Raw genomic sequence first — 72,089 nt, forward strand, 5'->3', positions numbered from 1 at the left:
CCCTCACTAGAGTAACGATGTTTCTCTTAAGATACACAGCTAGTGGCGTCTCGCATCTGGCAGACACGCCATGGTATCGAAAAAATGTGTATTTTGGTGAGCAACTGGCACCAATCACTATGACTCTCTTAAGATTGGCAATGACTCATCACCAGTGGAATCACATCTTCAAAATCAAGGAACCCCCGGCAAGAGTAACGATGTTTCTCTTAAGATACACAACTAGTGTCGTATCACTTCGGGCAGACTGGCCACAGTGTCTAAGAAATGTGTATTTGGGTGAGTAGCTGGCAGCAATCAGTATGGCTCACGTAAGGTAGCCAATGCCTCGTCACCAGTAGAATCACATCTTCAAAATCAAGAAACTCCTGGCAAGAGTAACGATGTTTCTCTTAAGATATACAACTAGTGGCGTATCGCTTCAGGCAAACTGGCCACAGTATCTTTAAAATGTGTCTAGAGAGACGACCTAGCACTCGCCCAGTGGTACAGACGACTTTGCTAGCGATGGTTCACTGACAAATTACGTTCTCATTTGCCGAGACGGTACTTAGAATTGCCTTCAGCTACGTCATTTGGTACGACCGAGCAAGGCGCCATAATCATTTGCTATTTATCTTGTGATGCACGTACCGTCAGACCGATGTTCACCCATTATGGATTAAAGTTAAGTATTCCGGCAGCTACGAACTTATTTTACTAGACTCAATTCCTTAAACTGTTCCTGAGCTCAGGCCAGCTGCGTGAGCTTAAGCGCATGGTGGCTTGGCTGTCTTGCCAAGTCACAACAATTTGGCGACGAGGATTCGCAACGAGCCAATTCGCATTTGTACAAATACAGACTGATTTACGTGTGTAATGGCTTCGCCACAATCTCCAGATGTACTGTCTGAATTTTATCGCTTGCAGAAACAGCTGACGCAGGACTTATTGGATGCCCTTGGACAGCTCGTCCAGGGTTAACGTGCAATGCAAAACGATGCGGCAGCCGCCGCTCCACCGCTGCCGCAGCCACAACACGCTGTTGCACCACCTTTTTGTCCTTTTGATGCGGCACTGGAAAGTTGGACGGAGTGGTCACGCCAATTTGGATTTCATCTCGCTGCCTACAGAATTCAAGGCAATGAGCGGCTGCCTTTATTATTATCGTGTGTCGGGGTGTCCACCTACCGTGTGATAGTGAATTTATTTCCCCGATAAGGCGTGGCAACGTTGTCCTACGAAGAAATTTTGTCTACCTTAGATACATATTTCAGAGAATTAGTCAATGTAGTTGCCAAACGGTATATGTTCTTTCGTACAAAACGTACGGCCGGTCAGACTAATCGGGAGTGGGTTGCAACCTTGCAAGGCCTTACTAGGGATTGTGCTTTTGAGTGTCAATGTGGACTCCCTTATTTAGATACTATGGTACGTGATGCAATTGCACAGAACGTTTCTGATGTTCGTTTACGGGAACAGATTTTGAAACTAGTCAATCCCTCCCTTCAACAAGTGATGGACATATTGGATCGGCAAGACACACTTGACTTTGCTCAGGAATCATTTGAAACTTCGCCACCCGTGTGTCAGGTTAACCGGCCCGCAGGGCGAGCTGTACGGAACAGTAAACAGTCCTCGCGCCCGGCCGCGCAAAAGCCGCCTGGCTCTCAGCCACGTGTGCCGCGCAAGCAAGCAAATGCAGTGAAATCATGCCCGCGATGTGCTACTAGATATTCGCGTGAGAATTGCCCATCACGCCAGGCTATTTTCTTTTTCTGTATTAAAACAGGACATATTCAAAGTGTTTGCCAGAAAAAGCTCCGATCGGACATGCACAAAGATTCCAGACCCTTTGCTTCACGCCGGAATCGGAATCGAACCCAGAAAACTCAGGGTCGTGAACCATCACCCATGGAAATTCATGTAGTTCATTCCACTCCGCCCAGTGCCACTCTCTCTAACAGTGCCTGTGTTCGTCCCACAATTAGTGTGCGTCGACATCGCTGGAAATCCCGTCAAGTCGCAAGTGATTCAGTACCAGTGTCAGTTCACGTTGCACGAGACAGTCGCTCTTGTCGTCAGCAGGATAATAAACTTTTTGTAGACTTGGACATTAATGGCAACGAGTTACCATTCCAGCTCGATACCGGAGCTGCAGTTTCCTTGATCAATCGTGCCACGTACAAACAGCTGGGCACGCCTCTGTTGCGTGCCGCAAAGGTTAAGCTAACTACATATTCAGGTCACGGGCTCCCTGTGTTAGGACAGTGCAGCCTTCTTGCAACATACAAGGGACAAACAAAACATGTGTCATTGTATGTCCTTCGTTCTTCTTCTGCAGTGAACTTGTTTGGTTTCGATTTATTTCAGTTGTTTAACTTGTTTAATTCCTATCAGTGAACCAGACTGTGCCATCAGGCTTCTCGTCTATGTGAAGAGTTTGCAGACATTTTTGCATCGGGCCTTGGTTGCGCTAAGAACTATAAAGCACGTTTGGAACTAAAAGTAAACGCGCAACCGAAATTTTTCGGAGCGCGCAATGTTCCCCACCCTTTGCGTCATGAAGTCGCAAGAACATTACACGATTTGGAATCACAAGGTGTGATTGAAGGTGTGCAGGCTTCTCTCTGGGCATCACCTTTAGTAATTTTGTCAAAACCTTCCGGAATATTGAGACTTTGTGTGGACTTCAAGGCAACAGTGAATCCACAACTAGTGATTGCAACTTTTCCTTTGCCCCGCCCGGAAGATCTTTTTGACAAACTGTGCCTGGGTAAATATTTTTCGAAGTTGGACCTAGCAGATGCGTACTTGCAAATACCGGTGGACGAAGACTCCCAGCGCGTTTTGGTGGTTAACACGCATCTTGGTTTGTACCGATTCAAACGACTGCCATTCAGGTGTGCATCCGCCCCTGTATTGTTTCAGCAATATTTACAAACTGTCTGTGCGTCGGTCCCTACTGCAGCAAACAATCTGAACGATATTGTGGTCTCTGGAAATACAAAAGAAGAACATTTAGCCAATCTCAGAACATTGTTTCAGGTCTTGCGACAAAATGGTCTTCGCTTGCGGAAGGATAATTGTGTGTATTTGCTCGGCACTTACCCTATCTGGGCCATGTACTCAATGCCCAAGGCATACATCCGAGTCCAGAGCACCTCCGTGTCATACAAGACTTTCCTTCGCCACAGAATTTGAAGTAGCTACAGAGTGTGCTGGGAAAAATAAATTATTACCATATATATGTGCGCCATGCCTCTTCCATTTCAGCTCCGCTTCATCGCTTACGCCGTAAAGGTGTTCCGTTCGTCTGGACGATGGAATGCGAACGCGCCTTTCGCCAGTTCAATTCAGCGTTGCTTTCCAATACTTGCCTTACGCCATTCGATCCCCAGAAACCCCTTTTCTGATGGTGGATGCATCGGATTTCGGGATCGGTTCGGTGCTTGCGCACAAAGATGGTTCGCACGATCGCCCTATTGCCTTTGCGTCCAAATTGCTCTCGTCTGCGCAAAGAAATTATTCACAGATCGAGAAAGAAGCTTTGGCTCTCGTATTTGGTGCTACTAAGTTTCATCATTTCTTGTATGGTCCTCACTTTACCATCATCACAGACCACAAACCTTTGACATCGCCTTTTCATCCGACCAAGCCTGTACCTACACGTACAGCGCAGAAATTCATTCGCTGGTCTATTTTCCTCTCGCAGTACCGCTACGATATCTTGTATCGGTCCACTGCTAAGCACGGAAACGCCGATGCGTTGTCCCGTTTGCTGTTGCTGAGGATAGAGTAATCGATACCTCCAAACCTGCTTGCATGTTCATTGATGCGAAAACCGATGACGTGGTCGAATCGTTTCTGATTGATTTTCATCGTGTAGCTACAGCCACAGCAGTCGACTCTGTCCTTGCTACCGTTCTCCGTTTTGTTGCTACGCAGTGGCCCTTGTCAAAGTCACGGATCGAGGATCCGTTGGTTCGCCGATTTTTTGCTCACAAGGAGAGACTTTTTGTACGACGTGGTGTTTTGCTGTTGCGTTCTAATAATGTTCAGTTCAGGGTCGTGGTCCCACGTTCGTTACACTCCTCTGTCTTACGGCTTCTCCACCACGGACATAGGGGTATAGTGCGAACGAAACAACTTGCTCGTCAGCACTGTACTTGGTTCGGAATCGATGCTGCGATTACGCATGTGTGCTCTTCTTGCATGGCGTGTGCCGAACAAAATCCGCACCACCGCGGAAATTCTTTGCATGGCCAAAAGCCACTTGCCCTTGGCAACGCTTACACATCGATTTTGCTGGTCCATTCTGGAATGCTCGATGGTTAGTTGTTGTCGATTCACTCAGTAATTTTCCTTTTGTTGTCTGGATGTCTTCCACGACGTCATCTGCCACCATCCAAGCGTTATCCGCTATCTTTTGCATTGAAGGTCTTCCACAGACTATTGTTTCCGACAATGGCCCATAATTCATGTCCGCAGAATTTCCGTCATTCTGCAAGGCCAATGGTTTTCAACATCTGATGTCCGCGCCGTTTTCGTCACAGTCTAACGGTGCCGCTGAACGTTTGGTCAGGACTTGCAAGTCACAGATGTTGAAGCTGAAAGAGTCGCAAATGGCTCTGAGCACTATGAGACTTAACATCTTTGGTCATCAGTCCCCTAGAACTTAGAACTACTCAAACCTACCTAACCTAAGGACATCACACACATCCATGCCCTAGGCAGGATTCGAACCTGCGACCGTAGCAGTCGTGCGGTTCCGGACTCAGCGCCTGAACCGCTAGACCACCGCGGCCTAAAGAGTCGCACTCTCGGGAGGACGTCTTATTGCTCATTTTGTCCTCGTATCGCTCTCAGGCTCGAGATGGTCGCTCGCCGGCTGAGTTGCTTCCCGGTCGCCCTCATCGCACCTTGATGTCTTTGCTACATCCGCCGCATCAGGTTCCTGTGCAGCGGCAGACTCATGTTTTTGCCCCAGGCGACGTTGTCTACTACCGCAACTATCGAGGTTCACGGCATGGGCTCGAAGGGCGCATTATTCGCTGCCTCGGCCGCGTATTGTATCTGGTTTTGGGGGCCTCTGGTGAGGTGCGTCGGCATCTCAATCAGCTGCGCCTCTGTCGTCGCACGGGTTCTGCCGCTCCCCGTCTGCTTTCAGCGACGGTGCCGTCCGTTCAGCGCCCTGGGGACCCATCTACTGGCTCGCCTCATCCTCAGGTGTTACCGACGCTGCCTTCCATTTTGCCCCATGGCGACGCGCCGCCGCCTACCTATTTCTCCCGCCGGCGACGCCCGCAGTGGACGCGTCGCTGCAACCGCAGATCGCTTCCCGTGATTAGCTGTCCTCCGACACGGAACTCTTGCTCGCTGCAGACCACATGGCGTCTTCGCCCGTCGGGTGCCCCGACCCGATGGAGATCGACCCTTCGGTCCATCCTGTCTCTCTACGGGCGCGTACTCCGCATGTTGGTGTGCATCCACGACTAGTTTTTCAGGCGTTTCCTAGCTGACCTCGGACCGAATGACAGGGTGCGGGTGGCACAGCCTCGCTTGTTGTTAGGCTCCCCATCGCGTCGCATACTTCACCATGGGGTCCTCTCCACGGCGGGCGGAAGCCTTATCCCACAACCGTCCGCCGATTTGCGGGGGAGGAATGTGGTGTCACCGCCAGACACCACACTTGTTAGGTGGTAGCCTTTAAATCGGCCACGGTCCGTTAGTATACGTCAGATAGGCGTGTCGCCACTATCTGTGATTGCAGACCGAGCGCCGCCACACGGCAGGTCTAGAGAGACGTCCTAGCACTCTCCCAGTTGTACAGCCGACTTTGCTAGCGATGGTTTGCTGACAAATTAAGTTCTCATTTGCCGAGACGATAGTTAGAATAGCCTTCAGCTTGGTCATTTGCTACGACCTAGCATGGCGCCATTATCTTTTGCCATTTATCTTGTGATGCATGTACCGTCACACAGATGTTCACCAATTATAGATTAAAGTTAAGTATTCGAGCAGCTATGTACTTATTTTACTAGGCTCAACTCCTTTCACTGATCAAGACCTCACGCCAGCCTGCGTCAGCTTAAACGCGTGCCTTTCAGCTATCTCATAGTGGCTTGGCTGTCTTGCCAAGTCACAACAGAATCACTATGAATCTCTTAAGGTAGCCAATGACTCGTCGCCAGCAGAATCACATCAGCAACTTCAAGCAACCCCTGGCAAGATTAACGATGTTCCTCTTATGATAAACAGCTAGTGGCGTATCTCTTCGGGCAGACTAGCCACAGTATCTAAAAAATGTGTATTTGGGTGAGCTACTAGCTGGAATCACTATGACTCTCTTAAGGAAGCCTATGCTTCGTCACCAGTATAATCACATCAGCACCTGGAAGAAACCCCATGCAGGAATAACGATGATTGTCTTAAGACAAACAACTAGTGGCATAGCGCTTTGTGCAGACTAGTCACAGTGTCTAAAAAAAGTGTATTTGGGTCAGGAAGTCTCAGAAATCACTAAGAATCTCTTAAGGTAGCCAATGCCTTGTCACCAGTAAAATCACATCTTCAAAGTCAAGAAACCCCTGGAAAGAGTAACGATGTTTCTCTTGAAATACACAACTAGTAGCGTATCTCTTCGGGCAAACTGGCCACAGTATCTAAAAAATGTGTATTTGATTGAGCAACTGGCAGGAATCACTAAGCCTCTCTTAAGGTAGCCAATGCCTCGTCACCGTTAGAATCACAATATCAAAGGCAAGAAACATTTGGTAAGAGTAATGATGTTTCTCTTCAGATACACAACTAGTGGCGTAACGCTTCAGGCAGACTGGCCACAGTATCTATAAAACGTGTATTTGGGTTAACAACTGGCAGGAATCACTATGACTCTCTTAAGGTAGCCAATGATTCGTTGCCAGCAGAATCACATCAGCAACTTCAAGCAACCCCTGGCACGAGCAATGATGTTTAATTTAAGAGAAACAGCTAGTGGCGTATTTCTTCGGGCAGACTAGCCACAGTATCTAAAAATGTGTATTTGGGTGAGCAACTATCAGGAATAACTATGACTCTCTTAAGGTAGCCAATGCGTCGTCACTAGACAGAATCATATCGGCAACTTCAAGAATCCCATGGCAAGAGTACCGCTGTTTCTCTTAAGATACACTACTAGTGGCGTATCGCATCAGGCAGTCTGGCCACTGTATCTAAAAACGTGTATCGGTGAGTGCAACAAGCAGGAATCACTATGACTCCCTTCAGGAAGCCAATTCTTCGTCGACAGTATAATCACATCAGCAACTGCAGGACACCCCTTACAGGAATAACGATGTTTGTCTTAAGGTCAAGAAACCCCTTGCAAAAGTAACGATGATTCACTTAAGATACACATCAAGTGATGTATCGCTTTGGGCATACTAGCCACAGTATCTAAAAAATGTGTATTTTTGTGAGGTACTCTCGGGAATCACTAAGACTCTCTTAAGGTAGCCAATGCCTCGTCAAGAGTAGTATCACATCTCCATAGTCAAGAAACCCTGGCAAGAGTAACGATGTTTCTATTAATATACACAGCTAGTAGCGTATCTCTTCGGGCAGACTGGCCACAGTATCTAAAAAATGTGTATTTGATTGAACAACTGGCAGGAATCACTAGGCCTTTCTTAAGGTAGCCAATGCCTTGTTACCATTAGAATCACAACATCAGAGTCAAGAAACCCCTGGCAAGAGTAACGATGTTGCTCTTAAGATACACAACTAGTGGCGTATCGCTTCATTCAGACTGGCCACAGTAACTACACTCCTGGAAATGGAAATAGGAACACCGTGAATTCATTGTCCCAGGAAGGGGAAACTTTATTGACACATTCCTGGGGTCAGATACATCACATGATCACACTGACAGAACCACAGGCACATAGACACAGGCAACAGAGCATGCACAATGTCGGCACTAGTACAGTGTATATCCACCTTTCGCAGCAATGCAGGCTGCTATTCTCCCATGGAGACGATCGTAGAGATGCTGGATGTAGTCCTGTGGAACGGCTTGCCATGCCATTTCCACCTGGCGCCTCAGTTGGACCAGCGTTCGTGCTGGACGTGCAGACCGCGTGAGACGACGCTTCATCCAGTCCCAAACATGCTCAATGGGGGACAGATCCGGAGATCTTGCTGGCCAGGGTAGTTGACTTACACCTTCTAGAGCACGTTGGGTGGCACGGGATACATGCGGACGTGCATTGTCCTGTTGGAACAGCAAGTTCCCTTGCCGGTCTAGGAATGGTAGAACGATGGGTTCGATGACGGTTTGGATGTACCGTGCACTATTCAGTGTCCCCTCGACGATCACCAGTGGTGTACGGCCAGTGTAGGAGATCGCTCCCCACACCATGATGCCGGGTGTTGGCCCTGTGTGCCTCGGTCGTATGCAGTCCTGATTGTGGCGCTCACCTGCACGGCGCCAAACACGCATACGACCATCATTGGCACCAAGGCAGAAGCGACTCTCATTGCTGAAGACGACACGTCTCCATTCGTCCCTCCATTCACGCCTGTCGCGACACCACTGGAGGCGGGCTGTACGATGTTGGGGCGTGAGCGGAAGACGGCCTAACGGTGTGCGGGACCGTAGCCCAGCTTCATGGAGACGGTTGCGAATGGTCCTCGCCGATACCCCAGGAGCAACAGTGTCCCTAATTTGCTGGGAAGTGGCGGTGCGGTCCCCTACGGCACTGCGTAGGATCCTACGGTCTTGGCGTGCATCCGTGCGTCGCTGCGGTCCGGTCCCAGGTCGACGGGCACGTGCACCTTCCGCCGACCACTGGCGACAACATCGATGTACTGTGGAGACCTCACGCCCCACGTGTTGAGCAATTCGGCGGTACGTCCACCCGGCCTCCCGCATGCCCACTATACGCCCTCGCTCAAAGTCCGTCAACTGCACATACGGTTCACGTCCACGCTGTCGCGGCGTGCTACCAGTGTTAAAGACTGCGATGGAGCTCCGTATGCCACGGCAAACTGGCTGACACTGACGGCGGCGGTGCACAAATGCTGCGCAGCTAGCGCCATTCGACGGCCAACAACGCGGTTCCTGGTGTGTCCGCTGTGCCGTGCGTATGATCATTGCTTGTACAGCCTTCTCGCAGTGTCCGGAGCGAGTATGGTGGCTCTGACACACCGGTGTCAATGTGTTCTTTTTTCCATTTCCAGGAGTGTATAAAACGTGTATTTGGGTGAGCAACTGGCAGGAATCACAATGACTATCTTAAGGTAGCCTATGCCTCGTCACCAGCGAGAATTGTGGTGTCACCGCCAGACACCACACTTGCTAGGTGGTTGCTTTAAATCGGCCGCGGTCAATTAGTACATGTGGGACCCGCGTGTCGCCACTTTCAGTGATAGCAGCCCGAGCACCACCATACGGCAGGTCTAGAGAGACGTACGAGCACTCGCCCCAGTTGTACTGACGACGTAGCTAGCGATGCCCACTGACGAAGACTCGCTCATTTGCAGAGCAGATAGTTAGAATAGCCTTCAGCTAAGGCAATGGCTATGACCTTGCAAGGAGCCATCAGTAACATTGCATGTATCTATGGAGTCTCACTTATATCGTCAAGATATGGATTAAAGTTAAGTATTCCAGAAGCTACGTACTTTTCTTTATAGCATTCATTACGTATCCAGTTTCAGACCTCACGCCATCCTGCTTTAGCATAGCGCGTGCCTTTCGGCTTCTTCGCATTGTGTCAAGGCTGTCTTGCCTAGACACAACGAGAATCACATCAGCAACTTCAAGAAACCCCTGGTAAGAGTAACGATGTTTCTCTTAAGATACACAACTAGTGGTGTATCACTTCGGGTAGACTGGCCACGGTATCTAAGAAATGTGTAGTTGGGTGAGCAACTGGCAGGAATCACTATGACTCTCTTAAGGTTGATAATGCTTCCTCACGATAGGAATCACATCTTTAGAGACAAGATACCCCTGGCAAGAGTAACGATGTTTCTCTTAAGACACACAACTGGTATGTGTATCGTTTCAGGCAGACTCGCCACTGTAACTAAAAAATGTGTATTTGGGTGAGCAACTAGCAGGAATCAGATTGACTCTCATAAAGTAGCCAATGCCTCGTCGCCAGCAGAATCACATTAGCAATTTCAAGAAACCCACGGCATGCGCAACGACGTTAATCTTAAGATAAACAGCTAGTGGCGTGTTTCTTCGGGCAGACTAGCAACAGTATCTAAAAATGTGTATTTGGGTCAGCAACTAGTAGAATAAGACTATGACCCTCTTAAGGTAGCCAAAGCCTCATCAACAGTTGAATCACATATTCAAAGGCAAGAAACCCCTGGCAAGAGTAACGATGATTCAGTTATGGTACACAACTAGTGGTGCATCGCTTCAGGCAGACGGGCCACAGTATCTAAAATATGGGTATTTGATTGAGCAACTGGCAGGAATCACAATGACTCTCTTAACAAAGCCAATGCCTCGTCACCAGCGAGAATCATATCAGCAACTTCAAGATACACGTGGCACGAGTAACGATGTTCCACTTAAGTGAAACAGCTAGTGGCGTAACTCATCGGGCAGACTGGCCACAGTATCAAAACTGTGTATTTGGGTGAGCAACTGGCATGAATCACTATGACCCTCTTAAGGTAGCCAATGCCTCGTCACCAGTAGAATCACATCTTCAAAGTCAAGAAACCCTGGCAAGAGAACCAATGATTCTCTTAAGATACACAACTAGTTGCGTATCGCATCAGGCAGACTGGCCACAGTATCTAAAAAATGTGTATTTTGTAAGCAACTGGCAGGAATAACTATGACTCTCTTAAGGTAGTGAATGCCTCGTCACCAGCAGAATCACAGCTTCAAAGTCAACAAACTCCTGGCAAGAGTAACGATGTATCTCTTAAGATACACAACTAGTGGCGTATCACTTCGGACATACTGACCACAGCATCTAACAAATGTGTATTTGGGTGAGCAACTGGCAGGATTCACTATGCCTCTCTTAAGGTAGCTAATGGCTCGTCACCATTAGAATCGCATCTTCAGAGTCAAGAAAACACTGGAAAGAGTACCGACGTTTCTCTTAAGATACACAGCTAGTTGCGTATCGCATCAGGCAGACTGGCCACTGTATCTAAAAATTGTATATTTGGGTAGGTAACTAGCAGGAACCACATAGACTCTCTTAAGGTAGCCAATGCCTCGTGGCCAGCAAAATCAAATAAGCAACTTCAAGAAACCCCTAGCACGAGTAACGATGTTCCACTTAAGTGAAACAGCTAGTGGCGTATCTCTTCGGACAGACTGGCCACTGTATCTAAGAAATGTATATTTGGGTGAGCAACTGGCAGGAATCACTATGACTCTCTTAAGGTAGACAATGCCTCGTCACAATTAGAATCACATTTTCAAAGTCAAGAAACCCATGGCTAAGTAACGATGTTTCTCTTAAGATATACAACTAGTGGCGTATCGCTTCAGGCAGACTCGCCAAAGTTTCTATAAAATGTGTATTTGGTTGAGCAACTGACAGAAATCACAATGGCTCTCTTAAGGTAGCCAGCACCTCTTCACCAGCGAGAATCGCATCAGCAACTTCAAGAAACCCCCGGCATGAGTAACAATGTTTCTCTTAAGACACACAACTATCGGCATATTGCATCAGGCAGACTGCACACAGGATCTAAAAATGTGTATTTGGCTGAGCAACTAGCAGGAATCACTATGACTCTCTTAAGGATGGCTATGCATCGTCACCAGTAGAATTACAACACCAACTGCAAGAAACCCCTGGCAGGAATAACCATGTTTGTCTTAAGATAAACACCTAATGGCATAACGCTTTGTGCTGACTGGCCACAGAATCTAAAAAATGTGTATTTGTGTGAGCAACTGGTAGGAATCACTATGACTCCCTTAAGGTAACCAATGCTTCGTCACCAGTAGAACCACATCTTCAGAGTCTAGAAACCCATCGCAAGAATAACGATGTTTCTCTTAAGATACACATCTAGTGCCGTATCGCATCTGGAAGACTGGCCACAGTATCTAAGAAATGTGTATTCGAGTGAGCAACTGGCAGGAAACACTATGACTCCCTTAAGGTAGCCAATGCTTCGTAACGAGTACAATCACATCTTTAGCGTCAAGGAACGCCTGGCAAGAGTAGTGATGTTTCTCTTAAGATACACAACTAGTGACGTATCACTTCAGGAAGACGGGCCACAAAATCTATAAAATGTGTATTTGGGTGAGCAACTGGCTGGAATCACAATGACTCTCTTAAGATAGCTAATGCCTCTTCACCAGTGAGAATCACATCAGCAACTTCAAGATGTTTCTCTTAAGATACACAACTAGCGGCGTATCGCATCAGGCAGACTGGCCACAGTATCTAATGATTGTGTATTTGGGTAAGCAACTGGCAGGAACCACATTGATTCTCTTAAGGTAGCCAATGCCTCGTCACAAGGAGAATCACATCGTCAAAGTCAAGAAACCCCTGGCAAGAGTAAAGATGTTTTTCTTTAGATACACAACTAGTCACGTATCACTTCAGGCAGACTGCCCACAGTATCTAAGAAATGTGTATTTGGGTGAGTAAATGGCAGGAATCACTATGACTCTCTTTATGTAGCCAATGCCTTGTCACAATTAGAGTCACATCTTAAAAGTCAGGAAACCCCTGGCTAGAGTAGCGATGTATCTCTTAATATGTGCAACTAGTGGAGTATCACATCAGGCTGACTGGCCACAGTATGTAAAAAATTAGTATTTTGATGAGCAACTGGCAGGAATCACTATAACTCTCTTAAAGTAGCCAATGCCTCGTCGCTAGCAGATCACATGAGCAACTTCAAGAAGAGTAGGGGCAAGAGTAACGATGTTTCTCTTAAGATAAACAACTAGTGGCGTATGGCATCAGGCAGACTGGCCACAGTATCGACAAAATGTGTATTAGAGTGAGCAACTGGCAGGAATCACTATGACTCTCTTATGGCAGCCAATCCCTTATCACAAGTAGAATCACATCTTCAGAGGCCAGAAACCCCTGGCAAGAGCAGCGATGTTCCTCTTAAGCTAAACAGCTAGTGGCGAATCTCTTTTGGCAAAGTAGCTACAGTATCTAACAAATGTGTATTTGGGTGAGCAACTATCAGATATCACTATGACTCTCTTAAGGTAGCCAAAACCTCGTCACCTGAAGAATCACATCTTCAAAGTCAACAAAACCCTGGCAAGGGTAACGATGTTTCTCTTAAGACACACAACTAGTGGGGCATCACTTCGGGCACACTGGCCACAGTATCTGAAAAATGTGTATTGGGATGAGCAACTATCAGGTATCACTGTGACTCTCTTAAGGTAGCCAATCCCTTATCACCAGTAGAACCGCATCTTCAAAGTCAAGGAACCCCTTGCAAGACTAACATTGTTTCTCTTAGAATACACAGCTAGTGGCGTATCGCATCAGGTAGACTGGCCACAGAATCTAAAAATGTGTATTTGGGTGAGCAACAACATGAATCACTATGACTCTCTTAGGGAAGCCATACCTTCGTCACCAGTAGAATCATATCAGCAACTTCATGAAACCCCTGGCAGGAATGACGATGTTTGGCTTAAGATAAACAACTAGTGGTATAGCGCTTTGTGCAGACCAACCATAGTATGTAAAAAATGTGTATTTGCGAGAGCAACTGGCAGGAATCACTATGACTCTCTTATGGTAGCCAACGCCTTGTCACCAGGACAATCATATCAGAAAATTCGAAGAAACCCAGGCAAGAGCTACGTTGACTCTGATAAGATACACAAGTATTGACATCTGGCAGATTGGCCACAGGAAGAAAAGTGTGAATTTGTATGAGCAAACTATTCCTCTCATAAGGTAGAGAACGCCTCGTCACCAGTAGCATCACATCTTCAAAGTCATGAAACCCCTGGCTAGATTAACAATGTTTCTCTTAAGATACACAACTAGTGGTGTATCGCATCAGGCAGACTGGCGACAGTATGTACAAAAATTTTATTTGGGTGAACAACTTGCAGGAATCACTATGACTCCCTTAATGTAGCCAATGCCTCGTGATCAGTAGCTTCACATCTTCAAAGTCAAGAAACCATTGGCACGAGTATCGATGTTTCTCTCAAGATACACAACTAGTGGCATACCGCTTCAGGCAGACTGGCCAATGTATCCAAAATATGTGTATTTCTTTGAGCAACTAGCAGGATTCATAATGACTCTATTAAGTTAGCCAATGCCTCGTCGCCAGCAGAATGACATCAACAACTTCAATAAACCCCTGGAAACAGTAACGATGTTCCTCTTAAATTACAAGGGTAGTGGCGTATCGCTTCAGGGATACTTCCCACATTATCTAAAAAATGTGCATTTGGGTGAGCAACTGGCAGGAATCACTATGACTCTCTTAAGGTTCCAAATGCCTCGTCACCAGCAAAGTCACAACAGCAAATTCAAGAAACCCCTGGTTAGGGTAACGATGTTCTTCTTAAGGTAAACACCTAGTGGCTTTTCTCTTCGCGCAGACTTGCCACATTATCAAAAAAATGTGTATTTTGGTGAGCCACTGGCTGGAATGACTATGACTCTCTTACGGTAGCCAATGCCTCGTTACCAGGAGAATTATATCAGCAAACTCAAGGATACCCTGTCAGGAGCAACGATGACTTTCTTAAGATCCACTATTAGTTACATATCGCATCTAGCAGATTGGCCACAGGCAGAAAGAAGTGTGAATTTGTGTGAGCAAACGGCAGGAGTAACTAATCCTCTCCTAAGGAACACAACGCCTCGTCACCAATAGTATCACATCTTCAAAGTCAAGAAAGAAACCCTTGGCAAGAATAAATATGTTTCTCTGAAGATACACAACTAGTGGGGTATCGCTTTGGTCAGACTGGCCACCGTATCTAAAAATTGTGTATTTGGGTGAACGGCTGGCAGGAATCCTTATGACTCCCTTATGGTAGCCAAGGCCTCGTCAAAAGTAGAATCACATCTTCAAAGGCAAGAAAGACCAGTCAAGTGTAATGATGTTTCCCATAAGATGCACAACTGTTGGCGTATCGCATCAGACAGACCGGCCACAGTATCTATATTAGGTGTATTTGAGTGGGCAACTGGCAGGAATTTCTATGACTCTCTTAAGGAAGCCAATGCATCGTCACCAGTACAATCATATCTTCAAAGTCAAGAGACCCCCGGTAGAGTAACGATGCTTCACTTAAGATACACAACTAGTGGCGTAACACTTCGGGCAGCCTGACCACAGTATCTAAAAAATGTGTATTAGAATGAGTAACTGGCAGGAATCACTATGACTCTCTTAAGGTAGCGAGTGCCTCTTCTCCAGTAGAATCACATCTTCAAAGTCAAGAAACCACAGGAAAGGATAATGATATTTCTCTTACGATACACAACTAGTGGTGTATCGCTTCCGGTAGACTGGCCACAGTATCGATTGAATGTGTATTTGGGTGTGCATCAGGCAGGAATCACTATCACTCTCTTAAGGTAGCCAATGCCTAGTCACCATCGAGATTCACAATAGCAACTTCATGAAACCCCTGGCAGGAGTAACGATGTTTCTCTTCGATACACATCTAGTGGCGTATTGCAGCAGGTAGACTGGTCACAGTATATAAGAATATATGTATTTGGGTGAGCAACTGGTAGGAATCACTATGATCTCTTAAGGAAGCCAATGCTTCGTCACTAGTAGAATCACATCAGGAACCGCATGAAATCTCTCGCAGGAATAATGATGTATGTCCTAAGATAAACAACTAGTGGCATAGCGCTTTGTGCAGACAGCCCACGATATCTAAAAAAATGTGTATTTGGGTGAGCAACTGGCAGCAATCAATATGACTCTCTTATGGTAGCCAATGCGTCGTCACCAATGAAAATCACGTCAGCAACTTCAAGAAACCCCTGGCTAGAGTACAGATGGTTATCTTAAGATACACACCTAGTGGCGTAACGCATCAGTCAGACTGCCGACAGTATCTGAAAATGTGTATTTGGGTTACCAACTAGCAGGAATCACTATGACTCTCTTAAGGTAACCAATGCCTCATCGCCAGCAGAATCACATCAGCAACTACAAGAAACCCCTGGCCATAGGAACTATGTTTCACTTAAGATGCACAACTAGTTGAGTATTTCTTCGGGCAGACTAGCCATAGCATCTAAAAAATTTGTGTTTGGGTGAGCAACTGGCAGAAATCACTATGACTCTCTTAAGGAAGCCAATGCTTCGTCACCACTAGAATCACATTAGCAACTGCATGAAACCACTGCCAGGATTAACGATGTTTAACTAAAGATAAACTACTATTGGCATAGCGCTTTGTGCAGGCTGGCCACAGAATCTAAGAAATGTGTATTTGGGTGAGCAACTGGCAGGAATCACTATGATTCTCTCAAGGTAGCCATTTCCTCGCAACCAGCTGGATCACATCCTCAAAGTCAAGAAACCCCTGGCAAGAGTAACGATGTTTCTCTTAAGATACAAGACTAATGTCGTATCGCTTTGGCCAGACTGGCCACAGTATCCAAAAAATGTGTATGTGGGTGAGCAACTGGCAGGAATCACTGTGACCTTCTTAAGGTAGCTTATGCCTCCTTGGCAAGAGTAATGATGTTTAACTTAGGATACACAACTGGTGCTTCAGGCAGAATGGCCACTGTATCTTAAAAATGTGTATTTTGGTGAGCAACTCGCAGTAATCACTATGTCTCTCTTACGGTATTAAATGTATCGTCACCAGGAGAATCACATCTGCAAAGACAAGAAACCCCTGGCAAGAGTAACGATGTTTCTCTTAAGGTACAAAAATAGTGGCAGATCGCTTCAGGCAGACTGGCCACAGCTTTTAAAAAATGTGTATTCGGGTGAGCAACTGGCGGGAATCACTAGAACTCTCATAAGTTAGACAATGCCTCGTCACCAGTAGAATCACATCTTCAAACCCAAGAAACCCCTGGCTAGAGTAACGATGTTTTACTTAAGATACACAACTAGCGGCGTATAGCTTCAGGCAGACGAGCCACAGTAACTAAAAAGTGTGTATTTGGGTAAGCAACTGGCAGAAATCACTATGAATCTCTTAAGGTTGCCAATGCCTCGTCGCCAGTAGAATTACATCCCATAAGTCAAGAAACCCCTGGCAAGAGTAACGTAGTTTCTCATAAGATACACAACTAGTGGCGTATCGCTTTGGCTAGACTGGCCACAGTATCGTAAAAATGTGTATGTGGTTGAGCAACTGGAAGGAATCACTATGACTCTCTTAAGGTAGCCAATGCTTTGTCCCCAGTAGAATCACATCTTTAAAGTCAAGAAACCCCTGGGAAGAGTAACAATGTTTATCTTAAGTTAATATCTAGTGGCTTATCGCTTCAAGAAAATGGTTCAAATGGATCTGAGCACTATGCGACTTATCTTCTGAGGTCATCAGCCGCCTTGAACTTAGAACTATTTAAACCTAACTAACCTAAGGACATCACACACATCCACGGTCACGCGGTTCCAGACTGTAGAGCCTTTAACAGCACGGCCACACCGGCCGGCGCTTATCAGATCAGGCAGACTGGCAACCGCATCTAAAAAATGTGTATTTGGGTGTGCAACTTGCAGGAATCAGTATGACTCTCTTAAGGTATCTATTGCCTCGTCACCAGTAAGAATCACAGCAGCGTCTTCAAGAAACCCCTGGCAAGAGTAACGATGTTTCTCTTAAGATACACAACTAGTGGCGTATCGCTTCAGGGCGACTGGCCACAGTATCTAAATAATGTGTATTTGGGTAAGCAACTAGCTGGAATCACTACGACTCTTTTAAGGTATCCAATGCCTCGTCACCAAGAGAATTAAATCACAAACACGAGGAAACCCTGGCAGGAGCAACGATGACTCTCTTAAGATACACTACTAGTTACATATCGCTTCTAGCAGAATGGCCACAGACAGAAAGTAGTGTGAATTTGTGTGTCTTAAGGAAGACAAGACGTCATCAGTGGTATCACATCTTCAAAGTCATAAACCCCTGGCAAGAGCAACGATGACTCTCTTAAGATTCACAACTAGTGACATATCGCATCTGGCAGATTGGCCACAGGAAGGCAGAAGTGGGAATCTGTGTGAGCAAGTGGCAGGAGTAACTATTCCTCTCTTAAGGTAGACAACGCTTCATCACCAGTAGTACCACATCTTCAAAGCCAATAAACCCCTGGCAAGAGTAACGATGCTTCTCTTAAGATACACAAGTAGAGGCGTATCGCTTCAGGCAGACTGACCACTGTATCTAAAAATAGTGTATTTGGGTGGGCAACTGGCAGGACTCACTATGACTCTTTAAGGTAGCCAATGCCTCTCAAAAGTGGAATCATATCTTCAAAGTAAAGAAACCCCTGGCAAGAGTAACGATCTTTCTCATAAGATTCACAACTACTGGCGTATTGCACCGGGAAGACTGGCCAACGTATCTAAAAAAGGTGTATTTGGGTGAGCAACTGGCAGGAATCAATATCATTTTCTTAAGGGTGCCAATGCCGCGTCACCAGTAGAATCACATCAGCAACTGCAAGAAATCCCTGGAAGGAGAAACGATATTTCTGTTAACATGAACGACTATATGCATATCGGTTTGGTCAGAATCGATAAAATGTGTATTTGGGTGAACAACTGGCAGGAATCACTACGACTCTCTTAAAGCAGCCAATGCCTCGTCACCAGCAGAATTATATCTTCAAAGTCAAAAATCCCTCGCATGAGAAACGGTGACCACAACTATTGGTGTATCACTTCAGGCATACTGCGCAAAGTATCTATAAATTGTGTAAATGGTTGAGCAACTGGCAGGAATCACAATGACTCTCTCAAGGTAGCTAATGCCTCGTCACCAGCGAGAATTACGTCAGCAACTTAAAGAAACCCCTGGCAAGTGTAACAATGTTCCTCTTAAGATAAACCCCTTGTGGCGTATCTCTTTTGGCAGAGTAGCCACAGTATCTAAAAAATGTGCATTTGGGAGAGCAATTGGCAGGAATCACTATGACTCTCTTATGGTAGCCTATGCGTTGTCACCAGCGAGAATCACATCAGCGACGTCAAGAAACCCCTGGCAAGAGTAACTATGTTTCACTTCAGATACACAACTAGTGGAGTATTTCTTCGGGCAGACTAGCCATAGTATCTAAAAAATGTGTATTTGGGCGAGCAACTGGCAGGAATCCATATGACTCTCTTAAGGTCGAAAATGCATCGTCACCTGCGAGAATCACTTCAGCAACTTCACGAAACCCCTGGCATGTGTAACGATGTTCCTCTTAAGATACACAGCTAGTGGCGTATCGCTTCCGGGAGACTGGCCACAGAATCCGAAAAATGTGTATGTGGGTGAGCAACTGGCTGGATTCACAATGACTCACTTGAGGTAGTCAATGCCTCTTCACCAGGAGAATTATATCAACAAACGCGATGGAAACCCTGGCAGGAACAACGATGACTTTCTTAAGATACACTACTAGTGACATATCGCATCTAGCAGATTGGCAACAGAGCGAAAGAAGTGTGACTCTGTGTGAGCAAATGGCAGGAATGTCTATTCCTCTCTTAAGGAAGACAACGCCTAGTCACCAATAGTATAACATATTCAAAGTCAAGAAAGCCCTGGCAAGAGTAACGATGTTTCTTTTAAATAAACAAACAGTGGCATATCGCATCAGGCACAATGGACACAGTAACCAAAAATGTGTATTTTGGGTGAGCAACTGGCAGGGATCACTATGACTCTTTTAAGGTAGCCAATGCCTCATCACCAGCACAATCACATGAGCAACTTCAAGAGACCCCTGGCAAGAGTCACGATGTTTCTCTCTACACAAACAACTAGTGGCATATCGCTACAGGCAGACTGGCCACAGTATCTAAGAAATGTTTAATTGGATGAGTATCAGGAAGGTATCACTAAGATTCTCTTAAGGAAGCCAATGCCTAGTCACCAATAGAATCACATCAGCATCCTCTAGAAACCCCTGGCGAGAGTAACGATGTTTCTCTTAAGATAAACAACTAGTGGCGTATGGCTTCGAGCATACTGAATCCAGTATCTAAAAAATAAGAATTTGGATGAACAAATGGCAGGAATCTCTATATCTCTGTTAAGGTACCATTACCTCATCACCGGTAGAATCACATTATCGAAGTCAAGAAAGCCCTGCCAACAGAACGATGTTTCTCTCAAGACAATCAACTAGTGGCCTATCGCTTCGTGCAGACTAGCCACAGTATCTAAAAAACGTGTATTTGGATGAGCAACTGGCAGGATTCACTGTATCTCTCTTAAGGTGGCCAATGCTCCATCACGAATAGAATAACATCAGCAACTTCGAGAAAATCCTGGCAAGAGTAACGAAGTTCCTCTTCAGATAAACATTAAGAGACGTATCACTTCAGGCACACTGGCAACAGTATCTAAGAAATGTGTATTTGGAAGAGTATCTGGCAAGATTCACTATGACTCAATTAAGGAAGCCAATGCCTCGTCACCAGTAGAATCACGTCAGCAACTGAATCAAAACCCCTGGCAGGAGTAACGATGATGCTATTAAGATATACAACTACTGGCAAATCGCTTTGGGCAGAATGGCCACAATATCTACAAAATGTGTATTTGGGTGAGCAACTGGCAGAAATCACTATGACTCTTTTAAGGGAGCCAATGCCTCGTCACCAGTAGAATCACATCTACAAAGCCAAGAAACCGGTGGCAAGTGTAACGATATTTCTCTCAAGACAAACAACTACTGGCGGATCGCTTCGGGCAGACTGCCACAGTATCTAAAAATGTGTATTTGATTGAGCAACTGGCAGGAATCAGTATGACTCTCTTAAGGTAGCCAATTCCATGTTACCATTAGAATCACATTATCAAAGTCAAGAAACCTCTGGCATGATGTTGCTCTTCAGTTACACAACTAGCGGCGTATCGCTTCAGGCAGACTGGCCACAGTATTTATAAAATGAGTATTTGGGTGAGCAACTGGTGAGAATCACAATGACTTTCTTAAGGTACCTAATGCCTCGTCACTAGCGAGAATCACATCATCAACTTCAAGAAACTCCTGGCAAGAGCAACAATGTTTCTCTTAAGATACAAATCTAGTGTCGTATAGCATCAGGCTGACTTGCCACAGTATCTATAAAATATATATATGGATAAGCGACTGGCAGGAATCACTACGACTCTCATGAGTTAGCCAATGACTCGTCACCAGTAGAATCACATTTTCAAAGTCAAGAAATCCCTGGCCATGGTAACAATGTATCTACACAACTAGTGACGTATCACTTCGGGCAGACTGACCACAGTATCTAAGATATGTGTATTTGACTGAGCAACTGGAAGGAATCACTATATCTCTCTTAAGGTAGCCAATGCCTCGTCACCAGTAGAATCACATCTTCAGAGTGTAAAAACCCTTGGCAAGAGTAACGATAATTCTCTTTAGAAACACAAATAGTGTCGCATCGCTTCAGGCAGACTGGCCACAGCATCTAAATATTGTGTATCTGGGTGAGCAACTGGCAGGAATCACAATGACTCTCTTAAGAAAGCCAATGCCGCGTCACCTGAAAGAATCATATCAGCAACTTCAAGGTACACCTGGCACGAGTAACGATGTTCAACTTAAGTGAAACAACTAGTGGTGTAACTCTTTGGGCAGACTGGCCACAGTATCAAAAATGTGTATTTGGGTGAGCAACTGGCATGAATCACTATGACTCTCTTAAGGTAGCCAATGCCTCGTCACCAGTAGAATCATATCTTCAAAGTCAAGAAACCCTGCCAAGAGAACCAATGTTTCTCTTAACATACACAACTAGTTGCGTACCGCATCAGGCAGACTGGCCACAGTATCTAAATAATGTGTATTTTATAAGGAACTGGCAGGAATAACTATGACTCTCTTAAGGTAGTCAATGCCTCGTCACCAGTAGAATCACAGCTTCAAAGTCAACAAACTCCTGGCAAGAGTAACTATGTTTCCCTTGAGATACACAACTAGTGGCGTATCACTTCGGACAGACTGACCACAGCATCTAAGAAATGAGTATTTGGGTGAGCAACTGGCAGGATTCACTATGCCTCTCTTAAGGTAGCTAATGGCTCGTCATCATTAGAATCGCATCTTCAGAGTCAAGATTACACTGGAAAGAGTACCGACGTTTCTCTTAAGATACACAGCTAGTGCGTATCGCATCAGGCAGACTGGCCACTGTATCAAAAAATTGTATATTTGGGTAGGTAACTGGCAGGTATCACATAGGCTCTCTTAAGGTAGCCAATGCCTCGTGGCCAGCAGAATAAAATAAGCAACTTCAAGATACCCCTAGCACGAGTAACGATGTTCCACTTAAGTGAAACAGCTAGTGGCGTATCTCTTCGGGCAGACTGGCCACAGTATCTAAGAAATGTGTATTCGAGTGAGCAACTGGCAGGAAACACTATGACTCCCTTAAGGTAGCCAATGCTTCGTAACGAGTACAATCACATCTTTAGCATCAAGGAATGCCTGGCAAGAGTAGAGATGTTTCTCTTAAGATACACAACTAGTGGCGTATCACTTCAGGATGACGGGCCACAAAATCTATAAAATGTGTATTTGGGTGAGCAACTGGCTGGAATCACAATGACCCTCTTAACGTAGCTAATGCCTCTTCACCAGTGAGAATCACATCAGCCACTTCAAGATGTTTCTCTTAAGATACACAACTAGCAGCGTATCACATCAGGCAGACTGGCCACAGTATCTAAAGATTGTGTATTTGGGTAAGCAACTGGCAGGAACCACATTGACTCTGTTAAGGTAGCCAATGCCTCGTCACAAGTAGAATCACATCGTCAAAGTCAAGAAACCCCTGGCAAGAGTAATGATGTTTTTCTTAAGATACACAACTAGTCACGTATCACTTCAGGCAGACTGCCCACAGTATCTAAGAAATGTGTATTTGGATGAGCAAATGGCAGGAATCACTATGACTCTCTTAAGGAAGCCAATGCCTCGTCAAATTAGAGTCACTTCCTCAGAGGCAAGAAAACCCTGGCAAGAGTAACGGTGTATCTGTTAAGATATACAACTAGTGGCATATCGCTTCCGGCAGACTGGCCACTGTAGCTAAAATATTTGTATTTGGGTGAGCAACTGGCAGGAATCACTATGACTCTCGTAAGGTAGCCAATGCCGGGTAGCCAGCAGATCACATCATCAGCATCTAGAAACCCCTGGCAAGACTAATGATGATCCTCTTAAGATAAACAGCTAGTGGCGTATCTCTTTCGGCAGACTGTCCACAGTATCTAATAAATGTGTATTTGGGTGAGCAACTGGCAGGAATCACTATGACTCTCTTCAGGTAGCCAATGCGTCGTCACCAGTATAATCACATCAGCAACTTCAAGAAACCAATGGCAAGAGTAACGATGTTTCTCTTAAGATACACATCTAGTGGCGTATCACAACAGGCAAACTGGCCACAGTATGTTACCAATATGTATTTGTTTGAGCAACCGGCAGGAATCACTATGACCATCTTAAGGTAGCCAATGCCTCGTCACCAATAGAATCACATCTTCAAAGTCAAGTAACCTCTGCCTAGAGTAATGATGTGTCTCTTAAGATACACAACTAGTGGCGTATCATTTCGGGCAGACTGGCCACAGTATCTAAGAAAAGTGTATTTGAGTGAGCAACTGGTAGGAATCACTATGACTCTCTTAAGGATGCAAATGTCTCTTCACGAGTAGAATCTCATCTTCAGAGTGAAGACACCCTTGGCAAAAGTAACGATGTTTCTTTTAATATGTACGACTAGTGGAGTATCGCTTCCCCATAGCAAGAGTAACGATCTTTCTCTTAAGATACTCAACTAGTGGCGTATCACTTCGGGCAGACTGGCCACAGTATATAAAAAAATGTTCATTTGGATGAGCAACTGGCAAGAATCATAATGACCCCCTTAATGGAGCCAATGCGTCGTCACCAGAGATAATCACGTCAGCAACTTCAAGAAGAGTAGGGGCAAGAGTAACGATGTTTCTTTTAAGATAAGCAACTAGTGGCATATGGCATCAGGCAAACCGGCCACAGTATCGGAAAAACGTGTATTTGGGTGAGCAACTGGAAGGAATAACTATGACTCTCTTATGGTAGCCAATCCCTTATCACCAGTAGAATCACATCTTCAAAGTCAAGAAACCCCTGGCATGAGTAACGATGTTTATCTTACGATACACAACTAGTGGCGTATGGCATCGGGTAGACTGGCCACAGTGTCTAGAAATGTGTATTTGTGTGAGTAACTAGCAGGAATCACTATGACTCTCTTAAGGTTGCCAATGCCTCGTCACCAGTTGAATCATATGTTCAAAGTCAAGAAACCATTGGGAAGAGTAACGATGTTTCTCTTAAGATACACTACTAGTGGCGTATCACTTCAGGCAAACTGGCCTAAGTATCTAAAAAATGTGTATTGGGGTGAGCAACTATCAGGAATCACTATGACTCTCTTAAGGTAGCCAATGCCTCGTCACCAGTAGAATCACATCTTCAAAGTCTAAAACCCCTGCAAGAGTAATGATTATTCTCTTAAAATACACAACTAGTAGCGTATCGCACCTGGCAGACTTGCCACAGTACCTAAAAAATGTGTATTTGGGTGAGCAACTGTGAGGTATCACTAAGACTCTCTTAAGATAGCCAATGCCACGTCACCAGCAGAATCACATCTACGTAGTGAATAAACCTCTGGCAAGAGTAACGATGTTCCTCTTACGATAAACAGCTAGTGGCGTATCTCTTCGGGCGGAAGTGCCATTGTATTTTAACACTGTCTATTTGGCTGAGCAACTGGCAGGACTCACTACGACTCTATTTAGGTAGCCATTGCCCCGTCGCCAGCAGATCACATCTGCAACTTCAAGAAACCCCTGGCAAGAGTAACGACATTCCTCTTAAGAAGAACAGCTAGTGGCGTATCTTCTTGGGCAGAGTAGCCACAGTATGTAAAAATCGTGTATTAGGGTGAGGAACTGGCAGGCATCACTATGACCCCATTAATGTACCCAATGCGTCGTCACCAGCGTTAGTCACATCAGAAACTTCAAGACACCCCTAGCAAGAGTAAAGATGATTTTCTTAAGATACACAACTAGTGGCGTATCACTTCAGGCAGACTGGCCACAGTATCGAATTAATGTGTATTAGAGTAAGCAACGGGCAGGAATCATTATGACTCTCTTAAGGTAGCCAATCCCTTATCACCAGTGGAATCGCATCTTCAAAGTCAAGGAACCCCTTGCAAGAGTAACATTATTTCTCTTAGGACACACTGCGAGTGGCGTATCGCATCAGGTAGACTGGCCACAGAATCTAAAAATGAGTATTTGGGTGAGCAACAACATGAATCACTATGACTATCTTAGGGAAGCCATGGCATCGTCACCAGTAGAATCATATCAGCAACTCCAAGAAACCCCTGGCAGGAATAACGATGTTAATCTTAAGATAAGCAACTAGTGGCATAGCGCTTTGTGCTGACTGGCCACAGTATCTGAAAAATGAGTATTTCGGTGAGCAGCTGGAAGGAATCGCTATGACTCTCTTAAGATAGCCAATGCCTCGTCACCATTAGAATCACATTATCAAAGTCAAGAAACCACTGGCAAGAGTAATGATGTTTCTCTTCAAATACACAACTAGTGGCGTAGAGCATCTCGCAGACTAGCCACGGTACCTAAAGAATATGTATTTGGGAGCAACTGAAAGGAATCACTATGACTCTCATAAGACAGCCAGCGCCACGTCACCAGTAAAATCACATCTACGGAGTGAAGAAACCTCTGGCAAGAGTAACGATGTTCCTCTTACGATAAACAGCTGGTGGCGTATCTCTTTGGGTAGAGTAGCCCCAGTATCTACAAAATGTGAATTTGGGTGAGCAACTGGCATGAATCGATATGACTCTCTTATGGAGGCCAATGCTCCGTCACCAGTAGAATCGCATCAGCAACTTCAAGAAAACCCTAGCAAGAGTAACAATGTTCCTCTTAAGATAAGCAGCTAGTGGCGTATCTCTATGGGCAAGTTAGCCACAGTATCTAATAAATGTGTATTTGGGTGAGCAACCGGCAGGAATCACTATGACTCCCTTAAGGTAGCCAATGCGTCGTTACCTAGGAGAATCAGACCAGCAACTTCTAGAAACCCCAGACAAGAGTACAGATGTATCTCTTGAGATACAAACCTTGTGGCGTATCGCATCAGGCAAACTGTCCACAGTATCTGAAAATGTGTATTTGGGTGAGCAACTAGCAGGAATAACTATGACTCTCTTAAGGAACTCAATGATTCATCACTAGTAGACTCACATCAGCAACTTCATGAAACACCTGGCAGGAATTACGATGTTTGACTTAAGATAAACAACTAGTGGTATAGCGCTTTGTGCAGACCAACCATAGTATCTAAAAAATGTGCATTTGCAAAAGCAACGGGCAGGTATCACTATGACTCTCTTATGGTAGCCAATGCCTTGTCACCAGGACAATCATATCAGCAAATTCGAAGAAACCCAGGCAAGAGCTACGATGACTCTGATAAGATACTCAAGTATTGACATCTGGCAGATTGGCCACAGGAAGAAAAGTGTGAATTTGTATGAGCAAACTATTCCTCTCATACGGTAGACAACGCCTCGTTACCAGTAGTATCATATCTTCAAAGTCAAGAAACCCCTGGCTAGATTAACAATGTTTCTCTTAAGATACCCAACTAGTGGTGTATCGCATCAGGCAGACTGGCCATAGTATGTAAAAAAAAATTTATTTGGGTGAACAACTTGCAGGAATCACTATGACTCCCTTAAGGTACCCAATGCCTCGTGATCAGTAGCATCACATATTCAAAGTCAAGAAACCATTGGCACGAGTATCGATGTTTCTCATAAGATACACAACTAGTGGCATATCGCTTCAGGCAGACTAGCCAATGTATCCAAAATATGCGCATTTCTTTGAGCAACTAGCAGGATTCATTATGACTCCATTAAGTTAGCCAATGCCTCGTCGCCAGCAGAATGACATCAGCAACTTCAAGAAACCCGTGGCAACAGTAACGATGTTCCTCTTAAATTACGCAGGTAGTGGCGTATCGTTTCAGGGATACTCCCCACATTATCTAAAAAATGTGCATTTGGGTGAGCAGCTGGCAGGAATCACTATGACTCTCTTAAGATAGCCAAGGCCTCGTCAAAAGTAGTTTCACATCTTCTTCAAAGTTGAGAAACACCCGGCAAGGGTAACGATGTCTCTCTTATGACACACAACCAGTGGCGTATCGCATCAGACAGAAAGGCCACAGTATCTAAATTAGGTGTATTTGGGTGAGCAACTGGCAGGAATCACTGTGACCTTCTTAAGGTAGCTTATGCCTCCTTGGCAAGAGTAATGATGTTTAACTTAGGATACACAACTAGTGGCGTATTGCTTCAGGCAGAATGGCCACTGTATCTTAAAAATGTGTAGTTTGGTGAGCAACTCGCAGTAATCACTATGACTCTCTTACGGTATTAAATGTATCGTCACCAGGAGAATCACATCTACAAAGACAAGAAACCCCAGGCAAAAGTAACGATGTTTCTCTTAAGGTACTAAAATAGTGGCGGATCGCTTCAGGCAGACTGGCCACAGCATTTAGAAAATGTGTATTTGGGTGAGCAACTGGCAGGAATCACTAGAACTCTCATAAGGTAGACAATGCCTCGTCACCAGTAGAATCACATCTTCAAACCCAAGAAACCCCTGGCTAGAGTAACGATGTTTCACTTAAGATACACAACTAGCAGCGTATAGCTTCAGGCAGACTAGCCACAGTAACTAAAAAGTGTGTATTTGGGTAAGCAACTGGCAGAAATCACTATGAATCTCTTAAGGTAGCCAATGCCTCGCCGCCAGTAGAATCACATCCTATAAGTCAAGAAACCCCTGGGATGGGTAACGATGTTTCTCTTAAGATACACCACTAGTGGCGGATCACTTCAGGGCGACAGACCACAGTATCTAATTAATGTGTATTTGGGTGAGTAATTGGCTGGAATCACTACGACTCTCTTAAGGTATCCAATGCCTCGTCACCATGAGAATTATTTCACAATCTCGAGGAAACCCTGGGTGGAGCAACGATGACTCTCTTAAGATTCACAACTAGTGACATATCGCATCTGGCAGATTGGCCACAGGAAGAAAGAAGTGTGAATCTGTGTGAGCAAATGGCAGGAGTAACTATTCCTCTCTTAAGGTAGACAACGCTTCATCACCAGTAGTACCACATCTTCAAAGCCAATAAACCCCTGGCAAGAGTAACGATGCTTCTCTTAAGATACACAAGTAGTGGCATATTGCACCGGGAAGACTGGCCAACGTACCCAAAAAAGTTGTATTTGGGTGAGCAACTGGCAGGAATCAATATCAGTCTCTTAAGGATGCCAATGCCGCGTAACAAGTAGAATCACATCAGCAACTACAAGATATCCCTAGAAGGAGAAACGATATTTCTGTTAACATGAACAACTATTGGCATATCGGTTTGGATAGTATCGATAAAATGTGTATTTGGGTGAACAACTGGCAGGAATCACTATGACTCTCTTAAAGTAGCCAATGCCTCGTCACCAGTAGAATTATATCTTCAAAGTCAAAATTCCCTGGCATGAGAAACGGTGACCACAACTATTGGTTTATCACTTCAGGCATACTGGGCAAAGTATCTATAAATTGTGTAAATGGATGAGCAACTTGCAGGAGTCACAATGACTCTCTGAAGGTAGCTAATGCCTCGTCACCAGTGAGAATTACGTCAGCAACTTAAAGAAACCCCTGGCAAGTGTAACGATGTTCCTCTTAAGATAAACCCGTAGTGGCGTATCTCTTTTGGCAGAGTAGCCACAGCATCTAAAAAATGTGTATTCGGCCGAGCAACTGGCAGGATTCACTATATCTCACTTAAGGTGGGCAATGCTCCATCACGAATAGAATAACATAAGCAACTTCGAGATAAACCTGGCAAGTATAACGAAGTTCCTCTTCAGATAAACATTAAGAGGCGTGTCACTTCAGGCACACTGGCAACAGTACCTAAGAAATGTGTATTTGGAAGGGTATCTGGCAAGAATCACTATGACTCAATTAAGGAAGCCAATGCCTCGTCACCAGTAGAATCACATCTACAAGGTCAAGAAACCGGTGGCAAGTGTAACGATGTTTCCCCCAAGACAAACAACTACTGGCGGATCGCTTCGAGCAGACTGGCCACAGTATCTGAAATATGTGTATTCGAGTGAGCAACTAGCAGGAATCACTGTGACCCTCTCAAGGTAGCCAATGTTTATTCACCATTACAATCACATCATCACCTTCTAGAGACCCCTGGCAAGACTAATGCAGTTTCTCTTCAGATAAACTTTAGAGGCTTCAGGCAGACGCCACGGTATCTAAAAAATATGAATTTAGATGAGCAAATGGCAGGAATCGTTATGCCTCTCATAAGGTTAACAATGCCTCGTCACCAGTAGAATCACATCTTCAAAGTCAAGAAAGCAGTGGCAAGAGTAACTATGTTTCTTTTAAGATAAACAAACAGTGGCGTATCGCTTCAGGCACACTGGCCACAGTATCTAACAATGTGTATTAGGGTGAGGAACTGGCAGGAATCACTATAACTCTCTTAAGGCAGCCAATGCCTCGTCAACTGTAGAATCACATCAGCATCTTCTAGAAACCCTTGGCGAGAGCAACGATGTTTCTCATAAGATGAACAACTTGTGGCGTATCGCTTTGGGTAGCCTGGGCACAGTATCTAAAAAATAAGATTTTGGATGAGCAACTGTCAGGAATCACTACGACTCTTTTAAGGTAGCCAATGCCTCATCACCAGCATTATCACATGAACAATTTCAAGAAACCCCTGGCAAGAGTCACGATGTTTCTCTCAAGACAAACAACTAGAGGCGTATCGCTTCGCGCAGACTAGCCACAGTATCTAAAAATTAAGAATTTGGATGAGAAATGGCAAGAATTACTATGACTCTCTTAAGGCATCTAATACCTCGTCACCAAAAGAATCACATCATCAAAGTCAAGAATGCCCTGCCAAGAGCACGATGTTTCTTTTAAAATAAACAAATAGTGGCGTATCGCTTCGGGTACATTCGCCAAAGAATCTAAATAATGTGTACGTGGGTGAGCAACTGGCATGAATGACTATGACTCTTTTAAGGGAGCCAATGCCTCGTTACCAGTAGAATCACATCTTCAAAGTCAAGAAACCGGTGGCAAGTGTAACGATGTTCCTCTTAAAATACACAACAAGTGGCGTATCGTTTCAGTCAGACTGGCCACAGTATGTAAAAAATGTGTATTTGGGTGAGGAACTGGCAGGAATCACTACGACTTTTTTAAGGTGGCCAAAGCCTCATCACAGCATAATCACATGAACAATTTCAAAAAACCCCTGGCAAGAGTCACGATGTTTCTCTCAAGACAAACAACTAGTGGCGTATAGCTTCGGGCAGACTAGCCACAGTATCTAAAAAATGCGTATTTGGGTGAGCAACTGGCAGGAATCACTATGACCCTCTTAAGGTAGCCAATGCTTTGTCAACAGTAGAATCAGCATCGTCTAGAAACCCTTGGCGAGAGTAACGATGTTTCTCATAAGATAAACAACTTGTGGCATATCGCTTTGGGCAGACAGGCCACAGTATCTAAAAAATAAGATTTTGGATGAGCAACTGTCAGGAATCACCACGACTCCTTTAAGGTAGACAATGCCTCATCACCAGCATAATCAGATGAACAATTTCAAGAAACCCCTGGCAAGAGTCACGATGTTTCTCTCAAGACAAACAACTAGTGGCGTATCGCTTCGGGCAGACTAGCCACAGTATCTAAAAACTAAGAATTTGGAAGAAAAATGGCAGGAATTACTATGACTCTCTTAAGGCATCTAATACCTCGTCAGAAGTACAATCACATCATCGAAGTCAAGAATGCCCTGCCAAGAGAACGATGTTTCTTTTAAACTATACAAATAGTGGCGTATCGCTTCAGGTACATTCGTCAAAGAATCTAAATAATGTGTACGTGGGTGAGCAACTGGCATGAATCACTATGACTCTCTTAAGGTTGCCAATGCTTCATCAACATTAGGATCCCATCAGCAACTTCAATAAAACCCTGGCAAGAGTAACGCAGTTTCTCTTCAGATAAACATTAGGAGGCGTATCGTTTCAGGCACACTGGCCACACTATGTAAGAAATGTTTATTTGGATGAGTATCTGGAGGGAATCAATAAGACCCTCTTAAGATAGCCAATGCCTAGTCACCAGTAGAATCACATCAGCAACTTCTAGAAACCCTTGGCGAGAGTAACGATGTTTCTCTTAAGATAAACAAGTAGTGGCGTATCGCTGCGGGCAGACTAGCCACAGTATCTAAAAAATAAGAATTTGGATGAAAAATGGCAGGAATTACTATGACTCTCTAAAGGCATCAAATACCTCGTCACCAGTAGAATCACGTCATCAAAGTCAAGAAAGCCCTGCCAAGAGACGATGTTTCCTTTAAAATCAAAAATAGTGGCGTATCTCTTCAGGCACACTCGCCAGAATATCTAAAATATGTGTACTTGGGTGAGCACTGGCTGGAATCACTATGACTCTTTTAAGGGAGCCAATGCCTCGTTACCAGTAGAATCACATCTTCAAAGTCAAGAAACCGGTGGCAAGTGTAACGATGTTTCTCTTAAAATACACAACATGTGGCGTATCGTTTCAGTCAGACTGGCCACAGTATCCAAAATTGTGTATTTGGGTTAGAAACTGTCAGGAATCACTATGACTCTTTTAAGGTAGCCAATACCTCGTCACCATGAGAGTCACATGTGCAATTAGAAGAACGCCCTGGCATGGGTAACAATGTTTCTCTTAAGATACAAAACTAGAGGCGTCCCAGCTTGTTCAGGGATTTTCTCTGCCTCGTGATGGCTGGGTGTTGTGTGCTGTCTTTAGGTTAGTTAGGTTCAAGTAGTTCTAAGTTCTAGGGGACTTATGACCATAGATGTAAAGTCCCATAGTGCTCTGAACCATTTGAACTAGAGGCGTAACGCTCAAGGCAGACTGGCCACAGTATCTAAAAAATGTGTATTTGGTTGAGCAACTGGCAGGAATCACTACGACTCATTTAAAGTTGCCAATGTCTCATCACCAGCAGAATCACATGAACAATTTCAAGAAACCCCTGGCAAGAGTCACGATGTTTCTCTCAAGACAAACTACTAGTACCCAAGTACACATATTTTAGATATTCTGGCGAGTGTGCCTGAAGCGATACGCCACTATTTGTTGATTTTAAAGGAAACGTCGTCCCTTGCAGGGCTTTCTTGACTTTGATGACGTGATTCTACTGGTGACGAGGTATTTGATGCCTTTAGATAGTCATAGTAATTCCTGCCATTTTTCATCCAAATTCTTATTTTTTAGATACTATTTTTCTTGAGATAAACAACTACTGGCAAATCGCTTTGGGCAGACTGGCCACAACATCTACAAAAAGTGTATGTGGGAGCGCGACTGGCAAGAATCACTATTACTCTCTTAAGGCAGCCAATGCCTCGCCACCAGGAGAATCACATCTGCAAATTCAAGATCCCCTGGCAAGAGAAACAATGTTGCTCTTAAGATACACAACTAGTGGCGTATCGCTTCGAGCAGACTGGCCACAGTTTATAAAAAAATATGTATTTGAGTTAGCAACTGGCAGGATTCTCTATGACTCTCTTAGGGAATCCAATGCGTCGTCACCATGAGAATCACATCAGGAATTTCAAGAACCCTCTGGCAAGAGTAACAATGTTTCACTTAAGATACACAAGTTATGGCGTATCGCTTCGGGGACACTGCCCACAGTATCTAAAAAATGTGCATGTGGGTGAAGAACTGGCACGAATCACTATGACTCTCTTAAGGTAGCCAATACCTCGTCAACAGTTGAATCACATCAGCATCTTCTAGAAACTCTTGGCGAGAGTAACGATGTTTCTCATAAGATAAACAACTAGTGGCGTATCACTTCAGGCAGACTGGCCACAGTATCTAAAAAATGTGTATTTGGTTGAGAAATTGGCAGGATTCACTATTACTCTCTTAAGGTAGCCAATGCCTCATCAACAGTAAAATCACATCAGCATCTTCTAGAAACCCCTGGCGAGAGTAACGATGTTTCTTATAAGATAAACAACTAGAGGCGTATCGCTTCGGGCAGACTACCCATAGTATCTAAAATATGTGTATTTGGGTGAGCTACTGGCAGTATTCACTATGACGCTCTGAATGTTACCAATACCTCGTCACCAGTAGAATTACATCTACAATGTCAAGAAACCCCCGGCAAGAGTAGCCATGTTTCACATAAGATACACAACTAGTGGCGTAGCGCTTCGGGCAGACTAGCCACAGTATCCAAAAAAAATTTATTTGGGTGAGCAAATGGCAGGAATCACTAAGGCTCTCTTAAGGTAGCCAATGCCTTGTCACTAGGAGAATCGTATCTTCAACGTCAAGAAACGCCTGGTAAGGGTAACGGTGTTTCACTTAAGATACACAACTAGGGGCGTATCACATCAGGCAGACTGGCCACAGTAACTAAAAAATGTGTTTTTAGGCGAGCATCTGGCAGTAATCACTATGACCCTATTAAGGTAGCCCATGCATCGTGACCAGTAGACTCACATCGTCAAAGTCAAGAAACCCCTGGCAAGAGTACGAATGATTCTCTTAAGATACAAAACTAATGGCATGTCACTTCAGGCAGACTGGCTACAGTATCGATAAAATGTGTATTTGTTTGAGTAACTAGGAGGATTCACTATGACTCTATTAAGGTAGCCAATGCCTCGTCGCCAGCAGAATGACTTCAGCATCCTCTAGAAACCCCTGGCAAGAGTAACGATGTTCCTCTTATGATAAACAGCTAGTGGCTTTTCTCTTCGGGCAGACTGGCCACAGAATGTAAAAAATGTGTTTTTTTGTGAGCAACTGGCAGGAATCCGTATGACTCTCTTAAGGTCGCCAATGCCTCGTCACCAGCGAGAATCACTTCAGCAACTTCAAGAAACCCCTGGCATGAGTAACGATGTTTCTCTTAAGATAAACGGCTAGTGGCGTAACACTTCCGGGAGACTGCCCACAGTATCCTAAAAATGTGTATGTGTGTGAGCAACTGGCTGGAATCACAATGACTCACTTGAGGTAGCCAATGACTCTTCACCAGGAAAACTATATCAACAAAATGGATGGAAACCCTGGCAGGAACAACGATGACTTTCTTAAGATACACTACTTGTGACATATCGCATCTAGCAGATTAGCAACAGAGCGAAAGAAGTGTGACTTTGTGTGAGCAAATGGCAGGAGTGTCTATTTCTCTCTCAAGGAAGACACCGCCTCGTCACCAGTAGTACAACATATTCAAAGTCAAGAAAGCCCTGGCAAGAGTAACGATGTTTCTTTTAAATAGACAAACAGTGGCATATCGCTTCAGGCACAATGGAAACAGTAACCAAAAATGTGTATTTTGGGTGAGCAACTGGCAGGGATCACTATGACTCTTTTAAGGTAGCCAATGCCTCGTTACCGGTGGAGTCACATCTTCAAAGTCATGAAACCCTTGGCAAGTGTAACGATGTTTCTCTTAAGATACACAACTAGTAACGTATCGCTTCAGACAGACTGGCCACAATGTCTACAAAATGGGTATTAGGGTGATCAACTGGCAGGAATCACTATGACTGTTTTACGGTAGCCAATGCCTCATCACCAGCAGAATCACATGAGCAACTTCAAGAAACCCCTGGCAAGAGTCACGCTGTTTCTCTCAAGACAAACAACTAGTGGCACATCGCTACAAGCAGACTGGCCACAGGATCTAGAAATTGTGTATTTATGTGAGCTACACGCTGGAATCACTTTGACTCTCTTAAGTAAGCCAATGCTTCATCACCATTTGAATCACATCAGCAACTTCAAGAAAATCCTGGCAAGAGTAACGAAGTTCCTCTTCAGGTAAACATTAAGAGGCATATCGTTTCAGGCACACTGGCAACAGTATCTAAGAAATGTTTATTTAGATGAGTATCTGGAAGGAATCACTAAGATCCTCTCAGAGAAACCAATGCCTAGTCACCATTAGAATCACATCAGCATCCTCTAGAAACCCCTGGCGAAACTAACGATGTTTCTCTTAAGATAAACAACTAGTGGCGCATGGCTTCGAGCAGACTGGATCCAGTATCTAAAAAATAAGAATTTGGATGAACAAATGGCAGGAATCTCTATGTTTCTGTTAAGGTACCAATACCTCGTCACCAGTAGAATCACATTACCAAAGTTAAGAAAGCACTGCCAAGGGAACGATGTTTCTCTCAAGACAAAAAACTAGTGGCCTATCGCTTCGTGCACACTAGACACAGTATCTAAAAAATGTGTATTTGGGTGAGCAACTGCCAGGATTCACTATATCTCTCTTACGGTGGTCAATGCTTCATCACGAATAGAATAACTTGAGCAACTTCAAGAAAATCCTGGCAAGAATAATGAAGTTCCTCATCAGATAAACATTAAGAGGCGTATCGCTTCAGGCACACTGGCAACAGTATCTAAGAAATGTGTATTTGGAAGAGTATCTGGCAAGACTCACTATGACTCAATTAAGGAAGCCAATGCCTCGTCACCAGTAGAATCACGTCAGCAACTGCAACAAAATCCCTGGCAGGAGTAACGTTGTTTCTCTTAAGATATACAACTACTGACAAATCGCCTTGGGCAGAATGGCAACAATATCTACAAAATGCGTATTTGGGTGAGCAACTGGCAGAAATCACTATGAGTCTTTTAAGGGAGCCAATGCCTCGTTACCAGTTGAATCACATCTACAAAGTCAAGTAACCGGTGGCAAGTGTAACGATGTTTCTCTTAAGATACACAATAAGTGGCGTATCGCTTCAGACAGACTGGCCACAGTATCTAAAAATGTGTATTTGGGTGAGAAACTGTCAGGAATCACAATAACTCTTTTAAGGTAGCCAATGCCTCAACACCAGCAGAATCACATGAATAACCTCAAGAAACCCTCTCAAGAGTCACAATGTTTCTCTCAAGACAAACAACTAGTGGCGTATCGCTTTGTGCAGACTAGGCACAGTATCTAAAAAATGTGTATTTGGGTGAGGAACTGGCTGGAATCACTATGGCCTTCTTAAGGTAGCCAATGCTTCTTCAACAGTGGAATCACATCAGCACCTTCTAGAAACCCATGGCGAGAGTAACGATATTTCGGATAAGATAAACAACTAGTTGCGTATCACTACGGGCAGTCTGGCAACGGTATCTCAAAAATAAGGATTTAGATGAGCAAATGGCATGAATCGCTATGCCTCTCTTAAGGTATCCAATGCCTCGTCACCAGTAGAATCACATCTTCAAAGTTAAGAAAGCCCTGGCAAGAGTAACTATGTTTCTTTTAAGATACATAACAAGTGGCGTATCGCTTCAGACAGACTGGCAGCAGTATCTAAAACATGTGTATTTGGGTGAGCAACTGTCAGGAATCACTACGTCTCTTTTAAAGTAGCCAATGCCGCATCACCAGCTGAATCGCATGAACACCTTCAAGAAACCCTTGGCAAGGGTCTCGATGTTTCTCTCAAGACAAACAACTAGTGGCGCATTGCTTCGGGAAGACTAGCCATAGTATCTAAGAAACGTGTAGGTGGGTGAGCAACTGTCAGGATTCACTATGACTCTCTTAAGGTGGCCAATGCTTCATCACCATTAGAATCACGTCAGTAAGTTCAAGATTATCCTGGCAAGAGTAATGAGGTTTCACTTCAGATAAACATTAAGAGGCGTATCGCTTCAGGCACACTCAAAAGTATCTAAGAAATGTGTATTTGGATGGGTATATGACAGCAATCACTATGACTCTTTTAAGGAAGCGATGCCTCGTCACCAGTAGAATCACGTCAGCATTTTTAACAAAACCCCTGACAAGAGTAACGATGTTTTTCTTAAGATAAACAACTACTGGCAAATCGGTTTTGGCAGACTGGCCACAATATCTACAAAATGTGTATGTGGGAGAGCAACTGGCAAGAAACACTATTACTCTCTTAAGGCAGCCAATGCCTCGCCACCAGGAGAATCACATCTGCAACTTCAAGATCCCCTAGCAAGAGAAACAATGTTGCTCTTAAGATACACAACTAGTGGCGTATCGCCTCGGGCAGACTGGCCACAGTATCTAAAAATTAAGTATTTGGATGAAAAATGGCAGGAATTACTATGACTGTCTTATGGCATCTAATGCCTCGTCACCAGTTGAATCACATCATCAAAGTCAAGAAAGCTCTGCCACGAGAACGATGTTTCTTTTAAAATAAACAAATAGTGGCGTAGCGGTTCAAGCACACTCGCCAGAGTATCTAAAAAATGTGTACTTGGGTGAGCAACTGCCAGGAATCACTATGACTCTTTTAACGGAGCCAATGCCTCGTTACCAGTAGAATTACATCTTCAAAGTCAAGAAACCGGTGGCAAGTGTAACGATTTTCCTCTTAAAATACACAGCAAGTGGCGTATCGTTTCAGTCAGACTGGCCACAGTACCTAAAAATGTGTATTTGGGTGAGAAACTGTCAGGAATCACGATGACTCTTTTAAGGTAGCCAATGCTTCGTTACCATGAGAGTCACATGAGCAATTAGAAGAACCCCCTGGCAAGAGTAACAATGTTTCTCTTAAGATAAACAACTAGAGGCGTCCGGGCGGGTTCAGGGATTTTCTCTGCCTCGTGATGGCTGGGTGTTGTGTGCTGTCCTTAGGTTAGTTAGGTTTAAGTAGTTCTAAGTTCTAGGGGACTGTTGAGCATAGATGTTAAGTCCCATAGTGCTCACAGCCATTTGAACCAACTTAACTAGAGGCGTATCGCTTCGGGCAGACTAGCCATAGTATCTAAAAAATGTGTATTTGGGTGAGCTACTGGCAGTATTCACTATGACTCTCTGAAGATAACCAATACCTCGTCACCAGTAGAATCACATCAACAAAGACAAGAAATCCCCGGCTGGAGTAGCCATGTTTCACATAAGATACTCAACTAAGGCGTAGCGCTTCGGGAAGAGTAGCCACAGTATCTAAAAAAAAATTTATTTGGGTGAGCAAATAGCAGGAATCACTAAGACTCTGTTAAGGTAGCCAATGCCTTGCCACTAGGAGAATCGTATCTTCAACGTCAAGAAACGCCTGGTAAGGGTAACGGTGTTTCACTTCAGATACACAACTAGGGGCGTATTACATCAGGCCGACTGGCCACAGTAACAAAAAAATGTGTATTTAGGTGAGCATCTGGCAGGAATCACTATGACCCTATTAAGGTAGCCCCTGCTTCGTGACCAGTAGACTCACATCTTCAAAGTCAAGAAATCCCTGGCAAGAGTACCAATGTTTCTCTTAAGATACAAAACTAGTGGCGTGTCACGTCAGGCAGACTGGCCACAGTATCGATAAAATGTATATTTGTTTGAGTAACTAGGAGGATTCACTATGACTCTATTAATGTAGCCAATGCCTCATCACCAGCAGAATCACATGAGCAACTTCAAGAAACCCCTGGCAAGAGTCACGATGTTTCTCTCAAGACAAACAACTAGTGGCACATCGCTACAGGCAGACTGGCCACAGGATCTAGAAATTGTGTATTTATGTGAGCTACACGCAGGAATCACTTTGACTCTCTGAAGGTAGCCAATGCTTCATCACCATTAGAATCACATCAGCAACATCAAGAAAATCCTGGCAAGAGTAACGAAGTTCCTCTTCAGATACACATTAAGAGGCATATCATTTCAGGCACACTGGCAACAGTATCTAAGAAATGATTATTTGGATGAGTAACTAGTAGGATTCACTAAGACTCTCTTAAGGAAGCCATTGTCTCGTCACCAGGAGAATCACATCGGCAACTTCAAGAACCCCCTGGAGAGAGAAACAATGTTTCTTTTAAGATACACAACCATTGGCGTTTCGCTTCGGGCTGACTGGATACAGTTTCGACAAAAATACGTATTTAAGTTAGCAACTGGCAGGAATCACTATGACTTTCTTAAGGAATCTAATGCCTCCTCACCATGAGAATCACATGAGCAATTAGAAGATCCCCCTGGCAAGAGTTACAATGTTTCTCTTAAGATACACCACTAGTGGCGTATCGCTTCGGGCATACTGGCCACAGTATCTAAAAAAGTGTACCTGGCTGAGCAACTGTCAGGAATCACTATGACTATTTTAAGGTAGTCAATGCCTCATCACCAGCAGAATCACATGAGCAACTTCAATAAATCCCTGGCAAGAGTCACGATGGTTCTCTCAAGACAAACAGCTAGTGGCATATCACTTCGGGCAGACTAGACACAGTTTCTAAAAAATGTGTATTAGGGTGAGAAACTGGCAGGACTTACTATGATTCTCTTAAGGTGGCCAATGCTTCATCACCATTAGAATCACATCAGCCACTTCAAGAAAACCCTGGCATGAGTACCGACGTTTCTCTTCAGATAAACATCAACAGGCGTATCGCTTCAGGCACACTGGCCACAGTATCTAAGAAATATGAATTTGGATGAGTGACGGTCAGGAATCACTATGTCTCTCCTAAGGAATCCAATGCCTCGTCACCATGAAAATCACATCAGCAATTTCAACAACACCCTGGCAAGAGTAACAATGTTTCTCTTAAGATACACAACTAGTGGCGTATTGCTTCGGGCAGACTGGCCACAGTATCTAAAAAATGTGTGTTTGGGTGAGGAACTGGCAGGAATCACTATGACTCTCTTAAGGTAGCCAATGCCTCGTCAACAGTAGAAAAACATCAGCATCTTCTAGAAACCCTTGACGAGAGTAACGATGTTTCTCATAAGATACACAATTAGTTGCGTATCACTTGGGGGCAGACTAGCAACAGTATCTAAAAATGTGTATGTGGGTGAGGACCTGGCAGGAATCACAATGACTCTCTTAAAGTAGCCAATGCCCCGTCAACAGTAGAATCACATCTTTAAAGTCAAGAAACCCTTGGCAAGAGTAAGGGTGTTTCTCCTAAGATACAAAACTAGTGACACATCGCTTCCGACGGACTAGCCACAGTATCTAAAAGATTGTGTATTGGGGGAGCATAGGGCAGGATTCACCATGACTCCCTTAAGTTAGCCAATGCATCATCACCAGTTGAATCACTTCTTCAATGTCAAGAAACCTCAGGCAAGAGAAACGATCTTTCTCTTAAGATACACAACTAGTGCCGTATCGCTTCAGGCGGACTGGCCACAGTATCTGAAAAATGTGTATTTAGGTTTGCAACTGGCAGGAATCACTATGACTCTCTCAAGGTAGCCAATGCCTCGTCACCAGCAGAATCGCATCAGCAACTTCAAGAGATCCCTGCCAAGGGTAACAATTTTCTCTACAGATAAAAAATAATTGGCGTATCGCTTCAGGCACACTGGCCACAGTATCTATAAAATATGTATATGGATGAGCAATTGGCGGGAATTACTATAACTCTTTTGAGGTAACCAGTGTCTCGTCAGCAGCAGATTCACATCAACAACTTGAAGAAACCCCTGGCAAGAGTCACGATGATTCTCTCAAGACATCACCAATAGAATCACATCAGCAACTTCAAGAAAATACTGGCAAGAGTAACGAAGTTCCTCTTCAGATAATCATTAAGAGGCGCATCGCTTGAGGCACACTGGCAACAGTATCTAAGAAATGTGTATTTGGAAGAGTATCTGGCAGGAATCACTAAGACTCTCTTAAGGAAGCCAATGCCTAGTCGCAAGTAGAATCACATCAGCATCTTCTAGAAACCCCTGGCGAGAGTAACGTTGTCTCTCTTAAGATACACAACTAGTGTCGTATCGCTTTGGGCAGACTGGCCACAGTACCTAAAAAATGTGCATGTGGGAAAGGAACTGGCAGGAATCATTATGGCTCTCTTAAGGTAGCCAATGCCTCGTCAACCGTGGAATCACATCAGCATCTTCTAGAAACCCTTGGCGAGAGTAACGACGTTTCTCATAAGATAAACAAGTAGTGGCGTATCGCTTCGGGCAGACTGGCCACAGTATCTAAAATATAAGAATTTGGATGAGCGAATGGCAGGAATCACTATGACCATCTTAAGGTATCCAATGCCTCATCACCAGTAGAATCACATCTTTAAAGTCAAGAAACCCTTGGCAAGAGTAAGGATGTTTCTCTTAAGATACAAAACTAGTGACGCATCGCTTCTGACAGACTGGCCACAGTATCTAAAAAAATGTGTATTGGGGGAGCAAATGGATTCACCAAGACTCCCTTACGTTAGCCAATGCCTCATCACAAGTTGAATCACTTCTTCATGGTCAAGAAACCCCTGGCAAGAGAAACGATCTTTCTCTTAAGATACACAACTAGTGCCGTATCACATCAGGCAGACTGGCCACAGCATCTGGAAAATGTGTATTTGGGTTTGCAACTGGCAGGAATCACTATTACTCTCTCATGGTAGCCAATGCATCGGCAGCAGCAGAATCGCATCAGCAACTTCAAGATATCCCTGCCAAGAGTAACGATGTTTCTCTCAAGACAAACAACTAGTGGCGTATCGCTTCGGGCAGACTGGCCACAGTATCTAAAATATGTGTATTTGGGTGAGCAACAGGCAGGTATCACTATGACTCTCTTAAGGAAGCCAATGCTTAATCACCATTAGAATCACATCAGCAACTTCAAGAAAATCCTGGCAAGAGTAACGCAGTTTCTCTTCAGATTAACATTAGGAGGCGTATCGCTTGAGGCACCATGGCAACAGTATCAAAGAAATGTGTATTTGGATGAGTATCTGGCAGCAATCACTATGACTCTCTTAAGGAAGCAATGCCTCGTCACCAGTAGAATCACGTCAGCATTTGCTACAAAACCCCTGGCAGGAGTAACGATGATTCTCTAAAGATAAACAACAAATGGCAAATCGCTTTGGGCAGACAGGCCACAATATCTACAAAACGTGTATTTGGGAGAGCAACTGGCACGAATCACTATGACTCTCTTAAGGAAGCCAATGCCTCGTCACCAGGAGAATCACATCTGCAACTTCCAGAACCCCCTGGCAAGAGAAACAATGTTTCTCTTAAGACACACAACAAGTGGTGTATCGCTTCACTCAGACTGGCCACAGTTTCGACAAACATATGTATTTGAGTTAGCAACTTTCAGGAATCACTATGACTCTCATAAGGAATCCAATGCCTCGTCACCATGAGAATAACTTCAGCAATTTCAAGACCCCCTGGCAAGATTAATAATGTTTCTGTTGAGATACACAACTAGTGGCGTATCGCTTCGGGCAGACTGGCCAAAGTATCTTAAAAATGTGTATTTGGGTGAACAAGTGGCAGGAAACCTTATGACTCTCTTAAGGTTGCCAAGGCCTCTTCAAAAGTAGAATCACATCTTCAAAGTCCAGAAACATTTGGCAAGAGTAACGATAATTCTCATAAGATACACAATTAGTGGCGTATCCCATCAGAAAGACCACAGCATCTAAATTAGATGTATTTGGGTAAGCAACTGGCAGGAATCACTATGACTCTCTTAAGGACGCGAATGACCCGTCACCAGTAGACTCACATCTTCAAAGTCGAGAGACCCCTGGTAAGAGGAACGATGTTTCTCTTAAGATACACAACTACTGTAGTATCACGTCGTGCAGAGTGGCCACAGTATCTAAGAAATGTGTATTTGGGTGAGCTACTGGCAGGAATCACTATGACCCTCTTAAGGTAGCCAATGCCTCGTCACCTGTAGAATCACATCTACAAAGTCAAGAAACCCCTGGGAAGTGTAACTATGTTTCACTTAAGATACACGACTAGTGGTGTATCATTTCTGGCAGTCTGGCCACTGTATCTTAAAAATGTGTATGTCTTTGAGAAACTAGCAGGTTTCATTATGACTCTATTAAAGGAGCCAATGCCTCGTCGCCAGCATAATAACATTAGCAACCTCTAGAAATCCTGGCAAGAGTAACGATGTTCGTCTTATGGTAAACAGCTAGTGGCGTACCTCTTCGGGCAGACTTGCCACAGTATCTAAAAAATGTGTATTAGGATGAGAAACTGGCAGGAATCGCTACGACTCTCTTAAGGTAGCCAATGCCTCGTCGCCAGAAGAACACATCAGCAACTTCAAGAAATCCCTGGCAAGGGTAACGGTGTTCCTCTTAAGAGAAACAGCTAGTGGCGTATCTCTATGGGCAGAGTAGCCACAGTATCGAAAAAAATTGTATTTGGGTGAGCAATTGGCAGGAATCACTAAGACTCTCTTAAGGTAGCAAATGCGTCGGCACCAGCGAGAATCACATCAGAAACTTCAAGAAACCCCTGACAGGAGTACAGATGTTTCTCTGAAGATACACAACTAGAGGCGTATCGCATCATTCAAGCTGGCCACAGTATCTGAAAATATGAATTTGGGTGAGCAACTAGCAATAATAACGATGACTCTCTGAAGCAAACCAATGCTTCGTCACCAGTAGAATCACATCAGCAAGTGCAAGAAACCCCTGGCAGGAATAACGATGTATGTCTATAGATAAACTACTATTGGCATAGCGCTTTGTGCAGGATGGCCACAGAATCTAAGGATTGTGTATTTGGGTGGGCAACTGGCAGGAATCACTATGACCTTCTTACGGTATCCAATGCCTAGTTGGCAGGAGTAATGATGTTTAACTTAGGATACACAACTAGTGGCGTATCGCTTCGGGCAGACTGGAAACAGTATCTAGAAATTGTGAATTTGTGTGAGCTACAGGCAGGAATCACTTTGACTCTCTTAAGGTAGCCAGTGCTTCATCACCATTAGAATCACATCAGCAACTTCAAGAAAATCCTGGCACGAGTAACGAAGTTTCTCGTCAGATAAACATTAAGGGGCGTATCGTTACAGGGACACTGGCAACAGTATGTTTATTTGGATGAGTATCTTGCCAGGATTTTCTTGAAGTTGCTGATGTGATTCTATTCGTGATGAAACATTATCCACCTTAAGAGGGATATAGTGATTCCTGCCAGTTGCTCACCCATACACACATTTTTTAGATACTGTGGCTAGTCTGCGCGAAGCGATACGCCACTAGTTGTTTGTCTTGAGAGAATCATCGTGACTCTTGCCAGGGGTTTCTTGAAGTTGTTCATGTAATTCTACTGGTGATGAGGCATTGGCTACCTTAAAAGAGTCCTAGTGATTCCTGCCAGTTGTGCACCCAAATACACATTTTTTAGATACTGTGGCGAGTGTGCCTGAAGCGATAAGCCACTATTTGTTTATCTTGAAATAAACATTGTTCTCTTGGCAGGGCTTTCTTGACATTGATGATGTGATTCTACTGGTGAAGAGGTATTAGATACCTTAAGAGAGTCATAGTGATTCCTGCCATTGGTTCATCCATAATCATATTTTTTAGATACTGGAGCCAGTTTGCTCGTAGCCATACGCCACTAGTTGTTTATCTTAGGATAAACATCGTTACTATCGCAAGGGGTTTCTAGAAGATGCTGATGTGGTTCTAATGGTGACTAGCCATTGGCTTCCTTAAGAGAGTCTTAGTGATTCCTTCCAGATACTCATCCAAATACACATATCTTAGAAACTGTTTCCAGTGTGTCTCAAGCGATACTCCTCTTAATGTTTATCTGTGGAGAAACTTCGTTACTCTTAGCAGGTTTTTCTTGAGGTTGCTGACGCGATTCTGCTGGTGACAAGGCATTGGCTACCTTGAGAGAGTCGTAGTGTTTCCTGCCAGTTGCAAACTCTCTTATGGTAGCCAATGCCTCGTCACCAGTAGAATCAAATCTCTAAAGTCAAGTTAGCCCTGGCAAAAGTTATGATGTTTCACTTAAGATACAAAACTAGTGACACATCGCTTCAGACCCCTGGCGAGATTAACGATGTATTTGATACGATAAACAACTAGAGGCGTATCGCTTCGGGCAGACTGTCCACTGCGTCTAAAAAATAAGATTTTAGATGAGCAAATGGCAGGAATTGCTATGCCTCTCTTAAGAAATCCAACGCCTCGTCACCAGTAGAACCACATCTTCAAAGTCAAGAAAGCCCTGTCAAGAGTATCTATGTTTCCTTTAAAATAAACAAACAGTGGCATAACGCTTCAGGCACACTGGCCACATTATCTAAAAAATCTGTATTTGGATGAGGAACTGGCAGGAATCACTATGACTCTCTTAAGGTGGACAATCCTACATTACCATTAGCATCACATCAGCATCAGCATAACGCTTCAGGCACACTGGCCACATTATCTAAAAAATCTGTATTTGGATGAGGAACTGGCAGGAATCACTATGACTCTCTTAAGGTAACCAATGCCTCGTCAACAGTAGAATCACATCAGAATCTTCTAGAGACCCTTGGCGAGAGTAACGATGTTTCACCTAACATAAACAACTTGTTGTGTATCGTTTCAGGTAGACTGGCCACAGTATCTAAGAAATAAGATTTTGGATAAGCAAATGGCAGAAAATACCATGACTCTCTTAAGGTATCCAATGCCTCGCCACCAGTAGAATCATATCTTCAAAGTCAAGAAACCCCTGGCAAGTGTAACGATGTTTCTCTTAAGATACACAACAAGTGGCGTATTGCTTCAGACAGTCTAGCCACAGTATCTAAAAAATGTGTATTTGGGTGAGCAACTGTCAGGCATAATTACGACACTTTTAAAGTAGCCAATGCCTCATCACCAGCTGATTCACATGAACAATTTCAAGAAACCCCTGGCAAGAGTCACGATGTTTCTCTCAAGACAAATAACTAGTGTCGTATCGCTTCGGCAGACTAGCCACAGCATCTAAAAATGTGTATTTGGGTGAGCAACTGGCAGGAATCACTATGACTCTCTTAAGGTAGCCAATGCTTCATCACCATTACAATCACATCAGCAACATCAAGAAAATCCCTGCAAGAGTAACGAAGTTTCTCTTGAGATAAACATTAAGAGGTGTATCGCTTCAGGCACACTGGCACCAGTTTTTAAGAAATGTGTATATGGATGAGTATCTGGCAGGAATCACTATGACCCTCTTAAGGTAGCCAATGCCTCTTCACCAGTAGAATCACGTCAGCATTTGCAACAAAACCCCTGGCAGGAGTAACGATGTTTCTCATAAGATAAACAACTACTGGCAAATATGCTTAGGGCCAACTCGACGCAATATCTACAAAATGTGTATATGGGAAAGCAACTGGCAAGAAACACTATGACTCTCTTAAGGAAGCCAATGCCTCGTCATCAGAAGAATTACATCTGCAACTTCAAGAAACCCCAACAAGCGTCACGATGCTTCTCTCAAGACAAACAACTAGTGGAAGATCGCTTCGGGCGGACTAGCCACAGTATCTTAAAATTAAGAATGTGGATGAAAAATGGCATGAATCACTATGACTCTCTTAAGGCATCTAACTCCTCGTCACCAGTAGAATCACATCATCAAAGTCAAGAAACCCCTGCCAAGAGAACGATGTTTCTTTTAAGATAAACAAATAGGGGCGTATTGCCTCAGGAACACTCGCCACGGTATCTAAATAATGTGTACTTGGGTGAGCAACTGACAGGAATCACTATGACTCTTTTAAGGGAGCCAATGCCTCGTTACCAGTCGAAACACGTCTTCAATGTCAAGTGTATCGATGTTTCTCCAAAGATACAAAACAAGTGGCGGTTCATTTCAGTCAGACTGGCCACAGTATCTAAAATTGTGTATTTGGGTGAGAAACTGTCAGTAATCACTATGACTCTTTTAAGGTAGCCAATGCGTCATCGCCAGCAGACTAATATGAACAACTTCAAGAAACCCCTGGCAAGAGTCACGATATTTATCCCAAGACAAACAACTAGTAGCGTATCGCTTCGTTCAGACTAGCCACAGCATCTAAAACATGTGTATTTGGGTGAGCAACTGTCAGGAATCACTATGACTCTCTTAAGGTGGACAGTCCTACATTACCATTAGAATCACATCAGCAACTTCAAGAAAATCTTGGCAAGAGTAACGAAGTTTCTCTTCAGATAAACATTAGGAGGTGTATCGCTTCAGGCACACTGGTAACAGTATCTAAGAAATGTGTATTTGGATGAGTATCTGGCAGCAATCCCTATGACTCTCTTAAGGAAGCGGTGTCTCGTCACCAGTAGAGTCACGTCAGCATTTGCAACAAAACCACTGGCAGGAGTAACGATGTTTCTCTTAAGATAAACAGCTACTGGCAAATCGCTATGGGCAGACTGGCCACAATTTATAAAAATGTGTATTTGGGAGAGCAACTGGCTAGAATCACTATGACTCTCTTAAGGAAGCCAATGCCTCGTCACCAGGAGAATCACATCTGACTCTTCAAGAACCCCCTGGCAAGAGAAACAATGTTTCTCTTAAGATACACAACTAGTGTCGTATTGCTTCGGACAGACTGGCAAATGTTTCTACAAAATTATGTATTTGAGTTAGAACTAGCAGGAATCACTATCACTGTCTTAAGGAATCCAATGCCTCGTCACCATGAGAATCACATCAGCAATATTAAGAACCCTCTGGAAAGCGTAAGAATGTTTCTCTTAAGATATACAACTAGTGGCGGATCACCTTGGGCACACTAGCCACAGTATCTAAAAAAAATTTTATTTGGGTGAGGAACTGGCAGGAATCACTATGACTCTCTCAAGGTAGCCAATGCCTCGTCACCAGCAGAATCGCATCAGCAACTTCAGGAAAACCCTTCGAAGACTAGCGAAGTTTCACTACAGATAAACAGTAATTGGCGTATCGCTTCAGGCAGACTGACCACAGTCTCTAAAACATGTGTATTTAGGTGAGCACCTGGCTGGAATCACTATGACCCTCTTAAGGTAGCCAATGCCTATTCACCAGTAGAATCACATCAGCATCTTCTTGAAACCCCTGCCGAGAGTAACGATGTTTCGCCTGAGATAAACCACTAGTGGCGTATCGCTTCGGGCAGACTGGTCACAATATCTACAAAATGTGTATTTGGGAGAGCAACTGGCAGGAGTCACTTTGACTCTCTTAAGGAAGCCAATGCGTCGTCAGCAGGAGAATCACATCTGAAACTTCAAGAACCCCCTGGAAAGCAAAACAATGTTTCTCGTAAGATGCACAACTAGTGGGGTATCGCTTCTGGAAGGCGAGTCACAGTTTCTACAAAAATATGTATTTGAGTGAGCAACTAGCAGGAATCACTATGACCCTTATAAGCTAGCCAACGCCTGGTCACCAGTAGAATCACATGAACAATTTCAAGAAACCCCTGGCAAGAGTCACGATGATTCTCTCAAGACAAACAACTAGTGGCGTATCGCTTCGTGCAGACTAGCCACAGTATCTAAAAATTGTGTATCTTGTGAGCAACTGGCAGGAATCACTATATCCCTTTTAAGGCGGCCAATGTTTCATCACGAATAGAACCACATCAGCAACTTCAAGAAAATCCTGGCAAGAAAACGAAGCTCCTCTTCAGATAAACAATAAGAGGCGTATCGTTTCAGGCACACTGGCAACAGTATCTAAGAAATGTGTATTTGGAAGAATATCTGGCAAGAATCACTATGACTCTCTTAAGGAAGCCAATGCGTAGCCACCAGTAAAATCACATCTGCACCCTCTAGTAACCCCTGGCGAGAGTAACGATGTTTCTGATAAGATAAACAACTAGTGGCGTATCGCTTCGGGCAGACTGGCCACGGTATCTAAAAAATAAGAATTTAGATGAGCAAATGGCAGGAATCGCTATGCCTCTCTTAAGGTATCCAATGGCGCGTCACCAGTAGAATCACATCTTCAAAGTCAAGAAAGCCCTGGCAAGAGTAACTATGTTTCTTTTAACATAAACAAACAGTGGCGTATCGCTTCAGGTACACCGGCCACAAATGGGTATTTGGATGAGTATATGGCAGCAATCATTATGACTCATTAAAGGAAGCGATGCTTCGTCACCAGTAGAATCACGTCAGCATTTGAAACAAAACACCTGGCAGGAGTAACGATGTTTCTCATAAGATAAACAACTACTGGCAAATCGCTTTGGGCAGACTGGCCAAAATATCTACAAAATGTGTATGTGGGAGAGCAACTGGCAAGAATCACCATTACTCTCTTAAGGCAGCCAATGCCTCGTTACAAGGAGAATCACATCTGCAACTTCAAGAACCCTCAGGCAAGAGTAACAATGTTTCTCTTAAGATACACAACTAGTGGCGTATCGCTTTGGGCACACTAGCCACAGTAACTAAAAAATGTGTATTTGGGTGAGGAACTGGCAGGAATCACTATGACTCTCTTAAGGTAACCAATACCTCGTAAACAGTAGTATCACATCAGCATCTTCTAGAGACCCTTGGCGAGAGTAACGATGTTTCTCATAAAATAAACCACTTGTGGCGTATCGCTTCAGGCAAACGCAACAGTATCTGATAACTGTGTGTTTGGGTTTGCAACTGTCAGGAATCACTATGACTCTCTCAAGGCATGTAATGCCTCGTCACCAGTAGAATCACATCAACAAAGTCAAGAAAGCCCTGCCACGAGAACGATGTTTCTTTAAAGATAAACTAATAGTGGCGTATCGCTTCAGGCTCACTCGCCACAGTATCTAAAAAATGTGTAATTGGGTGAGCAACTGGCAGGAATCACTATGACTCCTTTAAGGTAGCCAATGCCTCATCACCAACCGACCTCAGACTACCTTGAGCAGTTAAACAGAGAACCGACTCGTGGCGATAACATATTAGACCTTCTGGTGACAAACAGACCCGAACTATTTGAAAAAGTTAACGCAGAACAGGGAATCAGCGATCATAAAGCGGTTACGACATGGATGATTTCAGCCGTAAATAGGAATATTAAAAAGGGTAGGAAGGTTTTTCTGTTTAGAAAAAGTGACAAAAAGCAGATTTCAGAGTACCTGTTGGCTCAACACAAAAGTTTTGTCTCAAGTACAGATAGTGTTGAGGATCAGTGGACAAAGTTCAACACCGTCGTACATAATGCGTTAGATGAGTATGTGCCAAGCAAGATCGTAAGAGATGGACAAGAGCCACCGTGGTACAACAACCGAGTTAGAAAACTGCTGCGGAAGCAAACGGAACTTCACAGCAAACATAAACATAGCCAAAGCCTTGCAGACAAACAAAAATTACGCGAAGCGAAATGTAGTGTGAGGAGGGCTATGCGAGAGGCGTTCAAAGAATTTGAAAGTAAAGTCCTATGTACTGACTTGGCAGAAAATCCTAAGAAATTTTGGTCTTATGTCAAAGCGGTAGGTGGATCAAAACAAAATGTCCAGACACTCTGTGACCAAAATGGTACTGAAACAGAAGTTGACAGACTAAAGGGCGAAATACTAAATGTCTTTTTCCAAAGTTGTTTCACAGAGGAAGATTGCACTGTAGTTCCTTCTCTAGATTGTCGCACAGATGACAAAATGGTAGATATCGAAATAGACGACAGAGGGATAGAGAAACCATTAAAATCGCTCAAAAGAGGAAAGGCCTCTGGACCTGATGGGAAAGCAGTTCAATTTTACACAGAGTACACGAAGGAACTTGCCCCCCTTCTTGCAGCGGTGTACCGTAGGTCTCTAGAAGAGCGTAGCGTTCCTAAGGATTGGAAAAGGGCACAGGTCATCCCCGTTTCCAAGAAGGGACGTCGAGCAGATGTGCAGAACTATAGACATATATCTCTAACGTCGATCAGTTGTAGAATTTTGGAACACGTACTGTGTTCGAGTATAATGACTTTTATGGAGACTAGAAATCTACTCTGTAGGAATCAGCATGGGTTTCGAAAAAGACGGTCATGTGAAACCCAGCTCGCGCTATTCGTCCACGAGACTCAGAGGGCCATAGATACGGGTTCACAGGTAGATGCCGTGTTTCTTGACTTCCTCAAGACGTTCGATACAGTTCCCCACAGACGTTTAATGAACAAAGTAAGAGCATATGGACTATCATACCAATTGTGTGATTGGATTGAGGAGTTCCTAGATAACAGGACGCAGCATGTCTTTCTCAATGGAGAGAAGTCTTCCGAAGTAAGAGTGATTTCAGGTGTGCCGCAGGGGAGTGTCATAGGACCATTGCTATTCACAATATTCATAAATGACCTTGTGGATGACATCGGAAGTTCACTGAGGCTTTTTGCGGATGATGTTGTGGTGTATCGAGAGGTTGTAACTGTGGTGTCACCACCAGACACCACACTTGCTAGGTGGTAGCTTAAATCGGCCGCGGTCCCTTAGTACATGTCGGACCCGCGTGTCGCCACTGTGTGATGGCAGACCGAGCGCCACCACAAGGCAGCTCTCGAGATACGGAATAGCACTCGCCCCAGTTGTACGACGACTTTGCTAGCGACTACACTGACGAAGCCTTTCTCTCATTTGCCGAGAGACAGTTAGAATAGCCTTCAGCTAAGTCCATGGCTCCGACCTACCAAGGCGCCATTAGCCCTACATAGTTTGATAGTGATAGTATGAAATGTCTCAACAAGAAGAACGATGTATACAACAAGGATAAATAAAAGTTAAGTATTCGAGGAGCTGCATACTTTTCCTATTAGAATTCACTACTTATCCTGTTCCAGAATCCACGCCCGTCTGCGTTAGATAGCGTGCATTTCGGCCTCCTATATCTACATGGTGTTGGCCCATTTACCAACACATCAGTAACAATGGAAAATTGTACTGAAATGCAGGAGGATCTGCAGCGAATTGACGCATGGTGCAGGGAATGGCAATTGAATCTCAATGTAGACAAGTGTGATGTGCTGCGAATACACAGAAAGATAGATCCTTTATCATTTAGCTACAAAATAGCAGGTCAGCAACTGGAAGCAGTTAATACCATAAATTATCTGGGAGTACGCATTAGGAGTGATTTAAAATGGAATGATCATATAATGTTGATCGTCGGTAAAGCAGATGCCAGACTGAGATTCATTGGAAGAATCCTAAGGAAATGCAATCTGAAAACAAAGGAAGTAGGTTACAGTACGCTTGTTCGCTCACTGCTTGAATACTGCTCAGCAGTGTGGGATCCGTACCAGATAGGGTTGATAGAAGATATAGAGAAGAACCAACGGAGAGCAGCGCGCTTCGTTACAGGATCATTTAGTAATCGCGAAAGCGTTACGGAAATGATAGATAAACTCCAGTGGAAGACTCTGCAGGAGAGACGCTCCGTAGCTCGGTACGGGCTTTTGTCAAAGTTTCGAGAACATACCTTCACCGAAGAGTCAAGCAGTATATTGCTCCCTCCAACGTAAATCTCGCGAAGAGACCATGAGGATAAAATCAGAGAGATTTGAGCCCACACATAGGCATACCGACAATCCTTCTTTCCACGAACAATACGAGAATGGAATAGAAGGGAGAACCGATAGAGGTACTCAAGGTACCCTCCGCCACACACCGTCAGGTGGTTTGCGGAGTATGGATGTAGACGTAGATGTAGATGTAGAATAACATTAACAACTTCAAGAAACCACTGGCAAGAGTCACGATGCTTCTCTCAAGATAAACAACTATTGGCGTATCACTTCGTGCAGACTAGCCACAGTATCTAAAAAGTGTGTATTTGGGTGAGCAACTGGCGGGTATCACTATGACTCTCTTAAGGAAGCCATTGCCTCGTCACCAGGAGAATCACATCAGAAACTTCAAGAACCCCTGGCAAGAGAAACAATGTTTCTCTTAAGATACACAACTAGTGGCGTATCGCTTTGGGCAGACTGGAGACAGTACCAAACAAATGTGCATTTGGGTGAGGAACTGGCAGGAATCCCTATGACTCTCTTAAGGTAACCAATGCCTCATCAACAGTAGAATCACATCAGCATCTTCTAGAAACCTCTGGCGAGAGTAACGATGTTTCTCATAAGATAAACATCTAGTGGCGTATCGCCTCGGGCAGACTTGCCACAGTATCTAAAAAATAAGAATTTGGATGAGCAAATGTCAGGAATCATTATGACTCTCTTAAGGTATCCAGTGCCTCGTCACCTGGAGAATCACACCTTCAAAGTCAAAAAAGCCCTGGCAAAAGTAACAATGTTACTTTTAATATAAACAAACAGTGGCGAATCGCTTAAGGCACACTCGCCTCAGTTTTTAAAATTTATGTAATTCGGTAAGGAACTGGCAGGAATCACTATGACTTTCCTAACATAGCCAATGCCTCGTCAACAGTAGAATCCCATCAGTATCTCCTAGAAACCCTTGGCGAGAGTAACGATGTTTCTCATAAGATACACTACTAGTGGCGTATCGCTTCAGACAGACTGGCAACAGTATCTGAAAAATGTGTATCTGGGTGATGAACTGGCAGGAATCACTATGACTCTCTTAAGGTACCCAATGCTTTATCAACAGCAGAATCACATCAGCATTTTCCAGAAACCCTTTGCGAGAGTAACGTTGTTTCTCATAAGATAAACAACTAGCGGCGTATCGCTTCGGGCAGACTGGCCACGGTATCTGAAAAATGAGTATTTGTGTGAGAAACTGGCAGGAACCACAATGACTCTCTTAAGGTAGCTAATGCCTCGTCAACAGTAGAACACAACAGCATCTTCTAGAAACCCCTTGCGAGAGTAGCGTTGTTTCTCATAAGATAAACAACTAGGGGCGTATCGCTCCGGGCAGACTGGCCACAGTATCTAAAAAATAAGAATTTGGATGAGCAAACGGCGGGATTCACTAAGACTCTCATAAGGTATCCGATGCCTCGTCACCAATAGAATCACATCTTCAATGTCAAGAAAGCCCTAGCAAATGTAACTATGTTTCTTTTAAGATAAACAAACAGTGGCGTATGGCTTCAGGCACACTGGCCACAGTATCTGAAAAATGTGAATGTTTTGAGCTACTGGCAGGAATCACTATGACTCTTTTAAGGTAGCAAATGCATCGTCACCAGTACAATCACATCTTGAAAGTCAAGAAACCCCTGGCAAGAGTTATGATGTTTCTGTTAAGATACAAAACTAGTGATGCATCGCTTCAGACAGACTGGCTACATTATCTAAAATAATATATATTTAGGTGAGCACCTGGCTGGAATCACTATGACCCTCTTAAGGTAGCCAATGCTTGTCCACCATTAGAATCACATCGGCAACTACAAGAAAACCCTGGCAAGAGTAACGCAGTTTTCTTCAGATAATTATTAAGAGGCTTATCGTTTCAGGCACACTGGCAGCAGTATCTACGAAATGTTTATTTGGATGAGTATCTGGAAGGAATCACTAAGACTTCCTTAAGTAAGCCAATGCCCAGTCACCAGAAGAATCACATCATCTTCTTCTAGAAACCCCTGGCGAGAGTAACGATGTTTCTATTTAGATAAACAACTAGTGGCGTATCGCTTCGGGCAGACTGGCCCGAGCATTTATAAAATAGGAATTTTGATGAGCAAATGGCAGGAATCACTATGACTCTCTTATGGTATCCAATGCCTCGTCACCATTAGAAACACATCATCAAAGTCAAGAAAGCCCTGGCAACAGAACGATGTTTTTTTAAGATAAACAAATAGTGCCGTATCGCTTCAGGCAAACTCGCCACAGTATCTAAAATACGTGTATTTGGTGAGCAACTGTCAGGAATCACAACGACTCTTTTAAGGTAGCCAATGCCTCATCACGAATAGAATCACATCAGCAACTTTAAGAAAATCCTGGCAAGGATAACGAAGTTCCTCTCAGATAAACATTAAGAGGCGTATCGCTTCAGGCACACTGGCAGGAATCCCTTAAGGTTGTCAATGAATCGTCACCAGTTGAATCACTTCTTCAAAGTCAAGAAACCCCTGGCAAGAGTAACGATCTTTCTCTTATGATACACAACTAGCGACGTATCGCCTCAGGCAAACTGTACACAGTATCTAAAAACTGTGTATTTGGGTTTGCAACTGGCAGGAATCACTATGACTCTCTCAAGGTAGCCAATGCCTCGTCACCAGCAGAATCGCATCAGCAACTTCAAGAAAACCCTGCCAAGAGTAACGAAGTTTCTCTACAGATAAACTATAATTGGCGTATTGCTTCAGGCACACTGGCCACAGTATCTACAAAATGTGTGTTTGGGCGTGCAACTGGCAGGAATCAATATGACTCCTTAAGGTATCCAATGCCTCGTCACCAGTAGAATCACTTCTTCAAAGTCATGAAAGCCCTGGTAAGAGTAACAATGTTCCCTTTAAGATAAACAAACAGTGGCGAATCGCTTAAGGCACACTGGCCACACTATTTAAAAATTTTGTATTTGGGTGAGGAACTGGCAGGAATCAGTATGACTCTCTTAAGGTAGCCAATGCCTCATCAACAGTAGAATCCCATCAGCATTTTCTAGAAACCCTTGGCGAGAGTAACGATGTTTCTCATCAGATAAACAACTACAGGCGTATCACTTCGGGCAGACTGGCAACAGTATCTGAAAAATGTGTATTTGGGTGAGCAACTGGCAGGAATCACTATGACTCTCTTAAGATGGCCAATGCTTCATCATCATTAGAATCACAACAGCAACTTCAAGATAATCCTGGCTAGAGTACCAAAGTTTCTCTTCAGATAAACATTCAGAGGCGTATCGCTTCAGGCACATTGGCAACAGTATCTAAGATATGTGTATTTGGATGAGTATCTGACAGCAATCACTATGACTCTCTTTAGGAAGCGATGCCTCGTCACCAGTAGATTCTCGCCAGCATTTGCAACAAAACCCCTGGGAGGAGTGACGATGTTTCACTTAAGATAAACAACTACTGGTAAATCGCTTTGGGCAGACTGGCCACAACATCTACAAAATGTGTATTTGGGAGAGCAACTGGCAAGAATCACAATGACTCTCTTTAGGAAGCCAATGCCTCGTCACCAGGAATATTGTATCTGCAACTTCAAGAACCCCCGGTTAACAGTAACAATGTTTCTCTTAAGATACACAACAAGTGGCGTATCGCTTCGGGCACGCTGGCCACAGTATCTAAGAAATGTGTATCTGGGTGAGGAACTGGCAGGAATCACTATGACTATCTTAAGGTAGCCAATGCCTCATCAACAGTAGAATCACATCAGCATCTTCTAGAAACCCTTGGCGAGAGTAACGATGTTTCTCAGAAGGTAAACAACTAGTGGCGTATCGCTTCGGGCACACTGGCAACAGTATCTGAAAAATGTGTATCTGGGTGATGAACTGGCAGGAATCACTATGACTCTCTTAAGGTACCCAATGCTTTATCAACAGTAGAATCACATCAGCATTTTCCAGAAACCCTTTGCGAGAGTAACGTTGTTTCTCATAAGATAAACAACTAGCGGCGTATCGCTTCGGGCAACTGGCCACGGTATCTGAAAAATGAGTATTTGTGTGAGAAACTGGCAGGAACCACAATGACTCTCTTAAGGTAGCTAATGCCTCGTCAACAGTAGAACACAACAGCATCTTCTAGAAACCCCTTGCGAGAGTAGCGTTGTTTCTCATTAGATAAACAACTAGGGGCGTATCGCTCCGGGCAGCCTGGCCACAGTATCTAAAAAATAAGAATTTGGATGAGCAAACGGCGGGATTCACTAAGACTCTCATAAGGTATCCGATGCCTCGTCACCAATAGAATCACATCTTCAATGTCAAGAAAGCCCTAGCAAATGTAACTATGTTTCTTTTAAGATAAACAAACAGTGGCGTATGGCTTCAGGCACACTGGCCACAGTATCTGAAAAATGTGAATGTTTTGAGCTACTGGCAGGAATCACTATGACTCTTTTAAGGTAGCAAATGCATCGTCACCAGTACAATCACATCTTGAAAGTCAAGAAACCCCTGGCAAGAGTTATGATGTTTCTGTTAAGATACAAAACTAGTGATGCATCGCTTCAGACAGACTGGCTACATTATCTAAAATAATATATATTTAGGTGAGCACCTGGCTGGAATCACTATGACCCTCTTAAGGTAGCCAATGCTTGTCCACCATTAGAATCACATCGGCAACTACAAGAAAACCCTGGCAAGAGTAACGCAGTTTTCTTCAGATAATTATTAAGAGGCTTATCGTTTCAGGCACACTGGCAGCAGTATCTAAGAAATGTTTATTTGGATGAGTATCTGGAAGGAATCACTAAGACTTCCTTAAGTAAGCCAATGCCCAGTCACCAGAAGAATCACATCATCTTCTTCTAGAAACCCCTGGCGAGAGTAACGATGTTTCTCTTTAGATAAACAACTAGTGGCGTATCGCTTCGGGCAGACTGGCCCGAGCATTTATAAAATAGGAATTTTGATGAGCAAATGGCAGGAATCACTATGACTCTCTTATGGTATCCAATGCCTCGTCACCATTAGAAACACATCATCAAAGTCAAGAAAGCCCTGGCAACAGAAGGATGTTTTTTTAAGATAAACAAATAGTGCCGTATCGCTTCAGGCAAACTCGCCACAGTATCTAAAATACGTGTATTTGGTGAGCAACTGTCAGGAATCACAACGACTCTTTTAAGGTAGCCAATGCCTCATCACGAATAGAATCACATCAGCAACTTTAAGAAAATCCTGGCAAGGATAACGAAGTTCCTCTCAGATAAACATTAAGAGGCGTATCGCTTCAGGCACACTGGCAGGAATCCCTTAAGGTAGTCAATGAATCGTCACCAGTTGAATCACTTCTTCAAAGTCAAGAAACCCCTGGCAAGAGTAACGATCTTTCTCTTATGATACACAACTAGCGACGTATCGCCTCAGGCAAACTGTACACAGTATCTAAAAACTGTGTATTTGGGTTTGCAACTGGCAGGAATCACTATGACTCTCTCAAGGTAGCCAATGCCTCGTCACCAGCAGAATCGCATCAGCAACTTGAAGAAAACCCTGCCAAGAGTAACGAAGTTTCTCTACAGATAAACTATAATTGGCGTATTGCTTCAGGCACACTGGCCACAGTATCTACAAAATGTGTGTTTGGGCGTGCAACTGGCAGGAATCAATATGACTCCTTAAGGTATCCAATGCCTCGTCACCAGTAGAATCACTTCTTCAAAGTCATGAAAGCCCTGGTAAGAGTAACAATGTTCCCTTTAAGATAAACAAACAGTGGCGAATCGCTTAAGGCACACTGGCCACACTATTTAAAAATTTTGTATTTGGGTGAGGAACTGGCAGGAATCAGTATGACTCTCTTAAGGTAGCCAATGCCTCATCAACAGTAGAATCCCATCAGCATTTTCTAGAAACCCTTGGCGAGAGTAACGATGTTTCTCATCAGATAAACAACTACAGGCGTATCACTTCAGGCAGACTGGCAACAGTATCTGAAAAATGTGTATTTGGGTGAGCAACTGGCAGGAATCACTATGACTCTCTTAAGATGGCCAATGCTTCATCATCATTAGAATCACAACAGCAACTTCAAGATAATCCTGGCTAGAGTACCAAAGTTTCTCTTCAGATAAACATTCAGAGGCGTATCGCTTCAGGCACATTGGCAACAGTATCTAAGATATGTGTATTTGGATGAGTATCTGACAGCAATCACTATGACTCTCTTTAGGAAGCGATGCCTCGTCACCAGTAGATTCTCGCCAGCATTTGCAACAAAACCCCTGGGAGGAGTGACGATGTTTCACTTAAGATAAACAACTACTGGTAAATCGCTTTGGGCAGACTGGCCACAATATCTACAAAATGTGTATTTGGGAGAGCAACTGGCAAGAATCACAATGACTCTCTTTAGGAAGCCAATGCCTCGTCACCAGGAATATTGTATCTGCAACTTCAAGAACCCCCGGTTAACAGTAACAATGTTTCTCTTAAGATACACAACAAGTGGCGTATCGCTTCGGGCACGCTGGCCACAGTATCTAAGAAATGTGTATCTGGGTGAGGAACTGGCAGGAATCACTATGACTATCTTAAGGTAGCCAATGCCTCATCAACAGTAGATTCACATCAGCATCTTCTAGAAACCCTTGGCGAGAGTAACGATGTTTCTCAGAAGGTAAACAACTAGTGGCGTATCGCTTCGGGCACACTGGCAACAGTATCTGAAAAATGTGTATCTGGGTGATGAACTGGCAGGAATCACTATGACTCTCTTAAGGTACCCAATGCTTTATCAACAGTAGAATCACATCAGCATTTTCCAGAAACCCTTTGCGAGAGTAACGTTGTTTCTCATAAGATAAACAACTAGCGGCGTATCGCTTCGGGCAGACTGGCCACGGTATCTGAAAAATGAGTATTTGTGTGAGAAACTGGCAGGAACCACAATGACTCTCTTAAGGTAGCTAATGCCTCGTCAACAGTAGAACACAACAGCATCTTCTAGAAACCCCTTGCGAGAGTAGCGTTGTTTCTCATAAGATAAACAACTAGGGGCGTATCGCTCCGGGCAGACTGGCCACAGTATCTAAAAAATAAGAATTTGGATGAGCAAACGGCGGGATTCACTAAGACCCTCATAAGGTATCCGATGCCTCGTCACCAATAGAATCACATCTTCAATGTCAAGAAAGCCCTAGCAAATGTAACTATGTTTCTTTTAAGATAAACAAACAGTGGCGTATGGCTTCAGGCACACTGGCCACAGTATCTGAAAAATGTGAATGTTTTGAGCTACTGGCAGGAATCACTATGACTCTTTTAAGGTAGCAAATGCATCGTCACCAGTACAATCACATCTTGAAAGTCAAGAAACCCCTGGCAAGAGTTATGATGTTTCTGTTAAGATACAAAACTAGTGATGCATCGCTTCAGACAGACTGGCTACATTATCTAAAATAATATATATTTAGGTGAGCACCTGGCTGGAATCACTATGACCCTCTTAAGGTAGCCAATGCTTGTCCACCATTAGAATCACATCGGCAACTACAAGAAAACCCTGGCAAGAGTAACGCAGTTTTCTTCAGATAATTATTAAGAGGCTTATCGTTTCAGGCACACTGGCAGCAGTATCTAAGAAATGTTTATTTGGATGAGTATCTGGAAGGAATCACTAAGACTTCCTTAAGTAAGCCAATGCCCAGTCACCAGAAGAATCACATCATCTTCTTCTAGAAACCCCTGGCGAGAGTAACGATGTTTCTCTTTAGATAAACAACTAGTGGCGTATCGCTTCGGGCAGACTGGCCCGAGCATTTATAAAATAGGAATTTTGATGAGCAAATGGCAGGAATCACTATGACTCTCTTATGGTATCCAATGCCTCGTCACCATTAGAAACACATCATCAAAGTCAAGAAAGCCCTGGCAACAGAAGGATGTTTTTTTAAGATAAACAAATAGTGCCGTATCGCTTCAGGCAAACTCGCCACAGTATCTAAAATACGTGTATTTGGTGAGCAACTGTCAGGAATCACAACGACTCTTTTAAGGTAGCCAATGCCTCATCACGAATAGAATCACATCAGCAACTTTAAGAAAATCCTGGCAAGGATAACGAAGTTCCTCTCAGATAAACATTAAGAGGCGTATCGCTTCAGGCACACTGGCAGGAATCCCTTAAGGTTGTCAATGAATCGTCACCAGTTGAATCACTTCTTCAAAGTCAAGAAACCCCTGGCAAGAGTAACGATCTTTCTCTTATGATACACAACTAGCGACGTATCGCCTCAGGCAAACTGTACACAGTATCTAAAAACTGTGTATTTGGGTTTGCAACTGGCAGGAATCACTATGACTCTCTCAAGGTAGCCAATGCCTCGTCACCAGCAGAATCGCATCAGCAACTTCAAGAAAACCCTGCCAAGAGTAACGAAGTTTCTCTACAGATAAACTATAATTGGCGTATTGCTTCAGGCACACTGGCCACAGTATCTACAAAATGTGTGTTTGGGCGTGCAACTGGCAGGAATCAATATGACTCCTTAAGGTATCCAATGCCTCGTCACCAGTAGAATCACTTCTTCAAAGTCATGAAAGCCCTGGTAAGAGTAACAATGTTCCCTTTAAGATAAACAAACAGTGGCGAATCGCTTAAGGCACACTGACCACACTATTTAAAAATTTTGTATTTGGGTGAGGAACTGGCAGGAATCAGTATGACTCTCTTAAGGTAGCCAATGCCTCATCAACAGTAGAATCCCATCAGCCTTTTCTAGAAACCCTTGGCGAGAGTAACGATGTTTCTCATCAGATAAACAACTACAGGCGTATCACTTCGGGCAGACTGGCAACAGTATCTGAAAAATGTGTATTTGGGTGAGCAACTGGCAGGAATCACTATGACTCTCTTAAGATGGCCAATGCTTCATCATCATTAGAATCACAACAGCAACTTCAAGATAACCCTGGCTAGAGTACCAAAGTTTCTCTTCAGATAAACATTCAGAGGCGTATCGCTTCAGGCACATTGGCAACAGTATCTAAGATATGTGTATTTGGATGAGTATCTGACAGCAATCACTATGACTCTCTTTAGGAAGCGATGCCTCGTCACCAGTAGAATCTCGTCAGCATTTGCAACAAAACCCCTGGGAGGAGTGACGATGTTTCACTTAAGATAAACAACTACTGGTAAATCGCTTTGGGCAGACTGGCCACAATATCTACAAAATGTGTATTTGGGAGAGCAACTGGCAAGAATCACAATGACTCTCTTTAGGAAGCCAATGCCTCGTCACCAGGAATATTGTATCTGCAACTTCAAGAACCCCCGGTTAACAGTAACAATGTTTCTCTTAAGATACACAACAAGTGGCGTATCGCTTCGGGCACGCTGGCCACAGTATCTAAGAAATGTGTATCTGGGTGAGGAACTGGCAGGAATCACTATGACTATCTTAAGGTAGCCAATGCCTCATCAACAGTAGAATCACATCAGCATCTTCTAGAAACCCTTGGCGAGAGTAACGATGTTTCTCAGAAGGTAAACAACTAGTGGCGTATCGCTTCGGGCACACTGGCAACAGTATCTGAAAAATGTGTATCTGGGTGATGAACTGGCAGGAATCACTATGACTCTCTTAAGGTACCCAATGCTTTATCAACAGTAGAATCACATCAGCATTTTCCAGAAACCCTTTGCGAGAGTAACGTTGTTTCTCATAAGATAAACAACTAGCGGCGTATCGCTTCGGGCAGACTGGCCACGGTATCTGAAAAATGAGTATTTGTGTGAGAAACTGGCAGGAACCACAATGACTCTCTTAAGGTAGCTAATGCCTCGTCAACAGTAGAACACAACAGCATCTTCTAGAAACCCCTTGCGAGAGTAGCGTTGTTTCTCATAAGATAAACAACTAGGGGCGTATCGCTCCGGGCAGACTGGCCACATAATCTAAAAAATAAGAATTTGGATGAGCAAAGGGCGGGATTCACTAAGACTCTCATAAGGTATCCGATGCCTCGTCACCAATAGAATCACATCTTCAATGTCAAGAAAGCCCTAGCAAATGTAACTATGTTTCTTTTAAGATAAACAAACAGTGGCGTATGGCTTCAGGCACACTGGCCACAGTATCTGAAAAATGTGAATGTTTTGAGCTACTGGCAGGAATCACTATGACTCTTTTAAGGTAGCAAATGCATCGTCACCAGTACAATCACATCTTGAAAGTCAAGAAACCCCTGGCAAGAGTTATGATGTTTCTGTTAAGATACAAAACTAGTGATGCATCGCTTCAGACAGACTGGCTACATTATCTAAAATAATATATATTTAGGTGAGCACCTGGCTGGAATCACTATGACCCTCTTAAGGTAGCCAATGCTTGTCCACCATTAGAATCACATCGGCAACTACAAGAAAACCCTGGCAAGAGTAACGCAGTTTTCTTCAGATAATTATTAAGAGGCTTATCGTTTCAGGCACACTGGCAGCAGTATCTAAGAAATGTTTATTTGGATGAGTATCTGGAAGGAATCACTAAGACTTCCTTAAGTAAGCCAATGCCCATTCACCAGAAGAATCACATCATCTTCTTCTAGAAACCCCTGGCGAGAGTAACGATGTTTCTCTTTAGATAAACAACTAGTGGCGTATCGCTTCGGGCAGACTGGCCCGAGCATCTATAGAATAGGAATTTTGATGAGCAAATGGCAGGAATCACTATGACCCTCTTATGGTATCCAATGCCTCGTCACCATTAGAAACACATCATCAAAGTCAAGAAAGCCCTGGCAACAGAACGATGTTTTTTTAAGATAAACAAATAGTGCCGTATCGCTTCAGGCAAACTCGCCACAGTATCTAAAATACGTGTATTTGGTGAGCAACTGTCAGGAATGACAACGACTCTTTTAAGGTAGCCAATGCCTCATCACGAATAGAATCACATCAGCAACTTTAAGAAAATCCTGGCAAGGATAACGAAGTTCCTCTCAGATAAACATTAAGAGGCGTATCGCTTCAGGCACACTGGCAGGAATCCCTTAAGGTAGTCAATGAATCGTTACCAGTTGAATCACTTCTTCAAAGTCAAGAAACCCCTGGCAAGAGTAACGATCTTTCTCTTATGATACACAACTAGCGACGTATCGCCTCAGGCAAACTGTACACAGTATCTAAAAACTGTGTATTTGGGTTTGCAACTGGCAGGAATCACTATGACTCTCTCAAGGTAGCCAATGCCTCGTCACCAGCAGAATCGCATCAGCAACTTCAAGAAAACACTGCCAAGAGTAACGAAGTTTCTCTACAGATAAACTATAATTGGCGTATTGCTTCAGGCACACTGGCCACAGTATCTACAAAATGTGTGTTTGGGCGTGCAACTGGCAGGAATCAATATGACTCCTTAAGGTATCCAATGCCTCGTCACCAGTAGAATCACTTCTTCAAAGTCATGAAAGCCCTGGTAAGAGTAACAATGTTCCCTTTAAGATAAACAAACAGTGGCGAATCGCTTAAGGCACACTGGCCACACTATTTAAAAATTTTGTATTTGGGTGAGGAACTGGCAGGAATCAGTATGACTCTCTTAAGGTAGCCAATGCCTCATCAACAGTAGAATCCCATCAGCATTTTCTAGAAACCCTTGGCGAGAGTAACGATGTTTCTCATCAGATAAACAACTACAGGCGTATCACTTCGGGCAGACTGGCAACAGTATCTGAAAAATGTGTATTTGGGTGAGCAACTGGCAGGAATCACTATGACTCTCTTAAGATGGCCAATGCTTCATCACCATTAGAATCACAACAGCAACTTCAAGATAATCCTGGCTAGAGTACCAAAGTTTCTCTTCAGATAAACATTCAGAGGCGTATCGCTTCAGGCACATTGGCAACAGTATCTAAGATATGTGTATTTGGATGAGTATCTGACAGCAATCACTATGACTCTCTTTAGGAAGCGATGCCTCGTCACCAGTAGAATCTCGCCAGCATTTGCAACAAAACCCCTGGGAGGAGTGACGATGTTTCACTTAAGATAAACAACTACTGGTAAATCGCTTTACGCAGACTGGCCACAATATCTACAAAATGTGTATTTGGGAGAGCAACTGGCAAGAATCACAATGACTCTCTTTAGGAAGCCAATGCCTCGTCACCAGGAATATTGTATCTGCAACTTCAAGAACCCCCGGTTAACAGTAACAATGTTTCTCTTAAGATACACAACAAGTGGCGTATCGCTTCGGGCACGCTGGCCACAGTATCCAAGAAATGTGTATCTGGGTGAGGAACTGGCAGGAATCACTATGACTATCTTAAGGTAGCGAATTCCTCATCAACAGTAGAATCACATCAGCATCTTCTAGAAACCCTTGGCGAGAGTAACGATGTTTCTCAGAAGGTAAACACCTAGTGGCGTTTCGCTTCGGGCAGACTGGCAACAGTATCTGAAAAATGTGTATCTGGGTGATGAACTGGCAGGAATCACTATGACTCTCTTAAGGTACCCAATGCTTTATCAACAGTAGAATCACATCAGCATTTTCCAGAAACCCTTTGCGAGAGTAACGTTGTTTCTCATAAGATAAACAACTAGTGGCGTATCGCTTCGGGCAGACTGGCCACGGTATCTGAAAAATGAGTATTTGTGTGAGAAACTGGCAGGAACCACAATGACTCTCTTAAGGTAGCTAATGCCTCGTCAACAGTAGAACACAACAGCATCTTCTAGAAACCCCTTGCGAGAGTAGCGTTGTTTCTCATAAGATAAACAACTAGGGGCTTATCGCTCCGGGCAGACTGGCCATAGTATCTAAAAAATAAGAATTTGGATGAGCAAACGGCGGGATTCACTAAGACTCTCATAAGGTATCCGATGCCTCGTCACCAATAGAATCACATCTTCAATGTCAAGAAAGCCCTAGCAAATGTAACTATGTTTCTTTTAAGATAAACAAACAGTGGCGTATGGCTTCAGGCACACTGGCCACAGTATCTGAAAAATGTGAATGTTTTGAGCTACTGGCAGGAATCACTATGACTCTTTTAAGGTAGCAAATGCATCGTCACCAGTACAATCACATCTTGAAAGTCAAGAAACCCCTGGCAAGAGTTATGATGTTTCTGTTAAGATACAAAACTAGTGATGCATCGCTTCAGACAGACTGGCTACATTATCTAAAATAATATATATTTAGGTGAGCACCTGGCTGGAATCACTATGACCCTCTTAAGGTAGCCAATGCTTGTCCACCATTAGAATCACATCGGCAACTACAAGAAAACCCTGGCAAGAGTAACGCAGTTTTCTTCAGATAATTATTAAGAGGCTTATCGTTTCAGGCACACTGGCAGCAGTATCTAAGAAATGTTTATTTGGATGAGTATCTGGAAGGAATCACTAAGACTTCCTTAAGTAAGCCAATGCCCATTCACCAGAAGAATCACATCATCTTCTTCTAGAAACCCCTGGCGAGAGTAACGATGTTTCTCTTTAGATAAACAACTAGTGGCGTATCGCTTCGGGCAGACTGGCCCGAGCATCTATAGAATAGGAATTTTGATGAGCAAATGGCAGGAATCACTATGACTCTCTTATGGTATCCAATGCCTCGTCACCATTAGAAACACATCATCAAAGTCAAGAAAGCCCTGGCAACAGAAGGATGTTTTTTTAAGATAAACAAATAGTGCCGTATCGCTTCAGGCAAACTCGCCACAGTATCTAAAATACGTGTATTTGGTGAGCAACTGTCAGGAATGACAACGACTCTTTTAAGGTAGCCAATGCCTCATCACGAATAGAATCACATCAGCAACTTTAAGAAAATCCTGGCAAGGATAACGAAGTTCCTCTCAGATAAACATTAAGAGGCGTATCGCTTCAGGCACACTGGCAGGAATCCCTTAAGGTAGTCAATGAATCGTCACCAGTTGAATCACTTCTTCAAAGTCAAGAAACCCCTGGCAAGAGTAACGATCTTTCTCTTATGATACACAACTAGCGACGTATCGCCTCAGGCAAACTGTACACAGTATCTAAAAACTGTGTATTTGGGTTTGCAACTGGCAGGAATCACTATGACTCTCTCAAGGTAGCCAATGCCTCGTCACCAGCAGAATCGCATCAGCAACTTCAAGAAAACCCTGCCAAGAGTAACGAAGTTTCTCTACAGATAAACTATAATTGGCGTATTGCTTCAGGCACACTGGCCACAGTATCTACAAAATGTGTGTTTGGGCGTGCAACTGGCAGGAATCAATATGACTCCTTAAGGTATCCAATGCCTCGTCACCAGTAGAATCACTTCTTCAAAGTCATGAAAGCCCTGGTAAGAGTAACAATGTTCCCTTTAAGATAAACAAACAGTGGCGAATCGCTTAAGGCACACTGGCCACACTATTTAAAAATTTTGTATTTGGGTGAGGAACTGGCAGGAATCAGTATGACTCTCTTAAGGTAGCCAATGCCTCATCAACAGTAGAATCCCATCAGCATTTTCTAGAAACCCTTGGCGAGAGTAACGATGTTTCTCATCAGATAAACAACTACAGGCGTATCACTTCGGGCAGACTGGCAACAGTATCTGAAAAATGTGTATTTGGGTGAGCAACTGGCAGGAATCACTATGACTCTCTTAAGATGGCCAATGCTTCATCACCATTAGAATCACAACAGCAACTTCAAGATAATCCTGGCTAGAGTACCAAAGTTTCTCTTCAGATAAACATTCAGAGGCGTATCGCTTCAGGCACATTGGCAACAGTATCTAAGATATGTGTATTTGGATGAGTATCTGACAGCAATCACTATGACTCTCTTTAGGAAGCGATGCCTCGTCACCAGTAGAATCTCGCCAGCATTTGCAACAAAACCCCTGGGAGGAGTGACGATGTTTCACTTAAGATAAACAACTACTGGTAAATCGCTTTACGCAGACTGGCCACAATATCTACAAAATGTGTATTTGGGAGAGCAACTGGCAAGAATCACAATGACTCTCTTTAGGAAGCCAATGCCTCGTCACCAGGAATATTGTATCTGCAACTTCAAGAACCCCCGGTTAACAGTAACAATGTTTCTCTTAAGATACACAACAAGTGGCGTATCGCTTCGGGCACGCTGGCCACAGTATCCAAGAAATGTGTATCTGGGTGAGGAACTGGCAGGAATCACTATGACTATCTTAAGGTAGCGAATTCCTCATCAACAGTAGAATCACATCAGCATCTTCTAGAAACCCTTGGCGAGAGTAACGATGTTTCTCAGAAGGTAAACAACTAGTGGCGTTTCGCTTCGGGCAGACTGGCAACAGTATCTGAAAAATGTGTATCTGGGGGATGAACTGGCAGGAATCACTATGACTCTCTTAAGGTACCCAATGCTTTATCAACAGTAGAATCACATCAGCATTTTCCAGAAACCCTTTGCGAGAGTAACGTTGTTTCTCATAAGATAAACAACTAGTGGCGTATCGCTTCGGGCAGACTGGCCACGGTATCTGAAAAATGAGTATTTGTGTGAGAAACTGGCAGGAACCACAATGACTCTCTTAAGGTAGCTAATGCCTCGTCAACAGTAGAAGACAACAGCATCTTCTAGAAACCCCTTGCGAGAGTAGCGTTGTTTCTCATAAGATAAACAACTAGGGGCTTATCGCTCCGGGCAGACTGGCCATAGTATCTAAAAAATAAGAATTTGGATGAGCAAACGGCGGGATTCACTAAGACTCTCATAAGGTATCCGATGCCTCGTCACCAATAGAATCACATCTTCAATGTCAAGAAAGCCCTAGCAAATGTAACTATGTTTCTTTTAAGATAAACAAACAGTGGCGTATGGCTTCAGGCACACTGGCCACAGTATCTGAAAAATGTGAATGTTTTGAGCTACTGGCAGGAATCACTATGACTCTTTTAAGGTAGCAAATGCATCGTCACCAGTACAATCACATCTTGAAAGTCAAGAAACCCCTGGCAAGAGTTATGATGTTTCTGTTAAGATACAAAACTAGTGATGCATCGCTTCAGACAGACTGGCTACATTATCTAAAATAATATATATTTAGGTGAGCACCTGGCTGGAATCACTATGACCCTCTTAAGGTAGCCAATGCTTGTCCACCATTAGAATCACATCGGCAACTACAAGAAAACCCTGGCAAGAGTAACGCAGTTTTCTTCAGATAATTATTAAGAGGCTTATCGTTTCAGGCACACTGGCAGCAGTATCTAAGAAATGTTTATTTGGATGAGTATCTGGAAGGAATCACTAAGACTTCCTTAAGTAAGCCAATGCCCATTCACCAGAAGAATCACATCATCTTCTTCTAGAAACCCCTGGCGAGAGTAACGATGTTTCTCTTTAGATAAACAACTAGTGGCGTATCGCTTCGGGCAGACTGGCCCGAGCATCTATAGAATAGGAATTTTGATGAGCAAATGGCAGGAATCACTATGACTCTCTTATGGTATCCAATGCCTCGTCACCATTAGAAACACATCATCAAAGTCAAGAAAGCCCTGGCAACAGAAGGATGTTTTTTTAAGATAAACAAATAGTGCCGTATCGCTTCAGGCAAACTCGCCACAGTATCTAAAATACGTGTATTTGGTGAGCAACTGTCAGGAATGACAACGACTCTTTTAAGGTAGCCAATGCCTCATCACGAATAGAATCACATCAGCAACTTTAAGAAAATCCTGGCAAGGATAACGAAGTTCCTCTCAGATAAACATTAAGAGGCGTATCGCTTCAGGCACACTGGCAGGAATCCCTTAAGGTAGTCAATGAATCGTCACCAGTTGAATCACTTCTTCAAAGTCAAGAAACCCCTGGCAAGAGTAACGATCTTTCTCTTATGATACACAACTAGCGACGTATCGCCTCAGGCAAACTGTACACAGTATCTAAAAACTGTGTATTTAGGTTTGCAACTGGCAGGAATCACTATGACTCTCTCAAGGTAGCCAATGCCTCGTCACCAGCAGAATCGCATCAGCAACTTCAAGAAAACCCTGCCAAGAGTAACGAAGTTTCTCTACAGATAAACTATAATTGGCGTATTGCTTCAGGCACACTGGCCACAGTATCTACAAAATGTGTGATTGGGCGTGCAACTGGCAGGAATCAATATGACTCCTTAAGGTATCCAATGCCTCGTCACCAGTAGAATCACTTCTTCAAAGTCATGAAAGCCCTGGTAAGAGTAACAATGTTCCCTTTAAGATAAACAAACAGTGGCGAATCGCTTAAGGCACACTGGCCACACTATTTAAAAATTTTGTATTTGGGTGAGGAACTGGCAGGAATCAGTATGACTCTCTTAAGGTAGCCAATGCCTCATCAACAGTAGAATCCCATCAGCATTTTCTAGAAACCCTTGGCGAGAGTAACGATGTTTCTCATCAGATAAACAACTACAGGCGTATCACTTCGGGCAGACTGGCAACAGTATCTGAAAAATGTGTATTTGGGTGAGCAACTGGCAGGAATCACTATGACTCTCTTAAGATGGCCAATGCTTCATCACCATTAGAATCACAACAGCAACTTCAAGATAATCCTGGCTAGAGTACCAAAGTTTCTCTTCAGATAAACATTCAGAGGCGTATCGCTTCAGGCACATTGGCAACAGTATCTAAGATATGTGTATTTGGATGAGTATCTGACAGCAATCACTATGACTCTCTTTAGGAAGCGATGCCTCGTCACCAGTAGAACCTCGCCAGCATTTGCAACAAAACCCCTGGGAGGAGTGACGATGTTTCACTTAAGATAAACAACTACTGGTAAATCGCTTTGGGCAGACTGGCCACAATATCTACAAAATGTGTATTTGGGAGAGCAACTGGCAAGAATCACAATGACTCTCTTTAGGAAGCCAATGCCTCGTCACCAGGAATATTGTATCTGCAACTACAAGAACCCCCGGTTAACAGTAACAATGTTTCTCTTAAGATACACAACAAGTGGCGTATCGCTTCGGGCACGCTGGCCACAGTATCCAAGAAATGTGTATCTGGGTGATGAACTGGCAGGAATCACTATGACTCTCTTAAGGTACCCAATGCTTTATCAACAGTAGAATCACATCAGCATTTTCCAGAAACCCTTTGCGAGAGTAACGTTGTTTCTCATAAGATAAACAACTAGTGGCGTATCGCATCGGGCAGACTGGCCACGGTATCTGAAAAATGAGTATTTGTGTGAGAAACTGGCAGGAACCACAATGACTCTCTTAAGGTAGCTAATGGCTCGTCAACAGTAGAACACAACAGCATCTTCTAGAAACCCCTTGCGAGAGTAGCGTTGTTTCTCATAAGATAAACAACTAGGGGCTTATCGCTCCGGGCAGACTGGCCATAGTATCTAAAAAATAAGAATTTGGATGAGCAAACGGCGGGATTCACTAAGACTCTCATAAGGTATCCGATGCCTCGTCACCAATAGAATCACATCTTCAATGTCAAGAAAGCCCTAGCAAATGTAACTATGTCTCTTTTAAGATAAACAAACAGTGGCGTATGGCTTCAGGCACACTGGCCACAGTACCTGAAAAATGTGAATGTTTTGAGCTACTGGCAGGAATCACTATGACTCTTTTAAGGTAGCAAATGCATCGTCACCAGTACAATCACATCTTGAAAGTCAAAAAACCCCTGGCAAGAGTTATGATGTTTCTGTTAAGATACAAAACTAGTGATGCAATGCTTCAGACAGACTGGCTACATTATCTAAAATAATATATATTTAGGTGAGCACCTGGCTGGAATCACTATGACCCTCTTAAGGTAGCCAATGCTTGTCCACCATTAGAATCACATCGGCAACTACAAGAAAACCCTGGCAAGAGTAACGCAGTTTTCTTCAGATAATTATTAAGAGGCTTATCGTTTCAGGCACACTGGCAGCAGTATCTAAGAAATGTTTATTTGGATGAGTATCTGGAAGGAATCACTAAGACTTCCTTAAGTAAGCCAATGCCCATTCACCAGAAGAATCACATCATCTTCTTCTAGAAACCCCTGGCGAGAGTAACGATGTTTCTCTTTAGATAAACAACTAGTGGCGTATCGCTTCGGGCAGACTGGCCCGAGCATCTATAGAATAGGAATTTTGATGAGCAAATGGCAGGAATCACTATGACTCTCTTATGGTATCCAATGCCTCGTCACCATTAGAAACACATCATCAAAGTCAAGAAAGCCCTGGCAACAGAAGGATGTTTTTTTAAGATAAACAAATAGTGCCGTATCGCTTCAGGCAAACTCGCCACAGTATCTAAAATACGTGTATTTGGTGAGCAACTGTCAGGAATGACAACGACTCTTTTAAGGTAGCCAATGCCTCATCACGAATAGAATCACATCAGCAACTTTAAGAAAATCCTGGCAAGGATAACGAAGTT

Source organism: Schistocerca piceifrons, chromosome X, assembly GCF_021461385.2.
Source record: "Schistocerca piceifrons isolate TAMUIC-IGC-003096 chromosome X, iqSchPice1.1, whole genome shotgun sequence".
NCBI classification, from domain to species: domain Eukaryota; kingdom Metazoa; phylum Arthropoda; class Insecta; order Orthoptera; family Acrididae; genus Schistocerca; species Schistocerca piceifrons.